We start from the raw sequence: 72089 nt of genomic DNA, 5'->3' as shown, positions 1-72089 counted from the left end.
GCTCTGATGGCTAATGAATCTGTGTTTGTGTATTCTTAGGGTTTTCAGAATTTTTTAAAGTTGTAGTTTTAGGATGTAAACATGTGAGATTAGCTCAGTTTGTTCTCAAAACTTCTACGGAGATGTTCCTAGCTATCTTGAGTTATACCATCTAAAATTCCATGTTATCTCTTTCCCATCCAATAAGTCATTATTTTAAAATCCCCAACTTTTCTTCATACTTCTATGGAAGCACAACAACAAAAAGAATACAATTTTTGCCTTCCTCTGCATAAACTTTTTTTAAAAAAATTAACTTTCTAAGTTTTATCAAAATATTGTTTTATAATTTAATAAAACTTATTGTAAAATAAATAAAAATGTTTCTGAGATATGTTTTCCTCATATTTTAGGATAAATTTTTGACTTAGAAAGAGAGATTAGAGACCTAGTTATCAATCCACAACTGTATATACTGTCTACCTCAAAAATGCTAAAAAACCAATGCTTCATATCAGAGAGTTCTTTGACTTATAGAAGAAAAGAAACTACTCCAAAGAAACTGGGGATAATTGTAAATTAAAAATAAAAGTCTAACGGTAGCTATCTTTTCTTCAGTTTGATAGATGATAGTAATTTAGCACCTAAATTGTTGTGTCTCATGCAGCAGGACATTGTAGAGCAGCATTTCGGTGCCAGTAAAATGGTGGTGTCATTTTGAGATTCAGTGTCCAAAGCACTGGTTGGAGAAAGGAACATAATAACTAAGACTTTAATAAAGCTTCTACATTTGACACTTGCCGAATGCCTGCTGGATGAAAAGTTGGTTAAAGAAATCATGACACTGCCACTTTCCAAAAGTACAATAACTTGACAAACTGTTTAGCTGTAAACATGAAAATTGAGATAGTATCTCATTTGCAAAATTTCATTTTTGTTTTGTTATTGATGAACCTACAGATATGGCTAGACTTGTAGTTTTCCTTGAATTCATCTGATATTAGCATCAACTAACCATCAAAGATGTTTTATATGAGTGCTTGGCAGCAAACACAAGTGGTACTGAAATACTCAAAGTGTTGAATAATTTTTAAATGTTCCGTGTTTTATCCTGAACCAACTATGTTGACATTTGCAGTCATGGCACAATAGCAAGGGTGAATAGAACTGCTAATGACTAACATAAATCAAGGAAATGGCACCAAACTCTGCTAGTAGTCCCCATACACAAAATGGCATTTTCTCTTTAGGATGTCCTTGATAAAGCACAAAAAAAGTATTAAATTTTGACTTCAGAGTGCATGTAGTTTCTTGAAAAAAGATTTAGCCATTTACTTTAGGGACAAAGAGAGAATGGAGGGAGAGGCAGAGGGAGAGAATTCTGAAGCAGACTCCCTACTGATCACAGAGCCCAACATGGGGCTCAATCCAGGATCCTAAGATCATGACCTGAGTCAAAACCAAGAGTCAGACACTCATCTGACTGAGCCACCCAGGCACCCATGAGTGCATTTTTGTTTTTGTTTTTTAAATATTCAGTGTGACAAAATCACTTCTGGCATAAACCAAAGTACAATGGTTGTCTCCAGAAAAAGCACTTGTGTGCTGTTGGAGCTTGAGCTGAACTACTGTTTGTTTCATGGAGCACCACTTTTACTTGAAAGAAAGACTATCCACAATGCTATGGTTATTTAGATTTGCGTGTTTGGCAGACATTTTCTTGAACATGAACAAAGTGAGCCTGTCATTTGAAAAGAAACAGTCATCAGTATTTGTTGCCAATGGTAAAATTTGAACTTTCAAGAAAAACTAGGAATATTAGAAAACTTGCATCTGCTACTATCAGCTTGACAGTTTTCCAATACTTAGAGACTTTGCTGATGAGGTTAGTGACTAATGAATGTGATTTTTTTTAATGAAACCAATCAACATTTGTAAGATTTATATGACTCAGTGAGCTCATATGTCCAAATAACCAATGTAGGGAAATTATAAAATCATACTTGAATAAAGATATATTGAAAGGGCAAGATAGACCAATAGATTTCAATTCCAAAAAGTACAAAAAGTTCATTGATAAGATTTCACATTCCACATTGCACTAACCTTTAAGAAATCACCGCTTGGGGATCCCTGGGTGGCGCAGCGGTTTGGCGCCTGCCTTTGGCCCAGGGCGCGATTCTGGAGACCCGGGATCGAATCCCACATCGGGCTCCCGGTGCATGGAGCCTGCTTCTCCCTCTGCCTGTGTCTCTGCCTCTCTCTCTCTCTCTCTCTGTGACTATCATAAATAAATAAAATTAAAAAAAAAAAAAAAAAAAAAAAAAAAAAAAAAGAAATCACCGCTTGTTAAGCTTTAGTGAAGTAACAAAGAAAGTAATGGTTATCTAAAACAGCTATTAAAATATTCTTTTTTTTCCCCAACTACATATCTGTAGCTCCTACAAAGTGTACTTCATATACTTCGTGTGACAACAGATGGAATACCAAAGAAAATATGAGAATGCCACTATCTTCTAAGCCACACATCAAGGAGATTTGAAAAAAGGAAAAAAGGCACTCTAAAAAAAAAGTCCCATTAGTTTTAAAAAATATAGTCTTTTTTATTAATATGTGTTAACTTAAGTTAACATGTTAATAGGTGTATTATTGTTACTATTAAATAGTGTAAAATTTTCTCTACTTTAATTTCTGCCTTAATAAATATCAATAATATAACCTGCATAAACAAACCCACTTAGGGTTCCTTCATAATTTTTACCAAGTAAGAGGACCCTGAGACCAAAAAAAAAAAATTTGAGAACCACTATTCTTAGCTATCAACTGTCAAAAGTGTCTTGTAAGCTGAATGCACCCTGGGCTTAAGTCTTAACAATAAAAGATTAAGAGAAGAGTGGAAGAGATTATTCTCTTTTGACCTTCTCCTCAGAATCTCAAAAGTGTCCTTCGGCTGTCCTTCATTTGCTTTCCTTTTACTTCTCACTGCAGAAGTACCCCCTTCCACCACCCACTCTCCACCTCTCATCCTGTGATAATGCAAAGGCAGAATGGAGCACCTTTTATTGCCTCTGCTTCCAGTATTGGGCATTGTTTTATTCTTCCCCAATGTTTCCATTTCCATAAGGATCTTTTATTGTAACACCAGTGTGGAGAGGTAGTGTGGTTTGCTGGAAAGGGCTGGAAAACCTAGGTTCAAAATCTAGCTCCACCCCTCACAATCTTTGGGCAAGCCATTCAGTATGCGAGAGATTCAGTTACCTCTTCTACAGAACAAAGATAGGAATAATTATTGCTAGGGTTTTTGCTAGGTTTTCACAAAGAAAGTATATTATACAACATAGAGAGCAACTTGACAATTTTAGTTTTTCTCCCGCTCTCTCCCACTGTCTATGTTCTTTAATCACATTCCCACTCTCCAGGGCACTGAGAAAGTCAAAGAGATCTGGGGAAAGGCAGCTGTGTGGTCTACAGAACATCCATAACCTCCACTAGAACAGAGAGTATATTTCTTGCTATCATCTCTAGCCTCTACACAGGGAGCCCGGGAAAAGACCAACTATTTCCCTATGTCATATCCTTCATAATCATCAAGTAATTCTTCTTTTTTTTTTCTTGGAGGTGGAAGTTGATAAAAGTGATGCCCCAAGAGATCTTCAGTCGTCAGATCAACATTCATGTTATGAGCAAAAAGGCTCTCTGACTTTCATTCAGCCCAAGACCCAGAGTTAAACTGGTTCCTTGTTGATCAAAAGGTAACACTTTTGAGATGGGCATGTGATGACTCCGGCAGACATCCAGTTGTGTTTCAAAAGGACATGGATTCTAGGACACCAAGAGAGACGTGTCTAATAAGTTGTTTTGGTCTCTAAAAGTTATCTGAGTGGCCAACACACCGGTAGGGACATGACCCAATTGCTTGGGCAGGGGCAGAACAAATTGGAACTAGAGCTGTGCTGGAGACAGGATTCCAAAGCCAAGTCCATGAAGCTATAAGCAATAAATGATTTTCCAGGAGAGTCTGCTTCAAAGATTTGTGTTTATGATTTCCTCTCTAAGAGCTCCTTGGGGAAAGGGCCATGTTTTCATATGGCATTTTCCAAACTAACAAAGCAGCCCCTTCCTTTTGCGGTCATCCTGACCCTGCACTTCTCTCCAAGGCATTAGCAAACCATCCCTTGAGGCAGCCACTCTTGCCACAGTTCTGCTGAAAAGAGTACAAAGGCCTGAGGACCAGGAAAGCCAAAGGTATAAGTCCCAGGCCAAGGACAGAAGACTGAAATCCCAGCTCAGTCAGGCAGGCAGGTAGGAAGCAAAAAGGGGGCGAATGGCTCTTTCCTCTCTCTTTGTTCTATTCATCTCCTCTGTGGAGTGGAGGATGCTCATCCATACTCAGGAGGGCCATCTACGTTACTGATTCTCTGGATTCCAGCTCAAATCTCATCCAGAGCCCCTTTCACAGACACACCCAAATATAATTTTTTTTAAATTTTTATTTATTTATGATAGTCACAGAGAGAGAGAGAGAGAGAGAGAGAGACAGAGACATAGGCAGAGGGAGAAGCAGGCTCCATGCACCGGAAGCCCGACGTGGGATTCGATCCCGGGTCTCCAGGATCGCGCCCTGGGCCAAAGGCAGGCGCCAAACCGCTGCGCCACCCAGGGATCCCCCAAATATAATTTTTAATCTGGGCACCACCTGCCCTAGTTAAATTGACTCATAAAATTAGCTCTCACAAGCGCCCTTGGAAGCCATGCATTGTTAAGAGACACACAAAGTGTGTCGTTCCCCTCCACCATTGTGCTAGAAGGAATGGTATATAAAACACACTTAATTGAGAATGTTGTGTTAACAAACTTATCACACCTAGCACCCCAACAGGCGAGTCTTGAATTCACAAGGTAATGGAAAGCTGTGTCAAAATTAAAGGTCAATCTAGGCTTCTGAATGGGGATCCACTGCTGACACAAGAAGCTTCTGACTGTTTGGACCATACTGAAAACACTCGAAGCACCACAGGGCAACAGAGAGATCAGACTGCATGGCTTCCAATGTGATCCTCAGAGATGCTCTCCAAACTGAGCCCATTGCACTTAGAGCTCCTCTTTGAGAGAGGACAGATGGCAAACTGGGAGCAGTGAGGAGCTCAGGGAAAGTGGGAACACCATGGGTAAGAAGAGCGAGAACTCGCTCTTTTGCATGCTATACATTAACCTGTTTATGAGATTATAGAGTATGCTTCCTTCTACAAAGGAAATATGGGAAAATAAGAATGTATCTACATATTCATTTATTTTTTATTAACAGGAAATAGATATGAGACACCAGAAACTAATAAAAATGCTTACCTATAGAAGGTGGAAGGAATGGGGTAGAGGGAATATAGAATGAGATTTCTTTGCATAGATCTTTTTATATAGCTTTAACTTTTGAACCACATTAAGTTTCACACTGTCAAAAATAAAATTGACAAATGATGTCAAAAGCAAACTCTAGAATTGACTACAAACAGTACCAAGTGACCTTAGCTATATGTCAAATTAAAAACAAACGTGTGGAGAGAGAAATAATCATTTCAAGTAATTTAAACATAATGGGATATAGTATAAGGATTACAAAGAAATTGTGAGATTTACAATTAGGCCTGCTTTTCTTAGTGGTGTTGGCATTGTAATTTTATTTTTTAAGTTTACTTTTTTTAGTACTCTCCACATCCAATGTGGGGCTCGAACCAAGATGGAGTTGCATGCTTTTCCAACTGAGCCAGCCAAATGCCTTGCATTGTAATTTTAAAACTATTTTGCTTGTGATGTCATATAGAGTAAACATGTAAATAAATTAATGTTGTGGGGGGCAGTGTTTTCACTACAAGGGAAGGAAAGTACAAGCATGGAACGAGAGAAGCTGAGGAAAAATTCTGTGAGACTCTACGTAAATCAGGTGTGTATGAACTGTGTATGTATTTCTAAATACTGCCGTCCAGCCCCACTAACAGGAAACAGAATTCTCTGAGAAACATTGATTTTAGGCCTGGATGGGGAAAGAATAAAATGATTCTAAGGAGGATAAGCAAGAAAGAAGGCAAATGTACAAAGATGGATATGGAGACAGGCCAAAGGAACAGAGAAGCTATCTTGAGTGGCTCTTGTTGTCCAAATTTGGGGCAACAGGGTAAAGAATAAAAATAGTAGTAAATTACTATCATTGAAAAACATAAGTTAATACTGATCCCTGAAAAATAGACAGAGAGAGAGAGAGAGAGAAGGAAGGGAGGGAATGGGGAGAGCAAAGAAGGAGAAGAAAGAGATATAGGAACAAAGTGAAATCTTTTTGAACAAGAATGCCAACTAGTATATGTAAAAAAGACTAATAAAATTTAAAAACCTTCCAATGTAATAATTGATTCAAACAAAGATCATCAATGGATGTTGAAAACAAAATCCCCAGGTATCACCCCACAGGTGACTTATTAGTTGGGAGGGTGGGGTGGAGAGTAAATTTGCTTTTCAATGGAGAAATCTGGTGGTCACCACCTTATCCAAGTAGTCAAGCTTCACATCCCCTGTGGTGAGACAGCAGACATCTTACGCCTCCTTGTGGGATACAGTGAGTACCCACAGCATCACTTGTGTGATATTCTTGCCACATTTGCTTGACCTGAAGATTCAGGTCATTAGGAAATGGTCTAACCAATCACAGACCCTTCAAAAGCTTCAATGTCATGTAGAACAGAGAAACACTTGGAGGTTGTTCTAGATTAGAAAAAATTAAAGGGACGTAACATGAAACACAAGAGCGAAAAGTTAGGGTATTATTGGGACAATTAGGAATGTTTGAGTATGGACTGTTAGGTGATAATATTAAATTTGTGTTAATTTCCTTAGGTTTGTTAATGGTGTGATTGTGCATGAGAGTTATCTTTTTTCTGCAAAACACATGCTGAAGTATTCAGGAGTAAAGTGTGATGATGTGCGTAGCTTACTTACAGATGGTTTGAATGGTTTGGCACAAAGGCAGTGTGTTTATATAGAGAAAGTGATATGGAGGTGGTGTAGCAAGATGATAGCAGTTGGAAAATCTAGGTAAAAAGTACATAGTGTTCATTTCAGTTTTCAAAACACTATCTTGGTTTTTTTCCCCTGTGGATTTCAAATTTTTCTAAAAGAGAAGAATAATTTTTTAAAAAGAGGTTTGCCAAGCCACCACTCAGATCTTTCCATGACTTCCCTGAACCCCCTCTTCAAAAGGCAGAATTACTTTCCCACAGTCTGAGTATGCTGTGGGGGAGGAATCATGAGGCCACTGTCATCAAACATGCCCCAGCCCAACGCCTCCCAGGATGCTCTGCTGAGGATGGATTCTTTGAGTTCCTTGCAGTAAAGACTAGCAAAATCTTTCATTTACTCTACTAAAATGTATGTGCTAAAGTGTATACTCATTGCACCCTGGTCAAGCCCCCATTCAGTCTTGCGTATATGCAGGGTGTTTTGCAATAAAAACCCTATTAACTAGAGCACCTGGGGTATTGATTTTTCTAGGCAATTGATATGGAACCCCTGGAAAACATTTTTGAAACATATCTCCCCCACTCCTCTGTGTTTACACAAAGTGAGGGCTGCCCAGAGCACTGTAGAAGAATCAAAATTTCTGATCTCTAACTACTAGATATCAGTAGCACCTTTCAGTTCAATCAAAAAGGAGACAAATGGACATGGCTGTAGACATTGTCATATAGTTCCTGAGGGATAAAATCACCCTGGATTGAGAATCACTGCTGCCATCCAAATAATGTATCAAATTAGTATGAACAATAAAATTAAACAATGAAATAAAATAAATTAAAACCTACACTGTCTCTGGTTCTGACATTACAGCTCCAAGCATCATAGAGACAGACAGCATAGAATCACTGAAGAATGACATATTAGACAGTGGAGATGTGGACGCTAATCCTGAATCAGACTTTCTTGTAAATGTTGGGCTTCATGACTTGCCTGAGTCTTTTAGTTCTCCACCTATAAAGTAGGAATTGAGCCACCCCTACCTACTCCCAGAATTGAAGGTTATACAAATAAAATACCATCATATGTGTGTTAATCAGCGCGGGCTGTTATAACAAAATACCACAAACTGAGTGGTTTAATTAAGAGATATTTATTTCTCACAGTTCTGGAGGCTAGAAAGTGTGAGATCAAAGTATCAGCTGATTTGGTTCCTAATGAGAACTATTTTCCTGACTTGCAGACAGCCACCTTCTTTTTTTTTTTTATTTTGACAGCCACCTTCTTGTTGAATATTCACATGGTAGAGAGAGAGAGAGCTTTGGTATTGATTCTTTTAAGGACACTAATCTCATGACGGAGGCCCTACCCTCATGACCTCATAAAAACCTAATTATATCCCAAGGCCCCACCTCCCAATGCCCATCACATGAGGTCTCCAAGCATCAACATATGTATTCTGGAAGGCCAGAAACATCCAGTCCATAATAATATGCAAGTGCTTTGTAAACAGAAAGGGTTAGAAGATTAGGAGCGTGCTAACATCTATCGAATGCTGACCATGTGCCAAGCAATTTAATATTCTGTTTTATTCTCACCATCATCTAAGAAAATAACATTTCCCCTGATTTTACAGAACAGGAAACTGAGGCCCATAGGAAGTAATATTCCCAAGCTGACAGTGCTGGTAAGCTGAACATTTGGCTTGAAGTCTTAGCAGGCAACCAATCTCTCATGCAGGATGCCAGGCTTCATCCTTGAAGCATCAGATCACTAGAGACCTCTGGCCTTTATCAAGACCTCTGCTATTATGGATATAAATTCTGCTTTATTAGCTGATATTTTAAATATGTATATGTTTGTTCACATTTGTGTTGGATACAGTAAATATTTTTATTTAGAGAAAATAAAAAGTCAATTATGCTATCCTGAAAAATTATAACGTATCATCCTTCTTTACCCCCTTCCTATACCTACTCCCCATCCTGAATTCCTTTCTAACATTATCTCACTTGATAAGTAGGGGCCAGGTGCAATATACACAGGGCAAGGACAGACATAGAGATAGAAATAGATCCAGTGAGGGCAACCCCAGTGGCTTAGTGGTTTAGCGCCGCCTTCCGCCCAGGGCGTCATCCTGGAGACCTGGGATCTAGTCCCACATCAGACTTCCTGCATGGAGCTGGCTTCTCCCTCTGCCTGTCTCTCTCTCTCTCCCTCCATGTCTCTAATAAGTTAAAGAAAAAAAATCTTAAAAAAAAAAAAAGAAATAGATCCAGGGATAGAGATGCAGATATAAACATAATTCTTAGCCACAGTTTTGGGATATTATTTTTTTTACATAAAGATTCTATGACTTTAAACAACTTGAAAACTTTTTAGCCTAAGTACTCTAGGATCCAGGCCTTCAGAATCCCAAACTCAGATGTCCAAATCAAACTATGGAATGTCACTGTTTTAGTGCGTTCACAGAGATTAACACACACACACACACACACACACACACACAGAGACACACACACACTGCTGTCCCAGGACCTAACATTCTACACATAGAGGAGTTAAGCAACAAAACATAGGCCTACACATAAAGTGCTTGTCAAATACAAGGCGAGATAAAATATTATCTTTTCGGAGTAGTGCAGGGGAGTACGATGAGGTAACAGCAAGCTCAAGGACTGAGGGATTGGCACAGTCGCACAGAGAGCCTGTGCCTCCTTATCTGGTTCTCAGGCACCAGATTCTCCCCAGCACCCGTGGGTGTCTGCACTGAGCCAGGATCTGGGAAGAAGGAAGCATCATTCCATCAGGCAGTGTGAGCACTGAGGTCCCACACCAGCTGTGACCCTGACATTCATTTCACTTCTTAGGTCTTCTCCTGTAAATGAGCAGTAACTCCCCTCTCACTGCCCCTGTGAGCAACGGTAGGTCTTCCCAGCATACTTCTATGAGCTAAGGAACCATTCTGACATCAGAGCAGGGTTCCCTACCCCGTCCGCCCCCAACAATTTCACTGCCCCTAAAACTAGAATGGTCTTAGGTAAGGTGTGACTGAGAGGACACAGGTGTACTTCCCTGCCTCCCACATCTATCAGTAGTAAATTCCCAAAAGTCTCCTATTAGCCTCTTTTCCTGGGACCTTCTACTGAAAGCTATACCCCGAGAGATTCCAAGATGAAATCATTAATACTTAAGAGTTCATGAGAATATCTGATTCCTGGAGACACCCTGAGTACCAAAGCACTGGTGGTCCAGGGGGTGTGAAGAGTCCAAGCAGAAAGTAGGGTCTGGAGGCCCCACTGGTCTGAAATTGGTTCTGTGTGCAAGCCAGAAGAGGAAGTGGGTCCCCACCAGCACAGTCCAGTGCCCCACCAGTGTACGCTCGTCCTTTCTGGAGGATGAGCGATATCATGGGGGAGAAGAACAGCAATGCCTGGGAACTGGAAGAAGAGCTCCTCGCCCCACTGCACTGGGAGCCTAGCTGCATGGCCTCAGGCAAGTCACCTCACAGCTGGATGAAGTTCTTTCATCTTTAAAATGAGTGTAAAATCTCAACTCCCTTCAACCCTTTTACAATATTGTTGTCTTACTCTTCAAACGGCCCTATGCTCAACACAGCAAAACTGTCCCCTCCTTCCTCTCCCCTGCAGAGATGCAAGATAACGGTAGCATGAACAGTGCATGTTCCATGTGTTTACATCAGTGTTGCTCTCCTCCTACTAAGCTGCAAGCTGCCTGAGAGTAGGGACCTTGCTTTATTTCTTTGTTGCCCTAGGCCATGGTCTGGCAGAGATTAGGTATGTAATCAACGATTTTCGAAAAGACATTTAAAGTATTAAGCTTTATATGACTGTAAGATATTATTTTTATCTTTTTCACCCTAAATAGCCCTTGCCAAGGCCTTTCACAGATAGTGTGGGAAACTCCAGAATTGAAAATCCAGCCCTTGTAAAACCTGTTTTGTTGTTTCCTCTTTTAAAAGAACATATTGCTCTTATTTTTTTAAGCCAAGAATGAAGTAAAAGCTCTTTCTCAACTAGAATTCATTGTAGAGAGGACTAAATTGGGATGTACTAGAATCAAACTGCTCAACCAAAGTTATGCCAGTGATGGGGGAGGTGGGTTGTACCCTAAATCAGCTACCCTACCCTACTGCCGCCCTTGACCACACCTATCTCCGTGCTTTCTAGTCCAGAGTTCTCATAAGGCTTTTCAGACTCAGACTGTACCATACACAATTGTTAGGGAATGCTGCTCTTCAGGTGAATTACATTTGAGTTTATACAAAGCCTGGAGATTTCGGCCCCGGTCCAGGGAAGGCTGAACTAAAAGCTATCAACCTTCTTTGGCTCACCCATCATCAACCAGCCTCTGCCATGCAGCTGGCTTTAAACAATTCAGGGAATTCGTATAAGGTCAGTTCCCAGGCGAAAGGAAAATAGCCAGGCGATTGACCAGCAGTGAACAGGAGTCATGATTTACAATAGCAGAGTCTTCAAGCATGAAGGTTTGGATCGAGTTCAGATAATCACCCAAAGGTTGAAAGACATTCTCAAAACCTTGCGAGGTTCCAAATTTAGACCATCACTTGGCTGAGAACAAGTTGAATGAAGCTTGTCTGGATGGAAGCCATAGTTCTTATTCCAGGTTGGACCCAAAGACAGTCAAAAGATAAAAAGGATAAATCGCAGCAGGTAGGATTGAATGGAAGGATTGAACCAAAGTTTGGAACGATAGATGGATAGGCAAATGGATGGAGGATGGGCAGACAAAAACAGATATAATAGAGAGATGTATGTCTTTGTGTGGTCAGCAGCCATTCTGGAGCATTCCTCTTTCATAGCAATGAGTATACTTAGCTTTTACAGCAAAAAGAGGAATTTGGATCAAACTCTGACCTAGTTTACAAAAAAGATTAGATAGATAGACAGGCAGGCAGATAGATAGGTACCTAGATATGGACAGATGAGAGAGAGAAAGATCATTCCATGGCCAACAGGCATTGTTCTCCTCCCTGCCCCCAGAGCTGAGTAACAGTGCTATCAGAGGCAGAGGGAGCAATTGAATGACGTATGGAGATCAGCTGCGATTAAAATCCAAATGTCAATCATGCCCTCCTAATCCTGATGCTGGTACAGTTACCCTGGAGCAGCATCTCCCCACAAGGAGGAGTGGAGGCTACTCAGCGTCTACTGAGCCTGGCAATCAATCCAACATTGGAGCAAACACAGCTACATTTTTTTTTTCAATTGACAGGAAGACTTTAAAACTATCATAATAATCTCTCACATTTTATAGTAATTTATGATAGACAAAATATCTTAATATAGGTTATAGGTTTTCACCCAGCCACCTCGTGAAGCAAACAAAGACGGTTTCCGTTGTTATTTGACTATTCAGTTTGGGGGGATTTCTTATTCAAAAGACAGAAAAACCAACCATAAGGAAAGTAAGCACCTCAAGTAGGATCACATAGCTAGTTAGAGATAGGTGGCACCAGAGCTCAAACCCCCTGTCTCGGTCCATTTCTTTGTCCATCACTATCCATATGCATCCAATGCTCAAAGGGGTCCACAGAAGGCTACATTTAGAAGTGTCTGATCTGGAAGTCCTGTACAGGAGAGTTAGAAGTGTGTTTACGTGAATTTTGTTTCTTTGCTTGTCTTGTTTTCTTATATACCATGTAATCTTGATCAAGTCATTTTCTTTGCTGGGAAATTTAGGCTACTTTCCAGAGATTTCCTCGGGACTAATAGAATGACACAACATTGCAAGAATGAGGAAAGATGCATATTCTGCACTCAGATTCTCACTCAAAATCACTCGTGTCTAGTAAGTGTCAGCTGTATGTCAGATATTAATAGGTAGCTTTTGGGATCCCTGGGTGGCACAGTGGTTTGGCGCTTGCCTTTGGCCCAGGGCGCGATCCTGGAGACCCGGGATCGAATCCCATGTCAGGCTCCCGGTGCATGGAGCCTGTTTCTCCCTCTGCCTGTGTCTCTGCCTCTCTCTCTGTCTCTCTGTGACTATCATAAATAAAAAAAAAAAAAAAAAAAAAAAACGACATCTTGTGAAAAGATATATTGGGAGGATTTTTGTTATAAGTTTAAAAAAAAAATAATAGGTAGCTTTTGTTATTTGATCCCTACAGTGAGCTTGAAATGTAGATATTATTTCTCCCATTTTACAGAGGAGGAAACAGAAGTACAAAGTGGTAAAGTAACTTGCTCAAGGATACACAGCTACCACTTGCCTTATATGGTCAAATACAAGAGTAAAATGAATGGAATTGGTAATATATCCTATAGATATTGAGAAGGAGGTGAAACCGTGTTTACTTGGAGTAGTTCAACAAGTGTGTACTCGATACTTAACCATTACAGAGGCATCACCTAATAGCTTGAAAATAAGTGGGACAAGGATCCTGTCTGCCATCCTTCCTTGTTTGGAGGAGGGTGTGGTGTGCCTGGGCTGCCTCTCTCGGGGTTTTTTTTTTTTTTTTTTTTTTTTTTTTTTTTGTGCAAATGAGGACAAAGGGGCTTGTGTTGCAGAGCTCAGGAATCCAGGATTCCTTTACCCTAGACATGGACAAGGAGGAAGAGACCCGGGACAGAGGGAGACAATATGAGAGAGCAACTAGTCAGTGTGGGCTGTGTTTTAGGAAAGAGTCTGGGGAAATTTTGAGAGTGAAACTTGAGATTAAAGACAGCTGCTGTGCTTTGCGAGAGAGAACAAGAGCAAGAAGCAAAGAAATACCTAGTGTGTTGATATCCAGCCTCACTGCTGGGGGTTCAAATCCTGTCCCCCAACCCCACCTAAACTTCAGGAAATCATGAGCTAGTTGTATAATCTCACTCATCCTTGGATTCACGATCTGTGAATAAGTAATACAAATACAAAGAAAATAAAGGAGACAATCTGTATAAAGTGCTTGGGATTTAAGCACTTAAAGTGGTGTAGGGGATACTGTCACCCATCTTTAGGAGCTATTCAAAAGAATTAAGTAATGATTTAAACTATACTCCAATGCTTTCTTAGATTTGGGACTTGTGTTTCCTCAGAACGTGTCATCATGTAGATAAGATCACAGGAGAGTTACTCTTTTAAACAGGATGGTCGGAGAAGGGTAAAATCAAACAAAGACACAAAAGAGGTGAAGGAGAAAGTTATGCCAATAACTTGAAGGAAAGGGTTCCAAACAGACAGAACATCAAATTCAGTGGTCCTTATTGGACATTCAAGGAACAGCAAGAAGCCACTGTTGGCAGAGAAGTGAGCAAAGAGAAAAGGGGGAAGAAATCAGGTTGAGCAATGGCCATGCACAGGATCAAGTAACCTGGTAAGCCGTGGTCAGATTGTAAATGCCATTTTAAGTGCAGTGGGGAGCAGACACTAGAGAGCTCTGAGCAAGAGGGGGGCACCTATTTTATATTTTAAAATCTTCACTCTGGCACCTATGTACATAATAAACAGCAGGATGAACAGTGTGGAAGCAGGAGTAGACTAATGAGTCTTAGGACAGAGACAGTAGGGATTTGGACCAAGGGCTAGCCATGGAAGGAGAGCTGCATTCAGATTTGGAATCATTTTTAAGGGAAAGTAAACAAAATTTGTTGATGGATTGGATATGGTGTATACGTAAAAACTGAAGTAAAGAATAGTTCCAGAGATTTGGATCTGAGAAATCAATTGGGTATTACTATGTTTGTAATTCATACAATCATCCCCCCACACTGAACATTCAGATTGTTTCCAGAACGTTTGGCATTTTAAGACAGTGGTGCAATCAATGTCCTTACACATTTATCTTTAAAAACCAGTAGCTATTTATGAGAAATAGAGTCCTATAATTTGCTCCTGGATCAACAGGTAGGCATACTTTGCATTTTTAAGAAACACTGCCAAGTACTCTCTAGAGAGGTTGTAATTGTTTATAATTCCAACAACTATGTGTGAGAGTACTAGTCCCTTTCCTGTCAACAAAGGAGGTTTTAATGGTTTAGCTACGTCTTTCAACTTACCCATCACATGGCTGAAACACAGTTTTTCCATATTGTTTTGTTTTTCCCTCACTCCTAGTAGGGGTATGTATCTTTCTGCTTATTATCGACAAATTGCATCTCCTTTTCTCCTGTTTGTTCATAAACTCTGTGTATTTTATGACAGAGTTTTCTCTTATTCATTTCTAAGAGCCCTTGGCATACAAAGAATAGCAATTTTTTTTTACATATTGCATGTATTTCCTCTTCATTTATCATTTTACTTGGAACTTTATTCTTCGGTTGTACCCCAATAAACTTCTGGGTTTTATAAAATCAAATCTGTCCATTCTTATTTCATGATTGCCAGGCTTCCTTAAACATTTGAAAGAAGAACATGTAGAACTATACATATCAGGACTTGTTTTTTAGTAAGACTTCTTTAAACTTTTTTTTCCAATTATTTTATGGCCACTGTTCTCTTCCAGTTTTGTATTTTCCCTTGATTCAACTCGGTGATGTATATATAGGTATAAGGAAATCATTCATTTATGTGGTATTTTCAGAATTACTGACTTAAAGCAAGCTATGATATTTTTTTGATGGTTTAACTCACCTCTTTCTTTAGGGCATATATCCCATTTCTTATTTCTCATATTAAATTTTTGTATCTCTCCTACCTTTGTAACTTACCTTAGCCAGAGTTTGTCCTATCATATTATATTAAAAGAAATATGATTAGATTTATTAATGCATTATATTACCTTTCAGTATTCTAATTTAATAATATCAAATTCCAATTATTTTTCTGCTTGCTCTCCTTGGGTGTATATTTTTTTTTCTAACTTGTTCATTTCTCAGTTCAATTCTTCTCACTTTTTGTTATTTCTGAAAGCATCCAGTGCAGTGGCGTGTCCTTTGAGAACAAAGACTGGTGTAAGTTTGATATATAGTATTCTCCTTGTTAAGTTCTTTCCTCAGTGATCTATTATTGTAGTTTTTATTTCTCTGCCAACCCAAGAATTATTTAAAAGGTCATATTTTAATGTAAAACTTTGGTTCATTCCACATTATGGTTCATGGAACTGAACTCCTTGTCTGGTTAAGTCCAGGAGAAAGAACGGTAGAAGAAACTAAATACGTGAACAGGTGCTGTAAGATGTATTGAAAAAGAAATATTGATCCACCTCTTACAGTCTTGTCTCCCTGCAGTGATTTCTGCCCGCTGCACAGCACAGAGGGAGCAGGAGAAAGATTGCTGAGGTGCTCTCTGAAAGGATAATTTGGGATACTCAGAAACCTTCATCTGTTCATTCTTAAAATATACACGTGGGTTTGGTCACTTTTCTCTTCCTCCAGGTCATGCAAGTAAGGAAATTGAGCAGAGACTCGAGGCTCTTGTGACCCCTTTATGGGTTTGCAAGATCTACTGTCAGCCTCACTCGCCAGCTCTCCATGGGAGAGGGGGTGGTGGCGTTCAGAGAAAGGAACAGTTACCTGTGACACAGCAAGATCCAGATTCCCCAAATGCCTGACAGCCAGTGGCAGCTGCCACCACCTACACTGAAAGAGAGGGCAGGAAGGAGGACCACAGAGGTGCGCGTGCCTAACGTCTACCGGCTGGGCCTCACGAGAGCTTGCACAGACTCCTGGATGAAGTGACCCGCAGTGGCCTTCTGGTCCCAACAGTTTCCCCTTGAAATTCTGCATAGCCCTTTCTAAGGAAACAAAACCCCTGGCAGGATATCATTTTAAATGCATGACTTTGTGCTAGGCTCTACGTGAGTATAATCCAGAGGTCAACTGAGGGCCATCTGGCCCTTGCATCCTAGACTTCGATTACTTGAATTCTTATACACCACACACCCTGCATTGGCCTCAGCTTCTAAGGTCTGGAGACCACAGTGCTGTACAGTCTGGAGGTCAGCCTTCCTGTCCACGCATGGGCAGAACTGGCCTATCGCCAGCATCCACAGGACAGCCAGTCACGCCAGGATCCTCCAATTATTGGGGATCTGGGTAAAGGTCATCATAGCAAAGACACAGCACTCTGCCAACCATGTTCATCCTGTCTATTAAGTTCTCTCTCTCTCTCCTCATCGCTCACCCCTTGTTCCTGAATACCACATTCTCCAGCAGAGTCTCTTCTCTCTCTGTTATAAAAGTCTCTTTCTCCTTCAGAAACCTCAGCATCCACAGCTCATCCAGGCCCTGGAGGCTCAATTTCTATCCCAAGTGGGCTAAGGCAGCATTTTCCTAGGAAGGGAGCTCAGACACTCTCGGAAGAATTCCAATGCCCGCTGCTAAGGGGAAATATCTTTTAATTAAGGAGGAGCACCAGGTTTAAAAGCAGGAACCAAACAACTCTGTTTTGAGTTTCTACCGAATGCAGGATGCTTTATGGGGCAGGGAGGACAGGGGCGGGGGAAAGGGGGGCACCCAGCAGTAGAAGGCATGCCTGCCCTGGATGCATAGAGGCCAGGTGGGCAGGGTCAAAGAAGGAAGAGTTCATTTCCTGCTGTGATCTTCAGGATGAGAAAAACTAGGATTGCAAATGTACCATGAATAAAGAGCCACGGCCCAGATAAGCCTCCCAAGCCAGGTGGCATCCAGTGATTCTCAGTTCAGCACACATTACTCCACACATAGGTAAACAGACAACATTTTTCTCCTTAGTGAATCATCACCATCTTTCAAAACAAAGTGGGAGTGAGCTTGGCAGGATAAGGATAAGAGACATCAGTGCTGAAAAGCAGTAACAAAAGACCAAAGGAAATGATAGTTAAGGGTTGGTGAAGAAGCTGACCCAGCCTCCCTGGAAAAGAACCAATAATCAGAATAAGTGACCCCATTGGTGATTGAAAGATCTATAATACTGGGAGCTCAGGCTGCTTTTGCTTGGAGAGTCTATTTGGATAGGTGACATGTGGAAGTGGGGGAGCAGCTGAGGTTAATCAGGTACAGTTCCTCACCCACCCTTAACCCACATCTGAGGGCAGCAAAGATGGAGTTAGCATGAACTACAACAGATCAGTGACTTTATATGTATTATTTAATTTTCCCCATCTATACAGCAGATATGATGGTTTCTCAATTTACAGAGGCTGAGAGTAATGATGTTACTTGCTCAAGGTCACAAGGCTACCAAGTGACAAAACTGGATTTCACAGTGGAGCTGCCACCCCCAAAGCCCTGGAGCATCATAAAATGACAGAGAAGGTAAATGTGCATGAACGACTCAAAGGCAAAGTCAAGACATGCTTTATCTCACTTGTAAGTATGTAACCAAAGAATAAACTACATGCAGGAAGACTATAGGGGAGGGAAATGTCAATCCTGCCCTCTGTCCATCTCTTTAAGATCTCTGCTGGTCATGTCACACGCAGCATTAAGAGAGAAGATATAGCCAGTAAGGATGGAAAACAAGGAGTGCATCTACGCTATCAAGAACAGAAAGCAAAGGGCAGATAAGTGAGACACATCCACAGTAAAACTGCAAGGAGACCTGTCTCTCTGTTGGCATGTCCATTACTCAAAGCAACAAGAACAACAAGGACAAATCATCCTCCAGTGCATTAAAATGTAGTGAGAGGACTCTGGACCCAGATTTGGGAGAAGTGAGCTTTCAAGTTCCTTCTCCATCAACACAAAGTATGGTCCAGGGCAAGGTCCATACGACAGGCCAACTCTCTAAGCCAGTGTCTTCATCTGAAGAAAGCTGGATGATTTCCACATTCCTTTGCCTGCCATTGAGCACCCAGGGCTGGAGCTGGTGCCCCAGGAGCTCCACAGACAGTAAAACACAGAGCAGAAGATCACTCCGGAGCATGTGCCCAGATAGAGGACCTCTCAGAGCATGAGCCTCCTCTATTTTTTCCACCTGACCACATCCTGATCGGCAGGGTGGTGCTATTGTCAGGCTGCCCATCAGATAGAACATTCCACCTCACAGGTCGATGCATTTCAGTGAGTCGCCAATAAACTGAAAAAAAATCCTTGCTCCCAGGATCAGATAGACCGAAATAGCAGAAGTATTAACAGACTCATTTCTCGATGCAGCTCCCTTATGGAACCAAAAGCAAGCAAGAATCTCTTGGCATGTTCAACTAAAAGTCCCAAGTTTGGTATTTATACTCCAGGGTCTTCTGTGGCTTGAGTAAATGTAATTAAATCTAGGTTTTCCCCTACTAGACTTCATTATCATTCACTCCATGATGCCAATAATAATACTAATAATAAGTTCTTACGTCAGTACTTTTCAGCTTTTCAAATGGCTTTGACATGCTTTATCTCACTTGAGCTTAATAATAACCATGCAGCATAAGTAGGGCAAGTATTATTACCTCCATTAATGCTAATAATAGCTAACATTTAGGTAGCCCTTTGCATTTACTAAGTGCTTTCCTACATATTTTCCCATTGTGCCAGAGACTGAGTTCCTGGACACCAGAGCTGTGTCTTATTCATTTCCTTACCCTGCAGTGGTTAGCAGAGATCCAGACACAGAGAAGCACTCAGTACATGTGTAGGACATTTTAAATTAGTTTTATCCTCATGAATGTCGTATTAGGTAGGTAGGCAAGTATTTTTATACCCAGTTTCCAGATAAGGAAATGGAGGCTCAGAGTTTCAGTGACATGAACAAAGTCACATACAGGTGTCCAGACCAAGAAAATAGTAGTTTCTAAGTAAGCCCAAAATGTTATGCTCTTCCCTCCATCCCAGTGTTTGCCAAACTTTCAAGTATAAATAGATTTTTTGGAAATCTTATTAAAATGCAAATTTGATTCTGTAGGTCTGGGATAGGGTATGAGATTCTAAATTTCTAACTAGCTTCCAGGTGATGGGGAGGCTGCTGGTTTGAGAATTACCTTTCTTTCTTTTCTCTTTTTTCTTTTTTCTTTCTTTTTTTTTTTTTTGCTTTTGTTCCTTTTCTTTTTCACTTTTCTTTTTCCTTCCCCCGAGCTTTATTGAGATATAATTGACATATAACATCATGTAAGTTTAAGGTGCAATATGATGGTTTGATATACATATATGCTGTGAAATGATTACCACAATAAGGCTATTAGAAGATGAATGGATGCCTGGGTGGCTCAGTGGTTGAGTATCTGCCTTCAGCTCATGGCAATATCCTGGAGTTCCAGGATCAAATCCCACATCAGGCTCCCTATAGGAAGCCTGCTTCTCCCTCTGCCTGTGTCTCTACCTCTCTCTGTGTGTGTCTCATGAATAAATAAATAAAATCTTAAAAAAAAAAAAAAGAATATGTTCTGGGGATCTAATGTACAGCATGGTGACTGGAGTCAACAAGGTATTTAAGAGTTGCTATGGGGACCACTTTTTGAGAGGCAAGTGGGCATAGAGGCCAAGGGATATTAAATGACCATCCCAAGGTCATCCCCCAAGTTAAAAGTAGAAATGGAATTAGGAGCTAGTCCACTGACCCCCATTCTACCCTAGTCTTATTCTCCACATATACCCTCATGATTCAATAAAATGGCACTTCAAGAGTATTTCCCCACTTACTCTCATCCCATTTACAGCTGACAAAAGTTTCTGAACTTTTGTACTTAAAATATCAAGTCTTAGGGTCAAAAAAAAAATCTTATTGTCTTTTAAGAACATACACCAAGAAGTGTACCTTGGTGAAAACTGCACTTTAGAGAGTCTGGTGAGGCTCCTGTTACACCAGTCATACTGGTTCCCTTTAAAGACTTGTATTATGTTGATTTTATCCCTATGTACCATATTGCAGGTCTGCTAGGCAGAGACTCTCCCCACCTTTTTTGTCAGAGAGGCCCCCAATTCCCTAGTGGTCTAGGAAATCCCCTTCTAGCAGACACTGAGCAGAATCTGGCCCTAGGTCAGACCATGCTTGAGTACCAGAAATTCTGATCTTGCCAAACTGGAAACACAAGACAGGAATTAGTAACCAGGCACCAGAGAGGGCCACAAGAGCTAGTTCAATAACCTCTCTGTGAACTTTATGTCTTTATCAGTCATGCTGGTGAATTTGCAGATCTCAGGCAGAGCTCAGGGCTATGCAGAGACCAGGTATATCAGTCAGGGCTCTGCAGAGAAACAGAACCAATAGAGTATAGAGTGAGAGAGAGAGAGAGAGAGAGAGATATAAGGAACTGGCTCACAGGATTTTGGAAGCCAGTAAGTCCCAATATCTGCAGGATGAGTTGGCAAGCTGGACCTGGGTTAGCTACTAGGCTGAGTTAGAAAGCCTGAGAACCAGAAGAGTTGACAATGAAGTTCCAGTCTAAATGCTAGCAGGCTCAAGAGCCATGAAAACTGATGCCTCAGTTTGTGTCCAAAGACAGGAAAAAAACACAATCCCAGTTTGAAAGCCGTCAGGAAGAAAGGCTTCTTTCTTATTCAAAGAAGGGTCAGACCTTTTGTTCTTTGTAGGCTCTCAACTGATTAAATGAGGCCCACCTACATTAGGGAGGGCAATCTGCTTTACAGTATACTCTGACATACACCACATAGGCATTTCCTGTTTTGTAGGACCCTCTCCTTCCTGAAGAAATTTTGTCAACATGATCCAGTGACAAACTGTTGGGCCTATTAGCTATCATTGCCCAAGGCATATTCAGAAGATAGTATCTCTGACTGACCAGCAGGAAGTGGGGCAGAATGATAGATGCACACCACACAATGGCTGATTTCTATGGTGTCCAAGGACTCATGCAGAAGGACAAACACTGATCTTATCTCCAATCCACTGTCTTGATCCTTGAATATCAGCCCATCATCCCTAAAGTCAACTCTGTCCTCTTCCTGCAGCTCAGAAAATGAGGCAAATTTCTCAAAAATCAGATGTGCATTCAAAAATGAATAACATGGGCTCAGGAGTAGTGGAGCAGCTTCTGAATGGGAAAGGACCTGCAAAACCAGGCACGGCCCTATGCCAGGGGAATCTCTGTTATGGAAAGAGACCACACGGTGTCCAGTCCCTAAAGACTGATGAAAATATATGCTGGATGTGCTCCCAGAAGCCCTCCTTGACCACAGTCCACTCTCATCTACATTGTCATCAAGCAGAGGCTTTAAGAAAAGAATTGCCAAGTTTCCTGTATCCAACATGTAACAATAGAGGGTTCTAATAACTAAGGTGTGCACACAATAAGCAAAAGGAAAAAAGGAGGTGGGGTGGGGTTGGTCATCAGAAGTGGAGAAAAAAAAAAAAGGTGGCTCAGGTATTCTGCTTGCAAACACTATTCCTGGTTCAATCCTGAAGCAGGCCTGTAGGAATCTCAACCAAGGCCACAAGCTATGTACTGCATATGTGAAATATGTCTAAAGACTATATTATATGCCAGGCATGGTAGTAGGTTACTGGGGGGAAAAAAACCCACAAAATGACATGCTTAATCCATTCCATTTGCAAAGAAACAGTATCATTTCTTATATACATGATCCCATTTCTGAGTTGTGTATTGTAATCCCCATTTATATACAAAGTGAGGCCTAAAAACTCTATGTGAGATTCTGTGAACACAATGTAGCAGAGCTGGTATAACTAAAAGAAGTCATCACATACCGGCAGGGGGCACTAAGATCTCTCCCCCAGTGATCATCCAGTACCACAGAAGAGTTCCTAGCATGGTTGAATGAAGCCATCTTGGAATCTTACCCAAATTATCAAGCATCCAGGACCTTGATGCTGCACTCCAATTCCCTTACCATCATTCACCAAAGTCTCCTCTCAGAGAGTTCTGGTTTAATCATACAACCATTCATGGTGGAGAAGGAGTTAGTGATCTTTCCCAAGGGTAATTATATGTTGTCTTCTTGTAATAGCAAACTGAAAGTCATTGCACATCTTCCCACTAAAGGAAAATATGATCTTCCATCAATGAAAAAAGAATCAGAGGGCAGTTGGAAAAATTATATAGAAAATCAGAAAGACCTCCTTAAACTGTCTCATATGAACTTCTACTTTACACACAAGACTCTTTTCATTCTTTATTCATTCATCAAGAATTTATCATTATGTGCCAAAGACTGGGGCTTCAGAGATGAATAAGATCCAGGTTCTGCCCTCGAGAATATGATGTCCTACGGAGGGCTGAGACACAGAAAGAAGTAGATAACACAAGTCAAGTTCTACAACAGAGTTATGAGCTATGTACCTCTAGAAAGGAGCAACTCACATAGCCCAAGGAAAAAAGAGCATCACAGAAGAGTGAAATCCAAGCTGAGCTTCGAGGGATATAATGAATTATCTGGAAGTAGAAGAAAAAGAATAATGCTCGAAGCAAAGGAAGCTGCATGAATAAAGGCATAGAGGTATGAAACAGTAGAACACTGCAACAAAGCGTGAAATAGCTCCCCAGACTCTTCATAGCACAGCTAGGTTCATGGAGGGCCTACTATGCATCAGACACTGTGGGGCATACTAAGTCCTTAACTCTGAGATATAAAATGATGAAATATTAAAGCACAGGATAAGCAAACAATACCTCAAAAGAGAATTATACCAGGAATTATCACAAGGCGGTAAGTGGCAATTTATTAATGAGTGAGAAGGACACTAACTGCTAGGAAGTCATTGTTCACATTGAAACCAGATGGAAATAGGACCACTTCCTCCTGATAGAAAGTATGTAGCAGGCTACACCTCAACATATAGCTATGGGTCTAGAAGACAGAAGGTCAAGCTGTATAACTCTGTCATCAATTATCAAGTACTATGTGATGCCTTTGTGTCCTGAGTACTCTAGGGGGCACCATGGGATAAGCAGAATGAGTAAAATATTTGGTGTCCTCTTCCCAGGATCCTATAGTTGAGTTAACACACATACTTGAATCAATATTGGAGAACAAAAGTGAAGCAGACTAGGGATACAAGTGGAGCTGACAGGAAACTTCAAAAGAGTTGCACAGAAAAGGTGGAATTTGAGCTGTGTTTTGAAGGAATGGGAAAGATTGAAGAAGAAAGACAAAGGCCATTGCACACACAAGAAAGAAACAGACTATATCAGGTGGAAAAAGAAAAAGAAATTCTTTTGGAAAGTGCAGAAACCATTGACCTAGAGCAGAGGTTGAGTGTTGGAGGGTGATGGGTAGGATGGTTAACAGGAGCCCAGATTTTAATGGTACTAATTCACAGTTGGAGAAGTGTGGACTTGACTTTGTAGACAATGGGGAGCCACTCTAGGGGCTTCTCAGATTCAGGTAAGAACTAACTACATAGTCTGAGCAAAATGACTGAATTATTACCAAAGAAAGGATAAGCAGGCACTTCTCTAGGTGGCCTATAGAGTAATGTATCATCTGTGTACTTTGACAGGCATACTAATTAGGATTCTCCAGAGAAACAGAACCAATACAAGATAGATAGATAGATAGATAGATAGATAGATAGATAGATAGATAGATAGATTTTAAGGAATTGGTTTATGCCAATTGTGTGGGCTGGCCAAGTCTCAATTCTGCAGGGCAATGCAGCCAGCTGGAAACCCAGAGAAAAGTTGATGTTGCAACTGGAGCCCAACAGCAGTCTGAAAGGAAGAACTCTGTCTTCCTCAGGAGACTTCAATCTTCTTTCCATTAAGACCTTCAACTAACAAGTTGAGGCCCACCCATAATATGGAGGATAGTCTGCTTTACTCAAAGTCCACTAATTTAAATGCTAATCTTATCTTAAAAAATACCTTTCACAGTGACATTTAGTCTGCTACCCAAGTAGGTGGCCTAACAAAGTTGACACATAAAGTTAACCAGCACAGTAAGGAAACCAGGAATCATTCTTATCCCTCCAACCCTGTCTCCTCTGCCTTCTGGCTCAGCTTCCTGGGGAGTCTGCAGCCTGCTTGGAAGGGATGATTGATCTTACTTGAAGAAACATCAAAAAACAAGCAGCCAGTCAACGAAAAGGGGAGCCAGATCTTCTGTCTCAGTAGGAAAATCTTCCATCTTCCTAAATCCATTCTCTTTGAGGCTTGTCTGGCTTCTCCTCTTCTGTTTGACTGAGCAGCCCCAAGGCTGACCCTGGGAATCCACCTCTTGCAGACTCACCGCCAGTCTGTAGAAAACAACCTGGCAAAACATTTCACACGAAACTCATGCCCTTAGAGCTGTGTTTTGCTTTGGTTTGGTTCAAAGATTTCTAAACCAGCTCTCAAAACTTCATTTAGCTTATAATTCACTGTGGTTTGACATGTCTTATGTGGAGGAGAGGGATGACTTTCATTTAATATTAACCAAGCAGCTTTCCACCACTTCCTCTTTTCCATTGTTTCACTTTAATAAACAATGGATTTAACAATTTGTTTAAAGTCGGCTGGGCTCTGAAACATTCTTCTAAGTACTCTGCCTCACACATGACCTGAAGATTTTATTCAACATCTGTTTAGAAAAAACACACACATACCAAACACACAAGACCCAAACAAACTATGCATTGTTTCCAAGTAATGGTCATAACGTACTTGATGTTTCTTGAAAGGGAAATACTAAGCAAAAATAAAAAATAAAAAATTGTTTTCCCCCAAATTATTCAAGCTGAACGGGGAAAAAAAAAATTAAAGCATTGAAGCCAGATACATTAACCCACAGCTGGTAACTCCCTTTCTAGTTGGGGAGGAATCCATGATGAAAAACAACCCTTAGAACTTCTTGATTAAAATGGAGCCGTCTCCACCAAATTTACACTAACACATCACTGAGGGTACAGAGAACTAGAAAAACTTACTACACCAAAACCTAAGACCTAAGGACAATGTAATATCACACCCTGTTAGTAATTTCCACTAAAGAGAGGTGGATTGGAAACACCCAGTCAAGATTGCTCCTCACAGCAAAACCAGACTTCGCTCTTTGAAACAAGTAGGAAAAGAGATCTTACAGAATGAAGTGGGCCAAAAGAAGGAAGGAACAGTTCAATGCCTTCCAGGAGAGAGCCTAAAGCACCAGATGCTGAGGAAAGACAAAAGAAACCCTATACACAATGCAAACAGAGAAATGCCATGCTTCCTCTGCCCTCTGTCAGTTCCCCAAACAAACTTAAAAAACAGTGTCCAGAAAGTTCTAAAATAAATGAATAAGCAAAGACATGCCAGGTAGGTAGCAATAAATAAATTAGGGATAGCTATATTTATGATACTCAAATTAAGATTTGTAGCCAAAAGTATAAGACATTCCAAAGAGGACTATGTTATGGCGTTAAGGGCAGTATTCACAATGAATATGTGAATGGAGGGCTAGGTCTGTACTAAACAGAACAGTAAAATATTTTAGCTTTTTGTTTTACATTAAACATAAAGCCTGCTGGACACAAACTCCTTGAACCACTCAAAGAAATATTCCAGCCTTACACTGAAAAAGGACCTCAATGTTTCTCATCATTTAGTAGCAGGAAACAGGGACAAAGTGACTTCCTGAGACACCAAGAACATTGCTTTCTGTGATTCATAGTTTGAAAGCTTGGATCTATGTAAAGATAAAGGGAAGAGGGGCACCTGGGTGGCTCAGTGGTTGACTGTCTGCCTTTGGCTCAGGTGGTGATCTCGGGGTCCTGGGATGGAGTCACTCACAGGGCTCCCTGCAGGGAGCCTGCTTCTCCCTCTTCCTATGTCTCTGCCTCTCTCTGTGTGTCTCATGAATAAACAAATAAAATCTTTAATTTTTTTTATAATAGGGAAGATACTTTTGGTTCTGGAAGGTACCTCAAGGAGAATCTCCTTCATCATGCAGATGTACTTTATCAAAGTGCTTATTATTTAGTCAAGGAAGTTCCAGATGCTGGTAAAGTCATTGCAATTCAAATGCAGCAAAATTGAGATGTCAAATATTCTCTTCAGGGCTGCCACGAGCCCTCTATTTCTATGGGGAATGGAGAATGTGCCTCAGGATTGGGTCTATCACCTCAAGCAGGGGTCCCACCTGAATGTAACTTACATAAATTAGTGGGTGACATGGGGATTGTGGAGCATGCCAAGCTCAAACCTTCAAAAGGAACAGCTAGTACTCAACTCCAGCCTCATTACTGTGAAATGACAATATAGCCCAATGCTGTTAGACTGTCCCATGTATAAAGCAAGCCACAAATTCAGATTTTTATGCTAATTCACTGATTCTAAGATGCACATTTTTTTCACATCTTAACATTTTTTGAATCAAGATACATCCTACAATCAGTGGTATTGACAATTTTAATTAGCAGAAATGTTTTTTCTTCCTTGATACTATAAAATAATGACACATCTTAAAATCAATCCTGGCATCTTAGATTTTATAGAGTGTGGAATATAAAATCCCCAGATAGCTATACTATTGGTAGCTAATTCAAGCTAGATCAATCAATCAAACAAACAATCACACTGTGGAAGCCAATCAAAAATAACTGCAGGCTGGAGGATGAGTTACCAGCTCATAGTCTTCTGCAGAAAGCTATCTCAGTACACTTCTGGAAGTTTTTGAAAGATAACTTATAAAAATTTTATTTGTGCCAAATAAAATTGTTGTAATTGACAGAAATGACCTGATTTTCTAAAGACTGAGAAACTTAAAACCCAAAAAGGCTAAAATGGCCTAACTTATACATAAATTAGATATAAGAGATTGAAATTTTACTTTATATCTATAGAATATACCCTCTTGTCTAGTGATCAGAAAATATTTATAAAAGTTAATCTTAGGGGCAGCTGGGTGGCTCAGTTTTGATTGAGTGTCCAATTCTTGGTTTTGGCTCAAGTAATGATCTCATGGGTTGTGGGTTTGAGCCCCAAGTTAGCGAGGGAATCTGCTTGAAGATTCTCTCCCTTTGCCCCATGCACACATGTGTTCTCTCTTTCTCTCTCTCTCTCTCTCTCTCTCTCTCTCTCTCTCTCTCTCTCTCTTTCTCAAACAAATAAATAAATCTTTGGGGGAAAAAAGGTTAATTTTACATTAAGATTTTTTTAAGTTACTGAATTGCAGAAATCAAAAGTTGTCAAGACTGGGAGTCTGTAAGCTATGACCAATGGGCAAAACTCAGCCCACCATCTGCCTTCAAAAGTAAGGTTTTACTAGAATATAACCATGTGGAACACAGCTTTTTTTTTTTTTTTTAACATGTATCTATGGCTGCTTTCCTTCTCCAGTGACAGAGTTGAGTAGTTGAAACACAAACTATATATACCTGTAAAGCCATATTATCTGGCCTTTTACAGAAATTTACTGCCCTCCAATCTAAACCAAAATCTATTATCACAATGGATTTCTAAAAAAGGAAGATAATTATATCAGCCATTTTAATTCATGGAAGGAAACCATTTTAAAAACTAGAAAACAGACTTAAGCAATTTTTAAATAAAATTAGAAATATAAACCACAGTTTCAAATTAGTTGGAAAAATAGAAAGTGGGCAACCCCAGTGGCTTCAGCCTGGGGTGTGATCCTGGAGACCTGGGATCAAGTCCTACATCAGGCTCCCTGCATGGAGCCTGCTTCTCCCTTTGCCTATGTCTCTGCCTCTCTCTCTCTCTCTGTGTCTCTCATGAATAAATAAAATCTTTTTTAAAAAAAGAAAAAAATAGTAAGATATAAGTACTATATAATGCTACAAAAGTTGGGGACCATAGTTTTTCTCAGAGGAGAATTCATACCATTAGAAGCTTTCCTGTGAGGGCCACAATCAACAAAGTCATGAATGAAAGAGGAAACATTGCAACTAATACCACAGAAATACAAAGGATCATAGGTGAACTATTAATTATACACCAACAAACTAGACAACCCAGGAGAAATGATTAAATTCTTAGAAACACACAACCTATCAAGACTGGATCAGGAAGAAATAGAAAATCTGAACAGACCAATTGCCAGTAAGGAGACTGATTTAGTGACCAAAAATCTCCCAACAAAGAAAAGACCATGACTAGATGGCTTCACTGGTGAATTTTACCAAACGCTTAAAGGAGAATTAATGTCAATCCTTCCCAAACTCACCTACAAAATCAAAGAGAAGGGAATACTCGCAAGCTAATTTTGCAAGGATAGCCTTACCCTGATATAAAAGCCAGATATGGATATTTTAAGATGGGGCACCCAGGTAGTTCAGTTGGTTAAGCATCAGACTCTTGATTCCAGCTCAGGTCATGGTCTAAGAGTTGTGAGATCAAGCCCTGAGTCAGGTAAGATTCTCTCTCTCTCTCTCTCTCTCTCTTTCTCTCTCTTTCTCTCTCTCTCCCTCTCTCTAAAATATAAAAGAAAACTATAGTCCATATGCCTGACGAATATAGAGGCAAACTGCCTTAGTAAAACATTAGCAAACCAAATTCAGCAGCATCTTAGAAGGATCATTCACCATGATCAAGTGGGATTTACTCCTGAGGTGCAAGGATGGTTCAACACACTGATCATGCTGGTCTCAGCCTATCAGTAGTGAGGGTACGTGCTAAAAACGCCTAGGGGCACTCATCTGGGCCTGCAGTAAGCCCTTTCAGACACTTCTTTCAGAACCAATGATGTCTGATTGTAAGATGCACTTCAGCAATAACCATCAGAGAACTTTGGGGAAAAAAACAAGATTTATTACTCATGTATCTTGGAAGGCACAAGGCATGCATGGGGCCCACCCAGTGAGACTACAGAGAGAGAGAATATGCTTTGGGTTATGCTTTCATTGGGGACCAAGTGTGGGGTGCCTAGCTTTCATAGGTTTATTCTTTATTGTTGAATTGAAAACAAAAAAGCAGGAATTAAAGTGCAGGAAGGAAAAAGTAAGCAATCAAGTGGTCAGTTGTCTAAGTCATCCAGAAGTATGTAAACAAAGGAAACTTCAGGGGTGGGGCAGCTAGCCTTTTATCTAGTCCTGCAGTTGGCAACAGGCCTATTCAAGGTAGCTAGCTATCTTTGAAGAGTGTACCTCAAAGATCAAACGCTTTGTGCCAGCATGGAGAAAAGAAGAGTTGGAAGAAGGTAGTTCAAAGGTACAAACTTCCCATTATAAGATCAGTGTTTGGGATATAATGTACAACATGATGACTATAGCCAACAGTGCTGTATGACTTCAGATCTTCCACAACTTGCAATGAGGGTTTAAAGTCAACCAACCTATCATAAATCAAAATGTGTTTAGTACACCTAACCTACCAAGCAGCATAGCTTAGCTTAGCTTAGCTTAGCTTAGCCTACCTTACACAGGCTCACAACACTTGCTTTAGCCTAGAGCTAGGCAAAATCATGTTACACAAAGCCTGTTGGATAATAAAGTGTTGAATATCTCATGTCATCTCATGTCACTTACCAAATAAAGTTTTGAAAGTGAGCAACAGAATGGTTGTATGGGTACAGAATGGTTTTAAGTTGCTCATGATTGGCTAACTGGGAGCTGCGGTTCACAGCCCTTTATCACAAGAGAGTGTCAAACTGCCTATCGCTCACTCACAGGGAAAAGATCAAAATGATTAAAAGTATGATTTCTATTGAATGCATATTGTTTTTGTCCCATGGCAAAATTTTTAAAAATCCTAAGTTTAATTATCATAAGGCAAGGGCTGTCTGCCTAGAAAAGTTAAGAGAATGAATCCTAAAGTTCTCATCACAAGGAATTTTTTTCCTTTCTTCTCCTTTTTTTTCTTTATTTTTATCATATCTATAGGAGAAAATGGATGATAGCTGAACCTATTATGGTAATCATCTCACAATATATGTAAATCAAACCTTTATACTGTGCCTTAAGCTTATACAATGATGTCTGTCAAATATTTTTAATAAAACTGGGGAAAGGAAAGGCTTAATATTATGCACTTGCATTACAATCAAAAAAAGCCACTGTCAGGCACTTATACTGCACACACACAAGTTAATAAATGTGATACATCACATCAATAGAATGAAATGTGAAAATCATATTATCATTTCAACAGATCAGAAAAAAAACATTTAAAAAGGTTCAACATCTGTTCATGATAAAAACTCTCAACAAATTAGGTATAGAAAGAATATACTCTATATAATAAAGGCCATTTATGAACACATAGCTAACATCATCCTCAATGATAAAAGGCTGAAACTCTTCCAGTGACATGAGAAACAAGACAAGGAGCCCCCTCTCACCTCTCCTATTCAACACAGTACTGAAAACCCTAACAAGCACAATCAGGCCAGAAAAAGAAATAAAAGGCATGAAAACTGGAAAGAAAGAAGTACAATAGTATCTACTTCACATGACATGATTTTATACATACAAAAACTTAAATACTTCATTAGGAACTTTTCTTACTAAATCATAAAGTTTTCAAATTTTCAGTTAAAGATCACATCTGTACGGTGTAAAATTTACTAGACCACAGAAAACTATGAAGTTACTTGATGATTCATTTCATCAAGTTACACTTACCCTCTCTGACATCTGGCCCCTCAGAAAGAAGGTTGCAAAACAATCTCTTTAACAAAACACAAAAGCAAAACTCTGGAGTAGGGTAGCAGTAAATGAATCCACCAATTAACAGGGGAAAAAAATGTGTTTTTAATAAAATCAGTTTTATCCCACGAACTCAAGAATAATAATAATATTAGAAATCTTTTAATAGAAAAAATCTATTAATAGAATTCAGACTATCCATGGAGAAAACTAGAGTCTGCACTCAGTGGACAGAAGTCCTCTGATTTTGACTTTCATATCTCTAAATAAAGCCCTCACTCTTAGGGCAATGAATTTAGATGAGATAGTATGAAAACGAGAGTGACCTGATAAACATCTCAGAAGGGGTATAAGGAAGAATAATACTTTAAATATTAATAACACAATCTCTAACTAGGTTAGGGTTGTAAACCAGGCCTCTCAGAATCTTTCCCATTCTCTCAGTCTCCACCTCCAGGCCACCACATCTCCCCCTGCATCCTCATTTTCTCCATACTGATATCACTCTAAACTACTCAGCATGCGTGAAAGTGCTATGCTCTTTCTAGAGCACTCTGGGTCTTTCTTTTCAAAAGCTCTCCTTTACTTGGCTTCTTGGTACTATCCTTTACAACTGTTAAGACATCACTTCTGAGAGACCTTCCCTACCCATCCTCCAAGGAAGTGTCAGATGTTCCTTCTAGTTATCTCATGGATCCCTTACCACTTCTCAGGGCTATAGTAAACGTCTGTCTTCCTCATCTTTAGCTCTGGCCAGTGTATACTTACTGATTCTCCTTCAATATGATTTTCTCAGCAGCTAGCATTGTGCCTGGCATACAGGAATATATTAAATGAATCAAGTGCTTTTAAATTCTTTCTTACCCCTCTGCTTTCACTGTGACAGTTCTGTCATCAAAGCTACTGGACACTTCCATCCCACTTCATACGTACTTATCTGTGTGTAAAGGCTAAAATACAAATTTCTTCCAGATATTCAAAATGTTCACAAACAAGACCAAATTTTGGACCTTCTGCCCATCATTCTCCAACACAAATAATCAACCTGAAACATGCTAATCGAAACAGCTCCCCAAACACACCTTATGCTTTCCTGACTCTTCTTCCTTAGCTCATTTTTCCTTCCTCAAACTTCTGGCATCCTATTTGTTGATCCAGTTCCTCTATATCCTCCAAGGACTAGCTGAGTGCCTAATCCCTATAATGCCTTCTTGCACTCTTACTTTTCTCAATTCTTCTATTACTTTATATTGGTACCACTTGTTAGTCACTTACACATATACACACACATATACATAAATACACTAATTTAAAAGGTATATCTATCCTCCATTCTCTATATTATGAGTTCATTCATCTACCCCATGGGATGCTAGGCCCCAGGGATACAGATTTCAAATAAGACATGGGCCCTCTTCTCAAGGAATGCAGTCTGGTGTTTAAAATATACATATAATGAGACAATTACAGTGCAATGTAAGAAATAAATAAACCCACAAAAAATTCCATGGCAACCCAAAATGTGATACTAGATGATAGATAGATGAATAAGTAGATAGATACACATGTAAATTCCTTGGACATGATCTCTGTTAACAAGAGTGAGAATATGTGAGAGAGAATCTGATACATAATAAAATTAAACCAACTTCTGCTAATCAAAGAAGAAAGAAGAAATTGTCGCGGGGAAGCAAACAAGTCATAACTCCAACCTCCAGTTCTTTCTTTAGTTGAAGTCTCCAGAGATCTATTTTTTCCTTCCACAGTAGGCTTCCCATCTCTCCAGTCTCTTCAGGACAAGGTTCACTCTGAGACGTTAGGTAAATAAATAACCTCTACCTCCTGCATACATACCTGGCAAATCATGGGCAAATCAAATCATGGGCACTATCTTCCAGTTTCTCACATTTTCCATTAATAACTCTCTTTCTACTTTTTATGAGTCCACTTGAACCCCAGGTTGTCACTGCCAAAAGCTTTCACTGTTACTATAGTTCTATTTAAAGTTAGTTCCACAAGTTCAAGAAAAGCAAACAGTATATAAGGAAGCTCACCAGTACATTTTGCAAAATTGTGCTTAGATTCCCAGACGATGGTCTCAGAAGAAGAAGCCCCACAAGAGGGCTTTGTTTCCCACTTCCCACTGCCATACTTGGGGGGGGGGGGGGCTGGAGTTTCAGGCTTCTGAAGGAGGTCACAACGATCATATACTGAGAGAAGAGATATTGGTAAAGTCATTTTGAGATAAATAGAACAGAGTTTCCTTGAACATGAAGTGATGGGATTGAATCCGATCTGTGTTGCCAACATGGCACTGTGGAGAATAAAAAAGAGTGACACTGAAGGCTTACTGTGTTCACCTGAGAACCAGATGGGGAAGGGAATGGATAGGAGGAGATAAAAACCAGCCTCACTAGCAAAGGGCTATCTACAGTTATGATAAATTCTTATATTCATGAAATCTTTGTCCTATTAGGCCCATTCCAAGGCAAAATGTTAATTAAAAGAAGAATGCTTCCTACCTTTCACAATTTTCTTACTTCTCTCTTAAGCACTGGCATGGTCTAAATGTTTGTGTCCCTCCCACCCCCCACCAAATTCAATGCCCAAAGTGATGGTATTAGTAGGTGGGGCCTCTGGGAAGTACTTAAGTCATGAGCATGGAATCCTCATGAATGGGCTGTATGCCTCATAAAAGAGGCTTCGGATAGATGCCTAGCCCCCTCCACCATGTGAGGACATAGTGAGAAGGAGCCAGCTGAGAACCAGAAAGGGAGCCCTCACAAAAATATAGCCATGCTGGGGTGGTGATCTTTGACTTCCAGCCTTCCAGATCTGTGAGAAATAAATTTCTCTTATTGATAAGCCACCCATTCTGTGGTATTGTTATAGCAACCCAAATGGATATGGACAAGCTCCTCATCATTAGGATTTACAAATTCTAAATAAATCCTAAACCTTCTTCTCCATCACCATGCAGCTGGCCCCATGTTAATCCACTATTATACCATGATGCAGAATAACCAGCTAATCTGATACAACCTACAGATTCATTAGTGAATGTTGGAGGGAGTAGTATTTACCTTTGATCCCTCCAAGGAACATATTAGCATGTCCCCCAGGACTGTCTGGAGACAATGCTTTTATTCCACCATTTCTCAAACTTGAATTATGCACAAATCCTTTTGAAAGCACTGGGGAAAGAATAACCATTCCACGTGGTGGAAGACCATGGGGTGGCAATATGGGAAACCATGGTATGAGACGGACTACCTGGCAGAGGCAGTGGAGAGGCACGGCCCACTGGCACATGGAGAAAAACAATGCATCCTGAACTGCATGACTTCCTCCCTTCAGGAACACAAATTACTGCAGGTCCTGAACCTACCACCTAGCACTCACTACACTCTCAGGTCTGAAGACAAAAGGGGCACCGTAACAGTAACAGTAGTTGGAGAAGGTTATATTACTGATATCATTAGCCTCAGAAATAAGGAACTTGTCCCCTGGAATAATATTGCTACAGCCAATGATCCTCAGTGCTTACATGAGAGCCTACCATCATCTCTTTTCTTCTGCACCATGGATTGTATAGGGGTACAGGGCTCTAGAGAACTTCCTACAAAGGAAAGGAAGCTGAAACTCTAGCCCTTTTTCCCCAATATCTCCAGAAATGCTGGCAACTGGGCTCTTAACCCTCCTTGGATATAAATGAAAGTGGGGGAAGCCCCAGGAAACAAGACCTCAGAGGGGAGAGTGTAGGTAGCTCAGCTGTTATGTCCATCTCTGAGCTGACCAGGTAGCTAGATGTAAACACAAACCACCCAAAGGTCAAAATTCCACTGAAAGAGCAGGAAAGAGAGGATAAAGGCAAATAGTCTGTTTCCCAGAGATACAGATGTAGTGATGTGATGGGAGAAATGCCATCCCAGGCATTCTGGATGTCTAGGGTAGTCACCGTGATCATGGGATTCTTGATAACATGTTCATATGCCTGAAACTCCAAATAACAGGTTCTTGGCTTGAATCCCATTAAGAGAAAACTGTCCAGAAAGAAAAGGTAAAAGACCAAATGACAGCAATCACATCAACTGAAAGATCTGAGTAAAAAGCATCCATAAATTCTAACTGTGTCAAGAGCTAAGAGAGGATTTGTAGGTGGAGGGATTACATTATGATTAACATCATGTATTATTGTTTGGGGATTTCTCTTCAGTTTTTGCAAATGTGATATTGCTAGATTAAAAAAGGTAACATCTGTAACTTCACAAAGAGTTGTCAAAAACTGGTTAAAAATGAGAAACCAATACCCATATTTTAAAAGAAATTTCCCTCTTCTATAATCATATCTTATTGTAAGAACACTTAACAAATTACCCTCTTAACAAAATTTTAATTGTATAATGTAATATTGGTTGCTATAAGTACAGTACTGTAAAGCAGATCTCCAGAACTTACTCATCTTGCTTAACTGAAACTTTATACAAGTACTGGCAAGGATATGGAGGAACTGTAACCCTTGTGCACTGCCGATGGAAATGCAAAATGGTACAGCTGCCATAAAAAACAGTACGGAGTTTCCTCAAAAACAAAACCACCATATGATCCAGAAATCCAACTTCTGGGTATTTGTCCAAAAGAACTGAAATCAAGACCTCAAAGAGATATTAGCATGCCCATGTTCAGCGTAGCACTATTTACAATAGCTGAGATGTAGAAATAATCTAAATACTCTTCAAGAGATGAATGGATAAAGAAAATGGTAGATACATACAACGGAATATTATTTAGCCAAAATATACACAAACAATTGATTAGAAGGTACCATGGAAAAATGACTCATATGAAAAACATACAAAGATGTACTTAAGAAATGTCCTACTATGGGATGCAAAAGAATACTTAACTAAATCATGGATAAACTAATATCCATTCTAGAATAAAATGACTATGAAATAACAACTGTTCCTAAGTTATTTTATAAGCTGAATGAACACCATTGAGATTTTTCAATAATACAAGCTGATTCTAAAGTTGATATGAAAAAATATCAAGAATTATCACAATTGTACAAAAGAAGACTAATGAGGAGGAAATAGCTTTATCATATACTATAATGTATCATAAAGTTACAATTAAATGCTGATATACCAGTCTGTGAGCAGAGAGTCCAAAATAACAGACCAGAAAATTGAGAAACAGATTGAAATAAGAATTAAAATACAGCAAATTATATAAGAAGTATTTCAACTAAGTGGTTAAAAATTAAGGATTTTTTAAATAATGGCTTTGGGACTACCATCTTGAGGATAAAAGTGAAATTGGCTCCATATTTCATAGCGCACATCATCAAAATCAATCTTAGAGATTAAAATCTTTAAAAATTAAAACCATAAATAGTACTAGAGAATAATTTTGACAGGATTTTTTATTGAAACCTCAAAAACAGTTTTTCTAAATATAACATAAAACTGAGAAGTCGTAAATAAGAAGACTCATAGAACCTCTACTTCTGGCTGTGATGGAGTAACTGATGCTACATTAGACTCTTCACTATGAACAACTATAAAACTGAACAATACACATGAAGTGAGTCTTTTAAGGCTTTGGATAACAGGCAGGACAAGACCGCCATTTTTAAGCAAAGGAAACTCAGGAGGTGAGCAGAATTCAGCAGTCCTGCTGAGCTGGGGAAGCAGATATCAGAGTTCAGAACAGCTGAAATGATGAATTCTTCAGGAAAAAGTCTAGGAGAGGGAGGAAGATATATATGCAGAGTGAGGAACTCCAAAAGTCTGTGTTGGGTACTTCGATGATGAGGCCTAGGCTGTACCTGCATAGGACAATTTCATTCAAGACTCACCAGAGATGGGGATCCCTGGGTGGCGCAGCGGTTTGGCGCCTGCCTTTGGCCCAGGGCGCGATCCTGGAGACCCGGGATCGAATCCCACGTCAGGCTCCCGGTGCATGGAGCCTGCTTCTCCCTCTGCCTGTGTCTCTGCCTGTCTCTCTCTCTCTCTCTGTGTGACTATCATAAATAAAAAAATAAAATAATAAAATAAATTAAAAAATTAAAAAAAAGACTCACCAGAGAGCAAGTACTACAAAGTTGAGAATGGGACGGAGATTCTAGAATGTGGGCTGTGTGCAGATAAGAGCAGTAGCAGAAAGTTCAGACCCCGCTGGAGTGGAGAGTCCTCATTAATACCCCAACATGAGGCTAACTCACCACATAAAGCTTGCTTTCTAGAAGTTAAGATGACACTCTAGTGTACTCCAGATCTTCCAACAATGCCTAAAACCATGCCCTGAAAAGATCTTTATGGAAGAGAGTTTGGAGGTTGAGATCCTTCCTGTTATAGGGGCCTGTCACTGGGGCTTTGGAAACACATACATAGATAAAGCATAAAATCAAGCTGACACAAATTCAAAATGATCAACCAGTGATTTCATTGCCTGCTAAATCATGCCCTAATAATTTTCAGAGAAAGATAACAGAATGCAGAGTCTCTACTGTAAATACTGTGTATTATTCCAAATGTCCAGTATTCGGTCAAAAACCACTAAACACACAAAGAAACAAGAAAATGTGACCTATCGCCATGGAAAAAGGTAATCAATAGAAACGAAACCCAAGATATATCCATATGGTATATTAAGCAAAGACCCTACAGAAATTGTAACCGATTGTATTTTCTAAAGATGGCTACAATAATGTCTTCCCCCCACCCCCACCCCCACAACATGGTCACCTTCAGAGTAACTGTCCCACTCTCCCATGGTCTAACTTTAAAACTCTGTGACCAACAGAGTGCAGTAAAAGTACCATTATGGGACTTCTTAGGCGAGGTTATGAGAAGCCCTACAGCTTCTAACTGTGTCTTCTGGAACACTCATGCAGCTGCTACAGTATGAGTTTAAGCTACATGGAGAGGCCACATGTAGGTGTTATGTTTGACGACTCCCAGTAAATTTTCAACTGACAGCCAGCACCAACTACTAGTCATATGAATGTGTCATACTGGATGTTTCGTTCAGTATGTCTGAAGACTGAGTATTGGAAATCAGTCAATCTATGAGACAAAAGGAAAAAAAGAATGAAGAAAAATGAACACCTCCTTAGGGACTCAGGGGAAAACATAAAATAATCTAACATATGTGAAATAAAAACTTCAGGAGGAAAATAGAATCATATGGGGCAGAAAAAAATATTTGAAGAAATAATGGCTGAAATTTCTCCAAATCTGATGAAAAACACTGACTTGCAGATCCATAAAGCTCAGCACACTCTAAACAGGATAAAAGGAAAAGGACCAATCTTAGGAAAATCATTATAAAATTATAACAAAGATAGTGCCTTAAAATCATCCAGAGAAAAAAGGACCAATTTTATGCAAATGAACATAGTTAAGAATGACTGCTATAGGGCAGCCCGGGTGGCTCAGTGGTTTAGCACCGACTTTGGCCCAGGGAGTGATCCTGGAGACCCAGGATCGAGTCCCACGTCAGGCTCCCTGCATGGAACCTGCTTCTCCCTCTGCCTGTGTCTCTGCCTCTCTCTCTCTCTCTCTCTCTCTCTCTCTCTCTCTTCTCTCATGAATATATAAATAAAATCTTAAAAAAAAAAAGAATGACTGCTATATATATTCTGATTTGTTGTTCTCTGAGGTGTTAAATGAAAGAAATAAACCATGGAGCAATGTGTATAATATGCTACCTGGTGGGAGGGGGATAGAGGGGAAAGCTCTGGAAGGATACACAAGAAATTGAATACATCAGTTGTTCCCAGGAAGGAAAGAGGAAGATAGAAATGGAATGGTAGGGACACTTTTCATCAAACAGCCTTCAATGCCTCTTAAATTTCTAAGCATGTTAATATTTTATCTTTACAAAAAAAACTTAATTAAATTTAATTTTTTTGTAAATTTAATTTAATTAATTTGCATTTTGTAATTAAATTGTTAATTTAATTAATTAAAGTCAAAATAGATCAAAGTAAAAAAACCCAACAACTGGACACAGTTAACAAAATTTCAGATCTCTAAAAATAAATGAAAAAGCTGAAATCTTCCAGACAGGGGATAAAGTAGCTTACCATCAATGGACTGAAAATCAAATAGGCATCAAAATTCTCACCTTTAGGGATCCCTGGGTGGCGCAGCGGTTTAGCGCCTGCCTTTGGCCCAGGGCGCGATCCTGGAGACCCAGGATCGAATCCCACATCGGGCTCCCGGTGCTGGAGCCTGCTTCTCCTTCTGCCTATGTCTCTGCTTCTCTCTCTCTCTTTGTGTGACTATCATAAATAAATAAAAATTAAAAAAATAAATAAAAAAAAATATGATTGATATCTTCTGATCTCTTGAAAAAAAAAATTCTCACCTTTAGTACACAAGATACTAAAAAAGGGAGTAGAGAAATAGTTCCATGATCTAAGAAAAACTACTCCAAATATAGAATTCTGTATCTGACCAAACTACAATTAAATGAGGAGGAAACATATGTTCTCAACATGCAAGAACTCAGAAAATATCTTAGGAAACCTTCTGAGAGTATGACTTAAGGATTTATGCCATCAAAACAAGCAATGGGCACCTGGGTGATTCAGTTGGTTAAGTGTCTGCCTTCGGTTCAGGTCATGATCCCAGGATCCTGGGATGGAGTCCCACATTAGGCTTCTCTCCCTCTCCCTCTCTCTCTCTCTCTCTCTCTCTCTCTCTGTCTCTCTCTTTCTCATGAATAAATAAATAAAATCTTTTAAAAAAAGTAAAATAAATGTGTCTTAAAAGAGGAAAATATGGAATATGTAAATAGTAGTTACTAGAAAATTAAGAAAAAAAAAACTTTCTATCGCTAAAGCTAAATGAATATTGACCTGGAACCTTAAAATAGTAATATGAATCTGGATCCAGATCCCAGATGATAACAACTTAGACACCATAAAAGTGGAAAAAGCAAATATTGCAGCATGCTAATATTCATGAGGAAGAGTATAAACAGAAGCCATCACTAGAAAGAACATTAGTCCAAATATGTTTAAAAACATTAGTGGTACTATTTGGGAACTAGACTTGATCTAAATAATTTTTCATTTTTTAAGGGAAATCTGAAATGAAATTACAAGTTATTGAGAAGAAAACAGTAAGTTTGTGTACCAGATGACAAAATTGTCACAATATGGTCAAAATAGCTTTCAGGAAAATATGTATGCTTAGCGCATCATATAACAGGAAAATTTTCAAATAAATTTACTAAACTTCTGATCCAAAAGGTGATAAAACCAACAGCAAAATAAAATTAGAAAGAATAAGTTAATAAAAGTAAGGATAAAGATTAATTATCTAGAATAAGGGATCCCTGGGTGGCGCAGCGGTTTAGCGCCTGCCTTTGGCCCAGGGCGCGATCCTGGAGACCCGGGATCGAATCCCACGTCGGGCTCCCGGTGCATGGAGCCTGCTTCTCCCTCTGCCTGTGTCTCTGCTTCTCTCTCTCTCACTGTGTGCCTATCATAAATAAATAAAATTAAAAAAAAAATTTAAAAAAAAAATTATCTAGAATAAAATACTAAATGACCTAATAAATGCAAAAAAATGGTGCTTTGAAAGCAATATAATAAATCTTTACCAAGTCTGATTAACAAAAAACAGAGAAAACATATAAATAATATTAAACGCCAACAAGTGGTCTTAATCACAGGTACAGAGGAAATTTTACAAATTCAAAGGAAATACCATGGAGAAATGTATATCAAAGTAATAAAAACATAGATGAATAACCTTTTTTTTTTTTTGGAAATACATAAATTTCCTTATGTACTCAAAAAAGAGTAGAAATCCAAGTAGAGAGCAATAAATGAAATAAATGAAAAATAGAGGAGAGGTGAATACCTTGAAAGACATATTAATCTAGGAAATAGGCTAAAATGACAATTTGGTTTCACTAAGTATTTTCAAATTACTGGTATGTATAGATGAAATATTTCTTCTCATAGACTGCTCAAAGAAGTAGTATAAAGGAGGATGCTTTTTCAACTCTCTAAGATGTTATGTGCTTAGCCTTTTGGCCCAGAAATTTCACCTCAAGGAATATATTCTACAGAAAGGCTTACATGTGCCCCAAAAGGCATTTACAAATGATGTAGAATAATTTGTAATTTAGAAAATATTGGAACAAGCTAAATGTCTCCCATTATGGGGCTGGCTATATATTTTGCACATTAATTCTATGTAACAGCTTTAAAATAATGTCTATCTTTGTTATACTTCAGTGAAAGTGTCATTTAAAATGTTTTTAAAGGGATAAAAGCAGATTATGGAGCAATGTGTGTGACGTAATCCCATTTAAATTTCCAAACAATGAGAACACTGTATAGTACGTTGTATCTAACAGAATATTCACCAAACTGTTAAGAACACTTCTCAGCTCTTGCTGATGTTAACATACTGGACTTTTCTGGTTGCCCAACTTCTTCTTCTTTACCATTCTTTTCTTGATCATTCCCAAAAAGAACTCCAGCCTCAAAAGAATATAACTTCATCCATATTTCCGGCATTGAGCCTTATTGGTCTATTTATCCCCATGCCCTTAGCGGTACTAGTGTCACCAAATCACGTTTAAGTCATTAAATGCAAGACAGTTTTCAGGTCAGGGTTTAGTTCAGGAATAAGCCTGTGACTCAGTTCAGCACAGCAATAAGCCAGAAGGAGTATAGTGAGGGATTCTATAAGCTAAGTTGACACACTTACTCTCTTTCAACAGTGAGCAAGTGCAAGAGCCAAACTATCACTTCAGAACACTAGGAGGTACTGATGTGAAGCCAGAAGCAAATACAACCATTTTGTCTGCATGACAGAAATAGTCTAAGGATAAAAGCAATGGAGGAGGGTACACTTAAGGGAATCCAGAGTAACAAAGGCCATTAGAATAACGTGAACCTGAAGCTTTGCAAATTTCTTAAATTCCAGTTATAATTTATCCCTTGATGTCTCAACAGCAGTTAAGAGTTACTAATTTCTTCTACGTGAAACATTATCTTCCCCTAAATCGGAGACTGCGCACTCTTATCTCATTGGACTTGCAACCTCCTCTTAGATCTCCTTGCAACCTCCTCGTCCTCTACCCAACCATGTCATGTTTGGTTTTCACAAACCTCTTTGTTTTGCGGGGATTCCTCATTTCTAACCCAATACTTTCTCCTTAAGTAATCTCAACTACTTCCACAGTTTCTAAACCCTGACAACCACTACCTAATTTGTAACTCCAGCTCAAATTCCCCTCTTGACCAACAGATCTACATACTCAACCACTTAAATCTGTTAGGCATTTTAGCATCTTAACTCAGTCCAAAATTGGAGTTATCATTTTGCACTTAAACACATGAAAAACTCTGTTCCCATGGTGTTTTATACCATGGTAAATGTCACCCCATCCATCCAGGTCAAGAGGGAAAACCAGAAGTGATCTTTGAATCTACCCTCTCTCTCCTCATTGTTTCCCATCCCATACATCATTCACCCAATCCCATATCCAATTGGATACTGATCCAATATCCCATGTGTCTCTTAGATCCTCTGATTTTTCTCCAACCCCACTATCCCTGCAGTCCAAACACCATTCATCCTCTCTCATCTCCTATTAGTGTACCTATTCTGCCCTAGTGCTCAACCAATCCATTCTTCACCCTGTAGTATGAAATACACACTTTTAAAATGCAAATCTGACCCATGACACTTGCTTCAACCCCTTGAATGGTCTTTCACTGCCTGTAACAAAAAGTTGAAAAATCTTAACATGGACTACAAAATTGTGCTTGATCTAGCCCCATCCAACCTCTTTGGTCTTATCCAATATTCCTCTTCCTCTCTCTCCATCTTTCAGGTCCTTGGATAATACACCATACTGCATCTCAAGATGGCCATGCGTTCTGTTCCTTATCACTCTTCTCACTTCTCCCCCTCTCCCATGACACACACTTCTACATCAAGATTGAATAACTAAAGGGCATCATATTCACAGAATATGGAGGTTGTGGTTGGTGACTACTAGGATCAAGGAACTCAAACCACCCGATCCCCACTATTGCCTAACTCCATCTTGTTGTTGTCCAGATTTTAGCCCAAACACCTCCTCTTCTAGGAAACTCCTCTGACCACCCACTCAGGTTCAGTCTGATTACTGCCTTGAATGTTTGAACTGTAACGCTCAGAACATTCGTGACTATTTGTTTACATTAGCCTTAGCTGCCACTTAGCCAACTTAGTGATATTAATAAAGGACAGAACATAATGTTATACATAAGAACATGGTTGGATTTTTCCCCTCATAACATGTCAAATGCCTAAGTAATATTTAACAACACATATTTTCTTCCTATCCCTGCTGATGTTCTTGGCTTAGAAATAGCATGAAAGACAAAGTAAAATAACATGGATAATCCTTTCTATGCCAATAATTTGCCTTTTAAATTTGTCATTTCATACAGGTATGAAGCTAGAGAATAGATATGTCCAAATTTCTGTCCCCTCTATACTCATTCCTCCAAAAGAGTTATGGACAAAAGACCTCACTAATGGAAAATCGACTATTTGGATGACAAATACCCTTCTACCAAAGAGGTCCTTTAAAAAATTAGACTTTGGAAACTTTACCAGGTGTACACCCACTATACTACATATGAATGAGGAAAAGTGTAAGCTTAGAGCTTCCCCAGTGGTTTTGAGGAGTGAGAGCTTGGAACCCCTCAAGCAGTAATGGCTGTAACTCTAAAGGTCTTTTCTTTAAGTAGAGAGCCAGCCAAGAAACCACTGCACTCTCCCAGACTCATCAAAGCAGCCATTGTATTCCTCCTCCCCTTTTCTCAAGACAAGAAAATAACCCTCAATCAGATTGAGCTGTTCCCCAGCAAGAGGCAAGAGCAATTTCAATGGGATGGTGAAAGAAACGCAGACAAGGGTAACCCAGATAGTTTGGTTTTGCTGCAATATTTTGGATAGCCAGTAGCAAATTCAGCAGCCATCACCAAAAGAAGCAGTGTAGGGAGACAGCCAATGAGGAGCTGAACCCAGCAGAGAAATTCCAAAGGGAGCAGCACTCCTAAACATCTGGGCGCAGCCTGGTCTGACAACCCTGACTCATTGGTAGCAGCAGAGGATTTTCTAAGCTGGAAGAGAAATACCATTCTGGAGTGCCTGTGCTCCTTCCTTCCCTGCTCTGCTCCAACAGGCAATTTGGAAGAGTTTTTTATTCAGCTGAATATACAGTTTTCAGGACCCTAAAGAGAAACCATCTTCCTAAATATACTTCTATCTGAATTGAGTGTTTCTGTTTTCTTCTGTAGAATCCCACTGGCTTAATTCATGTACTCTAGAGTCAGATGACCCAATGTTGAATCAATGCACTACTTCTCAATAACTGTGCTTTTTTGAACTTCACTTTGCTTGTAGGTATATGCATAATAACACCTGTGCTCTGCCATTGTTTTTAGATTAAATGAGATACTGGAGCCCTGTAGACCCTCAAGGAGAGGTCAGTCTAATTCAGAGTATAGCTTAAAGAAGTAGCTTGAGGCTGCAGGGATAAAAGCTGGTTTATAAAAAATAAATTTTTATTAAAAAAAGAAAAGCTGGTCTAGAACAGGACCAAGCTAAAGAAGTAGCTTGAGGCTGCAGGGATAAAAGCTGGTTTATAAAAAATAAATTTTTATTAAAAAAAAAAGCTGGTCTAGAACAGGACCAAGCTAAACTCAGAGGAGGTGAGTGGGAGCCAACTGGATTACAACCAACATACCCCAAAGTCGGTTCCGAGGAACACCTGTCCTGCAGGATGTTAGTAAGTATTAATCATAAAAAAGCTTTTTTTTTCAACAATATCTTTGGGATACATTGGACTACACAGTGTAAAAGCTTTCTTATTGCAGGACTTCAACATGTTGATGCTCATGGCAAACCCCTGGTGCATTTCATAGGACCATTACCTCTTGGAACACACTGTAAGAAATGTTGATTTACACTAATGGGTGTGTGGGTCCTATCTGATAACTCCTTCTTAAACCAAAGGCTTAGATAGTACCCAGTGTCTATGAGCTCTTCAGGACTTAAAGATCACTAAAAACTAAGGAGAAAATCTGTTTTCTGTTTAACGTATCATATAATATAAATATGCTTTTCTATTAAGATTGTATTTATTTATTTATGAGACACACACAGAGAGAGAGGCAGAGACACAGGCAGAGGGAGAAGCAAGCTCCCCTCAGGGAGCCTGATGTGGGACTCGATCCCATGACTTGAGCCAAAGGCAGACCCTCAACCACTGAGCCACCCAGGTGCCTCTATAAATACACTTTTAATGAAATACAGGTACATCATTATATGTGTGCCATATTGTGACTCACAGCTCCCTAAGAAGGAGAACCTAGAGTTTATAAGGCAATTAGTTACCTTAATAAGGGCCACACCTTTAAATCATGTATTACAGTATGTAATGTAATGTGATGTGCACACACACACACACACACACACACACACACTGAAGCTGGAGAAGTTCCAACCAATTAAGAATCAAAATTATAAAGCAAAATTATAAACCATGTCCCCTGGCATGACAAGAGCGGTTGGATTCAATCACATAACACTGAGGTAGGTTGCAGATTCCCCTCCCCATCTTCCACAAGCCTGCAGAGCCCAAGCACTCAGTAGGGTCTGGATTCTTAACCGGATAGCAAATCCTTTTTGGCACCAGCCACGGAACCCTGCAGCAAAGCACAGCTTTTTCTCAGGAAGTCAACCCCTCCCCGTGAAAAGCCATTCAGGGGCACCTATTTTACAGCCAATGGCTTTGCATTCACCGCTTCTAAAGGAGCATGGTGCTTTCAGTGGCTCTTTCCAATTCGTGGCAAAAGGCAACATTTTAAGGAGTGAGTGGGGGAAGGGGGTGGAGAGGGGCCGAAAGACAATCTTGGTTTCTAAAGATTTTCTAAAGAGATGGCATTTGTTGGAAAGAAGACACACAAGGAGAGGCACAAATTGTCAGAGTCTTGTTACTTGGAAGGAAATCTTCTCCTTCACATCCTGCTCAGTCAGCCTAGGTTGAGAGGAGGAGCTCATACATGAGGGCAACCACAGGGGCCCTAGGAGAAGTCACCCCGCACCCATGCACCTTTTTCTGAGATCCGGAAAGACATCTGGATTCAGGGGATGAAAAGTCTAAACTATCTGTCATTATGGAGGCCAAAAAATTAAAAAGTCAGGACTCCAAAACCCCCCAACATTGACTCTTCCATCAGATCAGTCTGTTTTTCAGGGTCTGTTTCATATCACGTTAGGATATTTTTCTCATTTCCAATGTTTGATTTTAAGTGTGGCTCATTCTCGTTATTCTCTGTATCCTAAAAATCTGCTGTGAGTGACTTACACACCAAATGAAGGTTAAAGTCCCCCCCCCTCAGTACACACACACACACACACACACACACACACACACACTCACAGAGGAAACTGCCCTTCCTTTGTTAATCTACAAGAGACCGGTAAAGACAATCAGTCACAACTGTGTGAAGAAATCATTATAAACACAAATATGAGAACATGCAATGAGAATATAATTAAAATTCGCTGTGTGAAAAGAATAATATTCTACTGCTCCACACTATTTTGAGCTAAATTTCCTTGCCTTAGCACAGCAACTCCCCTGATGACATTTTTGCCCTTAAGGATTTCACCACTTCCTCCAAAGCTCTTTTTCTCTCTCTCTCTCTCTTCCTCCCCCCTTCCTATTATTGTCACCAGAGAGTGGGGAATGACAAGTTCAAGGAAACGCTTGCCTTAAGGCCAGAGTGTGTTTCCTTTGCACTTGGATTTCCATTTATTCCACTAAATTTCCTTACAATTAATTTTTAAATGGGCTGAGAGAGTTCATTTCCCAAACAGCTGGCAAAAACCGTGTTCCATGAAAACAAACGTAATGGCACTTAGTGACCATTTTTGCTACCATTATAAAACCCTTACAGTATAAATTCTGACTCTGCATTCTGCACTTTATTACCCTGATATAGTAGTCGGAATCTGTTGATACTCCCATGATACCCACCCAGAGCCAGAAACTGGTTTATCTTAATTGCACTTTAGCCTAAAGCATATTAAATGCAACTTGATTATAAAATGCATTTGAATTGCCACAATAAATTTCTTGGCAAGATTTCCAAACATCAAGTAAAGAAATCTATAATCTCCTAGTCTGGCCCCTTTGCTGACTTGCCAGGTAACTTTGTATAAAGGCTGCTCCCTCTCCACATTCCCTTTTCTCAGCCAATAAACTAGTAATAATAGATTTGTCTAGCACTCAGGAATGGCTGCAAGACACTTCTTTATACTAAGATGGCATTTTGCGAACGGCAAGCTGGCTTTAGGCTAAATATGTCAGAATGATGCTTCAGCACAGGTTGTGGAAGCGGATTTTTTTAAATTTCTACTTCACAAACTCATTGGCATCTTCTATCAATCTCACTTTGGAGCTCACAGTTTAACACTGTGTATTTACTGCCTTGTGTCCAGGTCGGCGCCTCCACGCCTTGCGCCGCACCTCACTGTCTGTTCTTTCATAGGGCTAACACCATTCCCAGCATAGAGAGCTCAAAAAATATGCACTGATGGATGGATTGGTTGGCTGGAAGCGGTAAGCCCTGTTCTCCAACTGGAGGGGTCTGCATTAAGCACCAGGCGGAAGGCTTTCTCAGACATATGCAGTGTGACAGGTCTGCTCCAATCCCTGCATGTAACACAGTTCAAATATCTTCTTTACCAAGGTGTTTGGGGCCAGGACCAAGAAGCAAGAGAGGACTCATGCCCCCACATTGACCTTGCACACTCCTCCCGGAAGATTTCCAATATAGGATAGGCACCAAAAAAAGTGTCAGAAATAGAGTGAAAAGTTATTCAGCCTTGACCTTTGTCTAAAGACCACTGGAAGAAAGAATGCAAAGTAGAAAAATGGGTCAAAGAAGTTCCATTTTCTTGAGCAATGAGAAGCAATGCTCACTACCACCTGGAAATAGAATTTCTTTTTTAAAGCAAACACCTCAAACAAATCCATGTGTGTTATCACCTGCCTGGAACAGTTAGGTACAGACGCTATCCTCCCATTAGCCCTGGGGCTGAACGGTTTTTAAAAACTTCCCTGCAACCTACTTCCCAACTAGCAATAAGAGGATGGTATACAGAATGGTATATATTGCAAAACTTCCAAATATGTACCACCATGCTAGTCGGCAAGCTCACCAGCTAAATTACAGGAGTGCACTTTTTTTTAATTAACCACAGAAATAAAGTTATCCCCCTTAAAAAGCATCCTGATGGCCCGAAACAATGGCCAATCTAACAAAACCAGGATTCACAACTTTTTTTTAATTTTAAGAAGCAACTCACTGTTGGTTCGAGCGCCCTCATGTGTCTCAACAGAGTAATGTCACTTTAGGCCTTCCAAAGGGCTACGGGTAATGACAGATTCGATGACACACATACCCTCCTTCATCCTTGTTTCACTTTGCTTCAGGTGCCTCTTGTGAAACTGCAGACTATGAATTGGTCCTCTCTGATGTAAAGTGACTTCGTAACTTATACTGAAAGAATGGGAAGCCAATGTTCACAGAAGTGGGGGCTAATTTCAACTTGCCTGTTCTGGTTTAAACATGTTAGGTCATCCTGCCTATTTCTTTTTCCTCCCCCCACCCAGCCTGAGGGGTACTCTAAGCCTGCATGCCCCCTCCTCGAAGGTGGTGCTCACGCAACTGAAGAACAACCCAGAGCTACCTCTACAATAAGCAAATCTCAGGAGACCTAGCTCCATCGTCCTATGACCACAGGTAAGCCATTCTTCTCTCTGAGTCCTGAGTTCTTTCTCTGGGAAGAGAGAGGAGTGGTTCTTTTCTCATAGATAAGAAGCATCTGCAGAAATGCCTGGCAGAGAGCAGATAGGCACCCAGTAAATGTTAATTGAATGCAAACCTATAAACTCTATTCCAACCCACTTGACGTATTACATTTCCAGAAAACAGATATTCTTCCTCAAATACAACATTCATGCGTTAAGAACTAGCTTGGGAATTCACGAAGAACAGAAAAAGGTCAAACACTTCTCTGCATTTCCCACAACACCTGACCTAGTGCCAGGCACTCAGTAGCCCTCCATAAACCAGTGGGGGTGGAAGGAGTTTGACCCCTTCATGTATTCTTTCTTTCTTTCTTTCTTTCTTTCTTTCTTTCTTTCTTTCTTGAGTTTAAAAGCAATCAAAGACAAATAAAGAGGCAAAGCTTCACTCAAGAATTTGAGACTGTCCACACAGAGAACCTGGTATCCTTATATAGGATAAAAATAAACATCCCTCCCATCCCATTTGTTCCTCCTTTTCCTTCTCCTTCTTTTTCTTGAGGTTCAGAAGGCATGACTTAACAGTCCAACCATACAGTCAGGGCCAGAATCCCCAAAGAAGAATAAAAATGACACGCCAACCTTGGTCACTATGGCAGACCAGCCTCGATGGGCCCTGTACTCTCTTAACAAAAGAAACATTTATCAAGAATTCATGCTCCTGGTCTCCTCTCACCAAAAAGGCAAGGAGCCATTCACCACTTAGCTTTAAGCTAGCCAAATCCAACAAAGCTCCAGAGATTTTTGGCTTAATCTTCTCACTGAACTCATGCCAGCCTTGCACGGGCACAGCCAGGGCATCATCACCCAGCCTCAGGTGTTGGCAGATTCTCCCACCCACTTCTTTGCACTTTCCCTGCTCAGGGGCAGCAGCAAAGCCTTCCCTCCCCTCCCCTCCCACCCACTGCACCTGAGGCACCTCCAACTCATAGGGTCAGGCTGGGGAAGGTTCCTCGTCCACCGGAAGTACAGTCAAGTTCCTTGGCTAGTTAAGTCTACTACTTTAAAGAAGTAGGGAAGTGTCAGCCCAGCAGACATGTTAGATGATCTTGTCAATTATAAAGTCATAGGCAATAAATGAGGTGGGAAAAACTCTGATGTGTATGGTCTCCACTATCATTAAATTAGGAGAAAGGTTCCCCCCCCACCAAGGGAGCTTCTTAGAATAATTGATATTTTCCATTTTCTTATAAAAGGGCTCTCTTGTTTTTCTTCTCTTTCTCTCCTTCTGCTACCATCATTGTCTAGGACAATGCTATCACCAGCTGATATTACTAACTCATCTTAGTAATCTTAGTAATCTTAGTAATCTAGGTCTTATCACCTCCATTCTTTTCTTCTTCCAAACCATTATAAGGATGATCAAAAGATCTTCTCCAAACACTAACTTCAACATATCCTTTAATAATTCCCATTCAAGAATGCTTAATGACTCCCTGATGCTTGCAGGATAAAATTCAAACTCAGAAATCTGCTCTTCAGACTCATCTACATTCTCTCATACCACCCAGAAGGGTTACAAAAGAACCAGTCATCACCACAGAGTTCCCAAGACTCTTCCATCATTGCTATATCAAAGGCTACGATAAGAGCACAATGATTGTGGACATTCAGATATCCTTGAGCTGAAGTCTAAGTACAAATGCCCAGCCTAAGTTTTACAACTTTTCTTCTTTGGGAAGAAACGTTATATCGGGCATTTCTACTTAGACTTCAGTTTCTTTCTTTGGCATTCCCAAATGCACTGATGCTCATGCTAGTTACATTCACACCAACGTGGCTGCTATTGGATTTCTTCAGATGACAGCTTATCTGTCCTTGCGAAACACTGCGCACACCCGGCTGTGAACCTCCAGGCATGCGATAGTCAATGACTGAAATAAGAGGGAACAATAAATCAACATCAGAGAAAACACAAAAGGCATCCTGACATTTGTAGGACACTGTGTTCTGGTGGGAGCACCAGATAATGGGGGAAAGAATGTGGACGGGAGAAATCATCACTCTACCCCTACAGAGCCAGTAGGCCAACATGGGGGAATTCCAGTCCAACAAAAGACACAAACAGCATTACCTTTAACAATGAGAAATGGTTAAAGAGGTAGAGAACTCTAAGGAACAGAAAGCAAGATCCTCAGGAAGAAAATGGATACATCTGTTCCCTTATTCTCCTTCTAGAAGGGAACATTGAACTATTACATGACATTGCCATACATCTACCACTCCTGCCTGAGGCAAAATAGACAATCTCTTTTTAAAAAAATGAAATAATGATAGCTTTTTCCTAAATTCTTACAAAGCAATAATAGCAGTTCACATCTTTTCCTTGAATACCCTTCTATGAAGGCTTCTCCACATCTCAACCCAGTGTTGGCCAGGCCCTTCTCTTACAGAGCAAAGTCCTGACATCCTGACCCTTCAGGAAACACAACCGAGATTGACTACCTTTCCATCTTGACTGCAAGCTCAACAGCAGGAATCCTTACTTCTCCTTCTTCTGTATCTCTTCTCTGTTACCCTTCCATCCTCAAGCCCCAGCATCCAGCTTAGAAGGTTTGAGAAATGCCAAGATTCAGTTAATCTAAACTAAAATGTACTTATCATTTAATGAATATGTGAACATTTCTTTTCTTGCCTTTAAATATTTCCTTTATCCTTTATCTCCTCCATCCTTTTTCCAGCAACCTTCATGCTTCCCAAATAACCTTTTTTTTGGGGGGGGGGGTGCTATAATCACTCAGCACGCCCACTCCCCTCACACCTACAGAGCTGAGTCTTGGTTTGTGGTTAGTAGAGTTGGCAATCTTTCTTCAACCTTTGAAGATTTTAGGATCTAAACTGAAACCACTGTGGCTCCGTTTCTTTGCAAGATCACCTTGTTCCCAGCTTTGTGAATCTCCAATGGCCCTTTCTCACTTATATCCTAAAATTTTGTAAAGGTTTTCTTCCTTCATTCCTTCACTTCACCCCAGCCCTTGATGCAATGACCAATTTTTTTTTTTTTTACTGTGGTAAATCCTTTCCTGGATTATCAGCCTCCTTTAAAAGTTGGGGACATGCTTCAGTGTTGTCTACTTATAAGAAAATATGAGCTTCTACACTAGGGATGATTTGTGATGCCACTGTAATTTTCCCATTAAGTCTAGAGCTTATCAGTCTTCTTCCTACACATTCTGGTCTTTTCCTACCCCTTCTTTCCAGTCCTGCCTGCCCCCATACCCCTTCCCCACCCTCAAGAAATAAATGGGTTTACCTAGCAGGTTTACTCTTGCTTTGGCCAGCTTATTGTTTCAATGTGATTATGAAGTCCCCTTGCTTGAAAACACGGTGTGTTAACTTTCAGGCATTCACGATGTCTCCCTGTTGAGTGTAGAGTGTGGAGGTGTGCGTGTGTGTACCTATAGTAACTAATGCTCCTGGAGTTGGCAATCCTGCTGGTGACTAAAAAAGATGGACTTGAGGTTAATTTTTGTTACTGGAGAATCATAGTTTTAGAGATGAAAGTAATGCTAGACCCCAACGTGGGCATTTCACAGATTTGAAAACAGAGGCAGAACAAGGTAAAAGGACTTGACCACAGTCATGTCAGTAGAGGAATTGGAGCCACAGCTCAGAGCTATCCTATCCCAGTCCATCAGAGCCCTTCCACTCATATATGTCCCTCCTCGGGGGCTCATATATGTGAATGAGAACTCTGGATGCCCAGAGTGCCGCAGACCTGTGGATATGTATGTGCCAACGAGATGGGGAGACAGCCCGGTGCGTGTAGCTTACAACATAGCCAGTGTGCTGGTAAAATCAGATCAAAATTGCTATAAAGAGGCTAAATTAGAATCCAAAGAGACCACACAGCCTCATCCTGCTGATGCTGCTCATCCCTCCCCCGACCAGCTCATTCTTTTTTAAAAAAAGGATGGATTTCCAAAAGCACCTTGTTGAGATTTTCATCTGATTTTCCCTTAGTTCAATCAATATACAGTCATTCCTTAATTCCGTGAAAATAGCTTTTCACACATCCATGCACACACTGTCACACACACACATGTAAAACATTGGCAGCAGGTACTTTTAATTTGCTGGAAAATATTTCTAAGAAGTCAAACAGCTCCAGCCCAATGAGCGTGCCCTCCGATTGGCTAGCCAGACCAGTTGAGGGACCTGATTGGTCCCTGATCCTAAGGACCGATAAGAACGGCTATAAAATCCCTGGGTGCAGCTCTTGGGTCCCCAGTTTGTAAAAGCCAGAGGTGCAAGAAGCAGCCACTGCAGCAGCAGCAGCAGCAGCAGCAGCAGCAGCAGCAGCAGCAAGCAGCAGAAGCAGAAGCAGCAGCAGCATCAGCAGCAACAAAAAAAAAAAATCCTCATCAAATCCTCACCTAGGCTTTCAGTGTATCCAGATCCACATCTTCACTCAAGCCGGGAGAGGGAAAGAGGAAAGGGGGGGAGGAAAAAAAAAACCCAACAACTTAGCGGAAACTTCTCAGAGAATGCTCCAAAACTCAGCAGTGCTTCTGGTGCTGGTGATCAGTGCTTCTGCAACCCATGAGGCGGAGCAGAATGATTCTGTGAGCCCCAGGAAATCCCGGGTGGCAGCTCAGAACTCAGGTAAGCGGCAAACCCAGGACCGGTTTCTCCCCCAAAGAGCTGTCCTCATTTGCCTCTCGCTTTTGCAACTGTGTCTGTGACGGCTGATCTTGATAATAAATGTGCTTCATGCCTGATGGCAATAAACTGCCAGTGTAATCCAATAGCCTTAGGAAGTGGAGCTCCTTTGTTTAATAAATTGCATGCAACTAACGAAGAAGCTGGGCGCTCTGCTGAGGGTATTTCATTGCATAAGCCTAGCCTGATTGCCTGAAATCTGGCACGTACCCTCTTGGGGGAGGGGGGGAAAGGGGGCGGGGGAAAGGCTTGAATGTTGGCATGCTTCAAAGCGCTCTCTATACTTTCTAGAAGCTGAAGCTGATCTTAAGGTGAGACATGATTTGTCTGATGCTGCCCCCTTCCTTCACCCTTAGGACCCCATAACTGGGCTTCCCTGCCCCTTCAGGCAACACACAGAAAGCTCCCTCTGCAGACAGATTTACAGAACCATAGCCCTCCAGTCTGACAAATCCTGGGCAGATGCAGAGAAAACCCTGCACATCCCACCCCGACACTGCTCCTTCTCTTCCTCCCAGCTTTCTCGCGCTTCATTCAGCTGCCGGTGCTGCCCGGGGCCAGAGGGACCCTCAAAAAAAAAAGAGTATTTGTGAAACGTAGCAGCAGTTCCTTCAAGAGGAAGGTCTCACTCTGGTTCTGACTCCCAGAGCAGTTAATTGTGTATTATCTTGGCCTCTAGAGGAAAGGAGTCCTTAGGAAGCCGGTACTAACACCTCTGCCTTCTGACTCCACTTGTCCGGCCTGCTGCTCTAGCATTACTGCCCCCACTCCCCCAACTGTCAGCAAAGATGGGATCGCAGGTGTCCAAATGCTGCAGACAACGCTCCCCTCCAAAGAGCACAGGTCCCTGCCCAGAGGAGGGCTTTGCTTCACTTCCTTTTGTACTTAGTTGCTATAGAAATGCAGTGATTCACAATTCGAGCTTGCCTAAAACAATAGCAACCCTAATGCATATTAAAACTGCTTAAAGCAAAGTTATAATTTGAACCCGTGGAAATATATAATTAGGGAAATGACTTGTAACATCCCAGAGGCTGCGGGTGGTGGGAGGGGGAGGGGAAGCCTAACCGAACCATGCTTTTGATCTCAGAGGAGAATCCTATGGTATGAAGGCTGCAGATCATTTCTTGCCGAGCTGCTTGCCAGAACACCCCCCTTCTGTAGGAGAGAAATTACTTTTATGGGAGATCTTATCCAGAATGTAGAAAGCCTCATGCAAGTTCTTTGCGGTTTTTCTTCCAGTCTTGCACAAGGGGTGCCTTGCCTTGTTATTCCACACCTGTGTTTCTCTTTTAAAAAAGCAATGGCTTTTAATATGAGAGAGATTATGCATCCTATGGTGGGGGTTGGGATGAAACAGGAATGGACCAGATCCCTTTCTGCCGGTATGAAGGTAAGTTAAAAGCCCTAGATCGGAAGGGTCTCCAGATGAACTCCTGGCAAATTCTTTGCCACTTAGGCTAAAATTCCATTCTTATTACTCTGGAGTGCATTTTCAGGAAGCCAAATGGACTCTCTGGCCCTTCCACTTCCTAAACTTGACCACCAGCCCTTGCCTCCTGCCTTCCCATGCTTTTGGGGCTCTAGGTGATGCCCTTGGATCCTGCAGAGCTGCTTGGAGCGCTGTGCATTCCGCAGCCTCTGGTCTTAACTTCTCCAGCCACCAGAATTGTATGTAATGGGTGAGACCAAGAGGGAAAACTCACGCCCTCTCTCTCCTTTCATGGGCTCTCGCTCTCATAAGCAAAAGGATCTGCCTGCCCCACTCTTTCTGCTCCTACCCCCTCTGGATGGGGCCATCCACGGCCCCCTGGCAAACGTCTAAGTTCTTCCGACCCCATGTCCTTGAATTTGCCACCTTGACCCCTCTGAATCACCCTCATCATCTGACCCAGATTGGGTGGATTTGTCTCTTTTAGCTGAAGTGGTTCGCTGCCTCAACAGTGCTCTGCAGGTTGGCTGCGGGGCTTTTGCATGCCTGGAGAACTCCACCTGTGACACAGATGGGATGTACGACATCTGTAAATCCTTCTTGTACAGCGCTGCTAAATTTGACACTCAGGTAATCAGACCTTGACCCATGCCTCCCATTGGATGCCTGTCTTTAACAGTGTGTTAGACTATTGTTCTTGGGAGCCAGGCTTGTGAGGAAACTGCGCTGCTTCGCAGCCTCCTCAGTCTACACGCTCAGCTCCAGCGTGTGCATGTGCACACATGCACACACACACACACACACACACACACACGGGTGCGATTTTGGCCAGAAAGCCGGTTCTATACAAGACACTTCCCACCCACTCTAATGCACGACTGTACCACGCTGACAGAGGCTGTCTTAAGGGAGGGGTGATGAGCAAAAAAATCTTTGCCTCTTCAAGAGGAAAGAGAAACGTTCTTCTAACAAAGAAGTTCTCCTCACTGTATGACCTAGCACACTGGCTTGTGAGTTATCAAAGTCTCGATCCTAAGAAGACAAAGCCATATTTTGGCTATTTTTAAGCTGCAGGGTGGTGGATTATGGTTCATCTCTCCCCACCCCACCAACCCCCCCACCTCGGCCAGTCTCACTATTTCTATGGAGCTGAATTTTGAAGGTAGTCAAAGAGAGTGGGGACATTTTTTTTATCCTGGTCACGGTGTACAATTTTCTCATTGTGAGGACCTGCAGATGGCCATGAGACAGTGCCAAGGCAAGCCCCCTTAAGTTCCACATATTGTATGCCCTGTCCTCTCTGGTCAGCTCGAGCTAAAGCTTCTCCTCCTACCCCTTGCCTGGCAGGGAAAAGCATTTGTCAAAGAGAGCTTAAAGTGCATCGCCAATGGGGTCACCTCCAAGGTCTTCCTTGCCATTCGGAGGTGCTCCACTTTCCAGAGGATGATTGCTGAGGTGCAAGAGGAGTGCTACAGCAAGCTGAATGTGTGCAGTGTCGCCAAGCGGAACCCCGAAGCCATCACCGAGGTCGTCCAGCTCCCCAATCACTTCTCCAACAGGTACAGAATGAGTCCGCTTTTTTGCAATGGGGCGGGGGGAGGGGGAGAGGCGGGGCGTTGGCAGAGCCAGACACAGAAGGGGGTTAATTGCCACAGTCATGATCTTATTTTAGCTTGCAGCCTTCCCAGCTTTTGCAGGAAAAATATGTTTGTGATTGGTTGTGACAGTTTAAGCAGCCTGGATTTTTTTTTCTCACTGTTATAGGAAAAGTCTTTCCATGCAGCTAATAGAAAGCTTCATCTGCAGCATCCCTGGGTGTATTTTCATTGTCAGTTTCTCACCATAAGCATGAAGGGAATTGGAAGTTTATGGAAACAAGCATTTGAGACATCAAATTTGGCTGAAATTATGGCGATGCACTGTAAAATTGGCCATTATTAAAACGCTGGTCAAATGTCATAATGCAGAATTTTAAATCTGCATGTGTTCTGAGCCGGTCCCATGCTCACGCAGGTATTTCGGTAGGTGGCCCAGAGTAAGCCATGTCACTCCACTGGAACTGGGATTTCCTTTGTGAAAAGTGAAATGGCTGGACTAGATGATTCCCATGTTCCCTCCCAGGCTTATATTATTCCTTTCTCTAGTTCAAGATTTCCTGGAATGGTGTTCTGGTGACCGCTCAGTCACATTTTCATCTCAGTATTCTCACATGACCCAAAGCCGCTGAATTAGTCATATCTGAGCCCTGGCCTTCCTGTGCCACTGGCTCACTGTCTTTACCAGCCAAGAGTTAACACCCAGGCTGACATGAAGAGGGCTGACACCCTCATTCTAAGGCCTACAGGGTTTCTCAGCAAGACCTGGGCTTCCCCATCTGTGATCAAGTTAAGAGAGGTGTCCATGGGGCTGGCGTGGAGGTATGGCAGGGGCAGGGAGGGCAGGATGAGTTCAGCCTGCTGTGATGCCCCTCAACCCAAAACTTGACTCCCAGGCCTGAAGCACTAGGATGCTTTGACTCTGCAGCCAAATACTGACAAAGATCAGTTCTATTGCATGTTACCCAGACCATCTGAGAGCTAACACAGACTTCCCTGATTAATTTTCAAGCCAGGTGCTGCCACCCTTCTTCCAACAGTGGCAACAGCCTGCTCCTCCTGGGGCTGACCAGCAGTTTAGTCATGCACATATATGCAACTTATCAAAAGACAGGAAAAGTAGTTCTTCCTTAGGGAAATGCTAAGACCCCTGACATTAAAACTTTGTAAAATTTCTGATTCACACCTAATTACACATTAAGGCTCTTCAGAACCTCAGGTCAATTTATAAAAATCGGTTGTTCAGTACTCATTGGGTCCTAACTGATTTTCTCAGAACGAGAAAGTCAAATCCACCATTTATCTTAAATGGCCTATCTCTTTAGATTGGCCTCAGTCTTAATATTCTCCTAAGAAGATTCTGGTTACATCTAAGAGAAAAAAAAAAAAAAAAAAACCTGGCTAATTGTTGGAGACTCCCTTCACCATAAGGAAAAAAAAAACACAGAATTCTTAGTAGACAGGGGCTAGGGACAAAGTATGCATTTGTGTGTCAGCTGGGGCAGGGGGGAAGGGGTACGTTAGCAATGCCATTATTATAAGTCTAGATCGTTAAGGATCCTATGGCAATTTGTGACTTACAATATGGCATGTAACTAATTTTAAGTCAATATGAACCTCTCTATTTCAACTGAGATCATATCTTCCATTATGAAGGGAGAGGTCTTATAGAGAGGATGATCTAGAATCTGGAGTGGTGATCCTAAGTATCTAAGAAGAGACTAATAATAAGAGTTTTTAATGCAGGCCACTGTTCCTTTCAGCTGGGGTCTCCTTTTGTACCACCTTTAGCAAATGGTCACAAGGAGTCTTGTTTTCTCCCTTCTCCACCATAGAGAAATCACACTTATTAGGAAAGTAGGGAAAAGTGGCCATCCCTTGAAGACCAGAATCTTCCATGCAGCTCTTTCTTCAATTATTTCACTTCAACTGGCTAATATTATTCCTGCTCAGAACTGTAGAGATTTCCGGTTCCCTGCTGGGGCTTACTTGCTCTATTTAAGCTCCTCACTCTCCTGAAACATCCTGCTTTCCCAGCCTCTGCCCCACCACAGATACACACTAAGTTGTGCCAGTTGGCACAGAATTGTGAAGGGAAGTAGTTACAGGTTCATTCCACCTTCCTGTGACTTATCTAGCATGAGATTTGGGCCTGGGAGAATCCAAAAGCCTGTGACTGGACCAAGAGCCAGAACAGGGATGTTTTCCATGACCGAAATCCACTCCAAAGAGAAAGGATAGCTGGATGTCCCCCCCTGGCTGAATTTGCAAACTTCTCTCTCAACCATGAGGGAAAGCAGGCAAAATTGATCAGACAAGCTGAGCAATGTGAGGCTTGGGAAGAAATCAGACCAATCCAGATCCAGAGTGGGAAAACTGACGAAGCTTCCAGCTCTCTAGGGCATGGATAGGGAACAGGAAACAGAAGAATAATATTGATCAAGGGAAACAAAGGACTATTTATAAACCCTCACACAGAACGTTCCTAGGCAGTATGTGTGTATTTGGGTAAGCATGGCTGAAACAGTAGCTATGGAGAATATCTGATCTTATTCTTTACCAAGAAAAAAAAAAAAGTCAGTGATGGAATTTTCAAAGTGGGAAAAAGAAACATGCTTTTAAAGGTCCTTCCAGGCTGGGTGATCAGAACACTTAGCCCATCAAGTCCCTTCACCCTATAAAGGTGAAAAAAGGAATCTTCCTAAATAGTTCTAAGTCATCCTGCAGAGGATGGTCCTGAAGCAGACCTGCACCATCTTTGTTAAATCAAGAAGGAATATAGATATAGATATAGAATAGATATAGATGATATAGATATATCAAATCCCAGAAACATAGAATGTCATAGTTGGAGATGGTCACAGAGGTTATCTAGACTAAACGCCTCATTTTACTGATTTAAAGGACAGAGGCCTGGAGAGGGACGTGACCCACTGAAGGTCACCCAGTGAGTGAATGACAGGGTTGAGTCTAGAATGCATGTGGCCTTGAGCCAAACCATCTTATTCCTACTTCAAAAATGGCAGCCAGTAAAACCTATAGGAAATATCCACAATCCAAACAGAATAAAAATAGAAAAAAAAATAGAATACCAAGGAGAATTGAATAAATGGGCTCCAGGGCAATCAACAATTACATTTGTGTACATTCTATTCTCAAAGAGAAGGCACATCTTACCAACGGCTATAGTAACATGAACAGTTGGTACAAGATGGTGCTCGGTAAATATGTGACAATTGGCAAGTCAACTTTCGCTGAAGACACAATCTTTTAAATAATCTCACTTGGTGACTTCTAGATAGAAAAGGTCTGTCTCATTAATCCACACAATCCCAGAGGTCAGCACCCTTACTGTGTATTACAGCCCTTAATGGAGAGGCACAGGATTAAACTCTCACTCACTCTGGCAAATGATGCTGACATCATGGCAGTCAGACAGGTTGACAGGTTTCCCAGACTTGGAGGAGCTGCTAATGGAGCCGTGGACATCTCTATTCCAACGAGCCCTCTTAGCCTACCCTTGTTGGGTTTGCAAAGCTCCATGAGAGAAGCTAAGGGTAGATCTGGGGAGAGTCACTAAGGGTAGTCAAGCTGGCAAGGTGATCATTGAGAAACTCCAACAACAGGTGTCATACCCGGGCAAGCAGAGAAAGCAAGAGGAAAGACAGAAACCCTCATAGAGGGAAAGTAAGTGCTTTGACAAAGTGGGGCCCACGGGACACATGTGGCCTTGAAGAGGCAAGGCTAATGACAGGAGCTTAGTTTCCTTACTGGTGTTCACCTTCATCATCCAGGCAAGAGCTTCCAATGTTGAGCTAAGGAAAGACCGTCTTCCACAGTTCATCTAGTGGGGGGTGGAGGGATGGCAATCTCTCGTGGGCAGTTCTTTCTAGAAGTGGAAGGGTTAACTTCTAAGTTATAAAGTCCTGGTTGGGGGTCAGGAGGGTGAGAGATCAGAAACCTTATTCTCTAAGATCTAATCACCCTGTGAAGTAGACACAGAGATCAAGGGGACCCATGTCCTCACAGAGCCCAAGAGTAAAGAGGTGCCTGGGGATCTATGTGGGTGGGTAGATATCTGAAGCTGTTGGTACAAAGTCGTTTATTCTCAGTTTTTCCAAAACCCTCTTTCTCCCCATTTCCCCATCCAAGTGAGATCTGCTTTGACTCATGTGCTTTATAATTCCAAAGGGTTGGAAAATGTGTTTCTGTGCCAGAGAATCCCAATTTTAACAACAGCTGGATATAATCCTCCCTCGTGGGAGGGGTAGAGCCAGGACTATGTCCGAGACCCAGACAACAGCACTTCTCTTTCGGCCCCCAGCTTCATTCTGCTCACTCACAGAAGGGTGACCGCTCTGCTTCATTACCCGTGTTCCACTCTGTTTACCGTACATCCTTGAAAGGACCTCTCTGGGGGGTTAAGTTATTCTGGAAGGATGTTTGATCCTGTGCTCTGTGAGGTGAGTTAAAAATAAACAGGTTTCTTTTCATGGAAGATCTTGTGGCCCCAGTGACCCGCAGGCTCCTCTGGGGAAAGAGTCTCTCCACATAAATACTGTAGGTCACTGTCATCGGGAGAGTCTCTTATTAGTGAACACAGGGCTAATGGGTTTTGACAAGTGCCACCTCAAAACGGAAGAAACACATCCCAACTCAAATTGGAAAATGCCCTGAACTGTCTCCCCAGTGAATAGGACAAGTAATTCATATGCTGTCCATATCAGACAGTCTGTTTCTGAGCCATAACACTTAGCTGCAGTGTTTGGTTCCCCCCCAAAGAACTTACACCTAAGATGAAGGTGATTTATACCAAACACCAGGTTCTTTGGTAAAACTAACCACACCTTCTTCTAATTTCTCTTCCCGGAATCATGACTTATTAGAGAGAATTATTATTTCTACAACTCCCCATTTCACCCGTGGCCGTAGAATAAATCGACGGATGGACCATGAGCAGGGAGCAGAGCCCTAGGACAGTGGCACATGAGGGTTCCAAAGAATAAGGACGCAAATCCTGCCTTTAGTAAGTTAGCAGTCGAGCAGGGAAAACCAAACCGTCACCAGCCCATGGAATGCTGACCTGTGTGATGCTAACCTAGAATCCTTAAAATGCTCAAAAAAAGGAAGAGGCCAGCAAAAGCTAGAGCAGTGGGAGAAGGCTTTGGAATTGTTGGAACAGAAACCATCAAGGACCACCAGTCCTTCCATTTCAGGATCCCCATTGCCCGGCATCTGGCCTTCTGACTACAGTGTACCTTTGAAGGAACACTGAGAAAGAGATCAGTCAATGGCCATTAGCAAGGCTAGCTGAGTGATTTGAGTAGAAAACCTGCACGATCCACTGGAGGAGGCAGCGGCCTCCTTTAAAAATAGAAATTGAGTCCGAATACATGCTCATGTGCCCATCCACCTGCACACACACCACCCAGCAAAGGGCAGATTGCAAAGACGTATCAAAATACCCGCAAATTCACATGAGTGACTGTTCAAGAAACGGTCTCAGCAGGCCTGGGCTCACCTCATTACATTTGACTAAGTCCTGTTTCTACCACTAACCCGTCATATGACCTTAGACAAGTCGCTTCTGCTCTCCCACCTTTGTTTCTTCTCTGTAAAATGAGACGAAGGGAAAGAACCAAAGGATGATCTCTGTGATCCCATCCAGCTAGATGATGGGGTGTTTCTAAAACGGTGAGACATTGGGGGCAGCTTGATTGTTCACAAAGTGTGACCTAAGTCTGCCAAGCATTAAACACAAAGACGGGAGCTGTTTCACGTCATGTGGCAACTCCAGGAAGCACATGCACTAGACTAAGAAGACAGCGCATGAAAGTTAGAGGCAAAAGCCATCTTCAGCTGATGAACTATCTGGATTTGCTGGATTTGCATGGTCTGGCCATCTGGATGGGGGGTTGGGCTGTTGGCCTCACCTGGGCTGAAAGGCCAGGTCTCGCCGTGCCCTCTCTCACTCATTGACTATTTGTCCCCTGTGCTCTCTTTCCCAACACAGATACTATAACAGGCTCGTTCGAAGCCTCCTGGAATGTGACGAAGACACAGTCAGCACCATCAGAGACAGCCTGATGGAGAAAATTGGGCCCAACATGGCCAGCCTCTTTCACATCCTGCAGACGGATCACTGTGCCCAAACGCACCCGCGAGCTGACTTCAACAGGAGGCGCACCAGCGAGCCACAGAAGCTGAAAGTCCTCCTCAGGAACCTCCGAGGTGAGGCGGCCTCTCCCTCCCACATCAAACGCACCTCCCACGAGAGTGCATAAGCAGGGAGAGGTATCCACAGCCTCGCCAGATTAGCATCATTTTAAAGGTGTTCGCACACCGACTTTGAGTGTACTGTGCCTGGTTGGATTTTTTTTTTTAAGTAGTTCCTATTTTCTATTCCCCTCCCAGAAAATTGCATGAAACGAGGCTTCTGTAATCAATATCCCAACATTCTGCGATGGCAGCGTTCCCCCCAGACAGATTATGTGTGATCCTCCTGCCTCTAGGCAGGAGAAAGTACCCTCTTCTCTCATATTCCTCCACCATGTCTTTTCCCGGGTCCCCTCAAACTCCTCTCAAACACAAAGCATTCGCATAAGGCCCAGTCATTGTCATTGGAAGCTGTGGAACCCTTTTAGGATGGTTGCCCCAGTAGAGTTAGCTGACGAGAAGCATCTTAATTTAAATGCATGTCTTCAATGCTCATAAAAGTGTTAAATGGAATTCGTGTGATGAATCTGTGCTGGCCATGGACGAATATGAATGTCGTGTTTGAATTCTTGATCTCTCACGAGCTAGTGTCTTACGGTCTTGATCCCTCCGGTGTGTAATTCCCTTTCCAACACATTTACCAAATTGCTCAAGCCTGGCTCTTCCACCGGGCTTTGGGCCTGCATCTTCTTGCATCTAATGAAAAACAAAAAGCTAACATCTTTATGTACTGTAACTGCTCAGAGCTTTAAAAGTATCTTTAACAATTGTCTTAAAACCAGAGAATCTTAAGGTCTAACTGTGGAATATAAATAGCTGAAAACTAATGTACTGTACATAAATTCCAGAGGACTCTGCTTAAACAAAGCAGTATATAATAACTTTATTGCATATAGATTTAGTTTTGTAACTTAGCTTTATTTTTCTTTTCCTGGGAATGGAATAACTATGTCACTTCCAGATATCCACATAAATGCTCCTTGTGGCCTTTTTTATAACTAAGGGGGTAGAAGTAGTTTTATTCAACATCGAAACTTAAGATGGGCCTGTATGAGATAGGAAAAACCAACAGGTTTGTCTGAAGGACCCCAGGTAAAATGTTAATCTCCCAGCCCACCTCAACCCAGAGGCTACTCTTGACTTAGCTCTATCCTGAAACGGCTCTGTCACGTCCAACTGGGAATTACAGAAACCAAAAAGAGCATCCCTTTGGGCTTGGACCACTTACAGTGTGCTAAGGCCTACTCTGTCTTAGGAAGTGGCAGTTCTTGACTCGCCACCTTTCATCGGTGCCCGATCGATCCTCTGGCAAACCGATGATGGTGTGGGAGACTTTCCATGAAATCAGTCAGGAACGAGTCAGTCAGCCTTTGGGTCTTCAGTTACGGGGACTTGGGGCTGAGGGGATATAAAGAACCCTGGGCTGTCCAGCCTTAATAGACTCCTCTTACATTTTTGTCCTGTAGCACGCTGCCTGCCAAAGTAGTCCTGGCAGCTGGGCCATCTCCGTAGGATCGCAAAAAAAAAAAAACAAAAAAAACAAAAAAAAAAAACAAAAAAAATGGAAAAAAAAATGGAAAAAAAAAATAGAAAAAAGAAAAAAAATGAAAAAAAAAAAAAACAAGAAGGAAAGAGGAAAAACAGAGCTGGTGGTTTGATTATTTCTGCCGTGATGTTTACAAGATGGCAACCACCAAAGCCAAATGAGTAACCTATCTATGAACAACAGTAGTTTCTCAGGGTCACTGTCCTTGAACCCAACAGTCCCTTAAGAGCGTCACTGCCCACCAAAGGTCAATGTCAAGGGAGGAAGAAGGAGGAGGGGTAGAACTGTAGGGGCCGCTCCAAACTCGCTTCAGTAGAAACTATTGGTGCTTGCCTCTCACTAGGTTAAACTCAAGATCTGACCAAACTGAGTGATAGGGATCCTGGTGGGAGGAGGGAGGGCACATCTCCAGGAAAAAAAAAAAAATGAAAAGCAATACAACTTTACCATAAAGCCTTTAAAAGCAGTAACGTGCTGCTCAAGGACCAAGAGCAATCACAGCAGACCCAGCAGCAGCAGCAGCAAGCACAAGAGCTGCTGCCTGTCTCCACACAGCCTCTAAGCGTGCTGACATCAGATTGTTAAGAGCATTTTTATACTCAGAACTGTCCCATCCCCAGGTCCCCAAACATATGGACACTGCCTTAGCCTCTTGGAAATCAGGTAGACCATACGCTAAGTTGACTCTCCACACCCCCCCCACCCTTCCCTCCCTGGTACCCCACTCCCACCCCCAGGCAAGGCTGACTTCTCCGAACCAGAAAAGCTACTCAAGTTTGTGTGTCGTGTCCATTTCGCAAACCCACGAAGCCAGGACCCCAATGCGACAAGTAGTTCACGAGTATTCCTAGCAAAATTCTCTCTTACTTCAGTCCAGTAGATTCTTTCTCTCTCTCTCTCTTTTTTTTTTTTTTTTTTGCTGTGATCTCTTCAAACCGTGGTACCCCCCTTTGCTCCCCACAGTAATTCTTCTATATGTATCTGTAATACATATATCTACACATATGGAAAGAAGCAGTTCTCACGATGTTGCTAGTTTTTTGCTTCTCTTTTCCCCATCCCATCCCACTCCCTCCAACTCCCTTTTAAACTTCCAAAGCTTCGTCTTGTGTTTGCTGCACAGAGTGATTCGGGGGCTGACCTAGACCAGTTTGCATGATTCTCCTATTGTGATTTGGTTGCACTTTAGACATTTTTGTGCCATTATATTTGCATTATGTATTTATAATTTAAATGATATTTAGGTTTTTGGCTGAGTACTGGAATAAACAGTGAGCATATCTGGTATATGTCATTATTTATTGTTAAATTACATTTTTAAGCTCCATGTGCATATAAAGGTTATGAAACATATCATGGTAATGACAGATGCAAGTTATTTTATTTGCTTATTTTTATAATTAAAGATGCCATAGCATAATATGAAGCCTTTGGTGAATTCCTTCTAAGATAAAAAATAATAATAATAAAAATAAAGTGTTACATTTTATTGGTTATTTTTCTCCCCAATGTCTTTCATTGTTATTCTTTGAAAACTTCTTGAATGAGACTTTCGGAACATGAAGTTAACGGCTGATTAATTTCTTTAAAGTTAGATTAAGTGCCAATACATGAATGAATGTAGTTTAAATCAACACTTTTCAAATTTCCTTTTAAGACCATTTGGTGGCTCCCGTGACCCTCACAATAAAATCATAATCCAAACTCCTTGACAAACTTCAAGGAAGCTGTGTGATCCGGACATCACTCAGCTCTCCGGCCTCAAGACTCACCTTTCCTTCCAAGCAATGAGCTCCACACTTCAGAAGTGTGGGAGTCCTGCGGAAGCCTATGCTCTCTCTCCCTTCCAGGCCTTGATTTATTCTGTTCTCACTTTCTAGAAGACCTTGTCCTTTACCTTGTGCTCAGACTGGAAGTACCTTTGTTTAACCACCAGTGTGGTCCTGGCACTGCAAAAGCACCCAGAGGCAGGATATCCCCAATACTTGAAACGAATGATTTAGAAGGAGGTTGGGGGTGGGGTGGGAGGGGGAACAGAGACAATTAAATCAATGTGACAAGGGAGGCAGATGGCTCTGTGGTGATGAGGATCCGACTCTGGGGTCGGACTTCTGGGATTTGAATTCTGGCTCTGCCACTTATTAACTGCATGATGTCAGATGACTTAATATTGCAATACAGCGGTTTCTTCCTCTGTAAAATGAGGAGAGTGATAACTATCCATAGGGCTATTAAAAGAAGATAAAATAAGTGCTTACATGTCTAATACACTGTTGCTCACTAAGTGGCAGCTATTATCCAGGAGAGGGGTGAGAGCAAAAGGAGGAAACTTCCCATCTTGAAAAAATGGGGAGAGGAGTCACAGCAGAATGACATTGTGTCTTTTTTTCCCCCGCGGGGAGCCTGGTGCAGAACTCGATCCCAGGACCCCAACATGACCTGAGCCAAAGGCAGATGCTCAACTACTGAGCCATCCAGGTGCCCCCATTTATCTGAGTCTTGAGGGATGGTTATAAATTCAGTCACAGAAAAGCGGGCGTGGGCTTCTATGGCGTCATTTTTTTCAAGGAGACTTCTTACATGTTTTGCTTTGTTTTTTTTAATTAATGTAGATTTTCTCTACATTATAAATTCAAATGGGGACATTTTTCTCAGTGTCATCCATTTCTGCCTCCAAACTGCATTTTCCCAAGTTCAGAGGGGCCCAGGACAGCTAACAAATACTTCAAGACTTGTGACTCTAAGGCCAAAAATGTATTGCATTTGCCTTTCTCTGACCAGGCCCAGGATAAAGAATACATTGATCTCATTCTGATACTTCATCCTCAGTCTTCTTCTGTCAACGTTTATTTGTGCAGAGAGGCTGCTTACTTCACTAATGTGTTTAAGAACTAAGACCTGAGATTTCCTTAAACTGAATGCAAATCCTAGTCCCCGACTCTCTGTGCTCTTGCCCCAAGTGTCTGACACCTTCACACCTGGGTGTTTTCAGCTATGAAAGTACCCCTATGAAAGAGGGAAAAGCAATAGGTCCTACCTCTTAGAGGCATGAGCATTATATGACTTATATATAAAGTACTTAAGGTGTCTAGCACATAGGAAGCTCCCCAAACAGTATTTGTTGCACACTCAACAAATGGAACTGTCACTATTTACATGCACACTGTCACCATCATTGAGATTCTACTCCTGCCCCTGACCTGAGTTGTGAGGTCCCACTTGGGTTTCTTATTCTTTTTCTTTGTCGATCTCTATACATTACTATTTAATCAAGATTTTATGAATTTGGATGATAAACTATTACAACTTACCCAAAATGGCAGATTACAATATATGAACATCTGCATCCCATCACCAAGCTTAAGGAATAAAATAGCATAGATAAGATACTCTCTTGTGTGTGCCCCCCTGAACCAACACAGTCACATGTTAAGAGCCCCTGCAGTGCCAGGCTGACTCAGTCAGCAGAGCATATGACTCTTGTTCTCAGGGTTGTGAGTTCAAGGCCGATGTTGAGTATAGAGATCACTTTAAAAAATAAAATTTTTAGGAACGCCTGGGTGGCTCAGTAGTTGAGCGTCTGCCTTCAGCTCAGGGCATGATCCCAGGGTCCCTGGATTGAGTCCCATATCTGGCTCCCTGCGAGGAGCCTGCTTCTCCCTCTGTCTATGTCTCTGTGTTTCTCATAAATAAATAAATAAAATCTTCGAAAAAAATAAAGAGTCCATGATTAAAGGGATAGAATTTCTCAAATCATTGAAATATACTTAAAATTTTCTTAAGTTCTATCAGCCTTTCAAAAATGGAGTTTAAAAGGTCATGGGACTGTCTGCGAATCTGTCGAATAAGAGAAAGAACAAATCAGATTGTCTCTCCCAGAGGACCTACATGGATGCAATAAGAGCTATCAGCATAGCTCCAGAATTAGTGTTCTCAGACTTACTGCACATACAAGTCACCTGGGAACCTTATTAAAATGACTCCGTCCTTCTAAGTGATGCCCAAGAGTCTGCACTTCTAACATGCTCCCAGGTGATGTTGATGCTCCACCAAGGATGCTTTGAGTGGCAAGTCCCCAACTGTTTCAATAAAACAGGGTCAGTTCCTCAATTTGAGAAACCACAGAGCCATCACAAGGATGTTGCTGAAGTGCAAGCATGATCATTCCAGGTCCCTGCTTTGGTAGCTCCCCATTGCCTGGAGGACAACAAATGAACATTTTGACTCCAAATTGAAGCCTTTCAAAATCTGGGCCCTTTTTTTCAACATGCGCCCTAGATTCTCCTGGTGCTAACTTCTGATTATTTCCCAAGACACCATTACTTTTTCTCCTAATTATCTTCACATATTACTTCACACATATCATTCCTTCTCATGAATATTCTTCTCCCCAAACTCCTTTTCATTGGCCCAAAGCCCATGTCACCTGGGAAGCCTTCCCCAGCGTAGCCACGCTATGTAACAGAATGCTTACAAAGAGAGAGGACTTAGTCATCCTTGGTTCCGGTACTTAACACAAAGCGGGCACGCACTAAGCATTTGTGAGTCAAGGACGGAAGGAAGGAAGGGAGGGAGGGAGGAGGAAGGAAGGAAGGAAGGAAGGAAGGAAGGAAGGAAGGAAGGAAATCTTTCCATTACCCACCAACTAATCTATGACTTACCCTTGGTAGAATTCTGAGCCTTAGCAGCAATAGCTGGGTATGCTGGGGCATGCAGGGTGTGTTGCCACAGTGAGTAGACAAATTAATTCCAGGTGCCATTTGGGTATCTTTAGTCTGCCAGCTTATAACAACACCACATACCTCTATTTCTTTCCAGCACTAGCCCTGATAAAAGTTTGCACTTGCTGTTACTTTATCCTGGTACCTGAGCAACAAAAGACTCATCCACAAACATGTTTAGAGATTTGCTAACTTTGTGCAAGGCATCAAACTAAAGAGCTAGAATACAGAAGGAATATGACCATCTGCAAGACCAACCACAACATGTTTTCTTATATCTTTATTTTGTCATATAGTTATTCCTACAATACCCCTCAGTTCACTAATTCTTCTTCCCTACACTCAAGCTCTGCCCTGAACTGAATTTCCCATGGCCCTTTGATATCTTGAGTGCCAGAGTGAGACATTGGCTTAGCCCACCCCACCACTCTACTGTAAAGTCTGAAAAGCAATACACATTATTCCACTTTTCAAATAACTAACCAAAGCCTAATTGTTGAATAACTAATCAGATGAGTACCTTTGTGCTACCTGACATGGTACCTGGAGGCAGCACACAGCAGCCTAGGCTGAGAACTCACTAATTCAGACCTCTGCTTGCCAATGAAATTCATCCCTGCTCCCCACTCTATAATAAGGGATCTGTGGCTTCCAGTTGAGGACAGAATGCTATTTTCAACTCCAGCACAATTAAATCACATTGCAAGTATACTCTGCTTTAGTAAAACCAGATACAGTATATGTCCCAGAGAGACTGTCAGTGTTTCCAACATTTGGTCAAAAATCTTGGAACCAATCCCAATGACAGCCTTCTCATCTGCCTTGGGATTTCCTAGAAACACAATCAGTCCAGGCCATGGCTCACTCCCTCCACACTGGCCTGAGCTCCTCTCCTCCACATCCCTATCCATCAGGAGACTTCTAGGACTATTTGGAAAGCCTGCATCTTGCTAATCCCTTCATGCCTCATACCTGGTCATCCAAAGTCACCACTCAAGATCTAAGTGCCCCCCTCCACCAAATCTAGTCTCTCTCATCCACATTTTCTTTTTTTTTTTCCAAAATGTTTAATAGTATATAATACAGATGAATTTCAGGTTTAAAAGATAATCAAGTCAACTTTTAAAAATACATATAACTCTCTCATTGAATGGCTGCACATTTTTTAATGCTTCATGCCCCTCCTCCCAGAATCAACTTCTGACTACTATCCTCCTTCCAAAATTTGCCCTTACCCTCCAGGGTAAATATCTTCACCTTCTCTTTTAATTTCAGTTTTTAACTGAAACTCTTTCAGTTTCTCATCAGAGACCCAGTTCCTCAAAAAACATTGTCCCCTGCCATCTTCCCAAATAGTTACTCTTCCAAATCTCAAGACTGATGAGTAGGCCCCAATGGCTACTTTCTCTCAGTGCTGTTCCAGACTGACTCTGCCACTGTTCTATAAAACTTCTGACCAACTGAGGCTTAAGCTGCTATGTTCTGAATGTTTGTGTCTCCCTCAAAATTCGTATGCTGAAATCTTAACTCCTAATGTGGTAGTATTAGGAGGTGGAGCCTTTGGAAGAGAACTAGGGTAGAGACCTTGCCAATGGGATTAGCATCCATACAGAAGAGGCCTGAAAGAGTCTGCTCACCCCTTCTACCATGTGAGTATATAGTGAGAAGACAGTCATCCATGCACAGAAGTAGACCCCTCACCAGACATCAAATCTGCCATCATCGTGATCTTGAACTTTCAGCCTCCAGAACTATGAGAAATAAATTTCTGACCCCTGTCTCTGGTACTCTGTTACAGCAGTCCCAAAGAACTGAGATAGGCTATCCGGCTTTCCTACATGCCTCTTCTCTTTGTCACTGTTACCCAGGTCAAGTATACTTTGAAATGATATTAAAAGGAACTGCCTCTAACTATGGATGATATTGGTAACAGGCTCATGATTGTCCTTTTCACTCTCAAGTCACATCACCAGTCTGGATAAATTCAGTATTCATGAGAATGCTTCATCCAGTGCTCAAACTCTGAGTCCTTTCTCAGCTCCACCTCATATCCAAACTCTGAAATCAGGAGGTACACACCAGTATGACTGTGGTTCACTCTGATCGGTCATTGTCATACCAAAATAGATTGAATGTCACCCTTTTCTGACACTAATATAGTTCAGAAACCTTAAGTCAAAAACCTCCCCTTCTGACTGTAGCATCCTTCCCTTATGGCTCTCCTATTCATTTATTTGCACTACATCAGTTCTTTAGCCTTCCTCTGACCTCAGGCCCTTGACCTTTCTACATTCTCCTGATCTTTCAACTCCTATCCTATCCTCACCCTCTCCCCACTCAGCCTTCTGCACATGGTGAGTCACTTCAACCATGCAATTGCTTTGCCCTCAAATAGCTTGTCCCATCAATTTCTGTCACGCTCAACTGGAAAAATCCCAACCCTCAGCTAGAGAAGAAAATCATAAAGCCATGCACAGGCTCAGTGTCACTTAAAATTGATCAGCTTCCAGCTTGACAAGACCGTCAATGCTACCTGTGAATCTTCTTATCCATCCCTGCTCAGCTCTCTAACAGTGATGAACACATTCTCCAGTCCCACCCAACCACCTCTCTACTAATGCCCAGCAGCAAATCTTGCCTCCCACTGCACAGACAAAATAGAAACCACCACGTGAGAA

General features: G+C 41.3%; 1 protein-coding gene across 1 annotated transcript; it reads left to right on the top strand.

Annotated features, from left to right (window-relative positions):
• The first annotated feature begins 53480 nt into the window (after nt 1-53480).
• Nucleotides 53481-66186, top strand: STC1 (stanniocalcin 1). The gene is made up of 4 exons (XM_041767949.1): nt 53481-53844; nt 55821-55963; nt 56681-56892; nt 62942-66186. The coding sequence occupies exons 1-4, from the start codon at nt 53727-53729 to the stop codon at nt 63210-63212; spliced, it is 744 nt and encodes a 247-aa protein (XP_041623883.1). The 5' UTR covers nt 53481-53726; the 3' UTR covers nt 63213-66186.
• The last annotated feature ends 5903 nt before the right edge of the window (nt 66187-72089 follow it).

Source organism: Vulpes lagopus, chromosome 8, assembly GCF_018345385.1.
Source record: "Vulpes lagopus strain Blue_001 chromosome 8, ASM1834538v1, whole genome shotgun sequence".
In the NCBI taxonomy this organism is placed as follows: domain Eukaryota; kingdom Metazoa; phylum Chordata; class Mammalia; order Carnivora; family Canidae; genus Vulpes; species Vulpes lagopus.
This window is presented reverse-complemented; position numbering and strand designations above follow the sequence as displayed.

Bases quoted from the DNA above. Each gene is read 5' to 3' on its own strand.
- STC1 (XM_041767949.1), top strand. From the start codon at position 53,727: ATGCTCCAAAACTCAGCAGTGCTTCTGGTGCTGGTGATCAGTGCTTCT. The intron at 53,845-55,820 runs GTAAGCGGCAAA...TGTCTCTTTTAG, and splicing joins GGTGGCAGCTCAGAACTCAG to CTGAAGTGGTTCGCTGCCTC. The intron at 56,893-62,941 runs GTACAGAATGAG...TTCCCAACACAG, and splicing joins CCCAATCACTTCTCCAACAG to ATACTATAACAGGCTCGTTC.